This window comes from Rana temporaria, unplaced genomic scaffold, assembly GCF_905171775.1.
Source record: "Rana temporaria unplaced genomic scaffold, aRanTem1.1, whole genome shotgun sequence".
NCBI lineage: Eukaryota > Metazoa > Chordata > Amphibia > Anura > Ranidae > Rana > Rana temporaria.
The window spans coordinates 1-65203 of NW_024404595.1; the positions used below are offsets into that span (position 1 = coordinate 1).

Below are 65203 nucleotides of genomic sequence, written 5' to 3' on the forward strand. Positions count from 1 at the left end.
CTCTGTGTGACGTCATCAGGTGAGTGTCCCCGGGCCCCCTCTCTCTGTGTGACGTCATCAGGTGAGTGTCCCCGGGCCCCTCTCTCTGTGTGACGTCATCAGGTGAGTGTCCCCGGGCCCCTCTCTCTAACCCCCTGTGTGTGACGTCATCAGGTGAGTGTCCCCGGGCCCCTCTCTCTAACCCCCTGTGTGTGACGTCATCAGGTGAGTGTCCCCGGGGCCCCTCTCTCTAACCCCCTGTGTGTGATGTCATCAGGTAAGTGTCCCCGGGCCCCTCTCTCTCTAACCCTCTCTCTGTGTGACGTCATCAGGTGAGTGTCCCTGGGCCCCTCTCTCTAACCCTCTCTCTGTGTGACGTCATCAGGTGAGTGTCCCCGGGGCCCCTCTCTCTAACCCCCTGTGTGTGACGTCATCAGGTGAGTGTCCCCGGGGCCCCTCTCTCTAACCCTCTCTCTGTGTGACGTCATTAGGCGAGTGTCCCCGGGCCCCTCTCTCTAACCCTCTCTCTGTGTGACGTCATCAGGTGAGTGTCCCCGGGGCCCCTCTCTCTAACCCTCTCTCTGTGTGACGTCATCAGGTGCGGATGGCTCTGCGCAATGCGGAGAAGGAGTTGGAGTCGCACAGCAATTGGTCGGCCCCGGAGTCCCTCCAGAAGTGGCTGCAGCTGACGCACGAGGTGGAGATCCAATACTACAACATCAAGAAGCAGAGTGCCGAGAAGCAGCTGTTGCTGGCCAAAGAAGGGGTAAGACCCGGAGGGGGGGGGGGGGGTAAAACTCCCCCACCCCCGTCCTGCGGACAAATCTCTTATAATTGGGAGGGCGGTGTGCAGACCCAATGGGAGAAATGGTCCAATAAAACTGGTGGTGAGCTGCTATTGGAGGAGCCTGTCAGAAGGGGCCGCTATTGCCGCTTTATGGCCCCCCCTGGCCCAGAGGCGGCTCCAGGCTTTGTGAGGCCTCAGACAAAACTTGACATGGGGCCGCAGTCACAGCCATGATGGGGGGGGGGGGGAATAATTCAAGGACAAGGGCCTCTTCCCCGTAAACCTGGCCGGGGGTTGTGGGGGTCTGCGGGGAGGGGTCTTATCGGAATCTGTAAGACCCATTTAACAAGGTGGCCCTCAGATCCTGTTCTTTTAATAATTAAGGGGCGGGGGGCCAACCGGTTATGTCACCTGGTGAACCTGCCCCCTTGTGACGTCATTGACTGAGGGCATGCTGGGTCATTGACGTCACAAGGGGTGGTGTCACTGGTTGTTTGGGACGCTGGCGGCCCCGCTCCTGAGTCAGGGCTCTTAACGCTGCCTGAGCACATCAGTGTTACGGTCCCCTGTCCCTCAAAACTGGGGTAAGTTAGTAGGCCATGAGGCCCCCTGTGAGTGTGAGGCCTCAGGCGACCGCCTAATTAAAGACCCGCCTCTGCCCTGACCCCCTTATACTCGCATGCCCGCCTTTCTTCAAGTTCATGCCTCCCATTGGGCAAGCTCTGATTCCCCCGGGGGCTGTGACCTGGAGGAATGGTGACTTCACTACCTTGGTCATATGACTTAGAGGGGTTCTCATGGTTCCTCAGGGGTGAAAGGTTAATCAAGGCAGCTCTACACTGGAGTTTAATTTTGGGGGTCACCTAAAAACGGGGGGGAACGCCCTGAGCAGCTTTATGAAGGGTCAGAATGGTAAATGTTCCTCCTTGTAGTACGAAGCCCTGACCTCCAGGGGGCGACAGTCTCTCATTGCGTCTGTCTTTGTCTCGTAGGCAGAGAAGATAAAGAAGAAGAGGAACACTTTGTTCGGGACGTTTCACGTGGCTCACAGCTCCTCCCTGGATGACGTGGACCACAAAATCCTTTCAGCAAAGTAAGACGGAACCCGAAGCTGGTGGTGGTCGGGAATGGGGAAGGTGTTTCGTAGTGTCCCCGGGGGTGTCAGGAACGTCCCCCTAGTCTTTATATCCATACAGGGAACCCCCTTCATTCAGTCACCATGGAAGGTGGAGAGGTTGATTGTCAAAGAACAGGATTTAGGGGGGGGGGGGGTGAGAGTTGTGGAGCCCCCCCCCATTCTACTGACCCCCCATCCCATTCTTGGTGTCCTATATCGATAATCCTTCTAGCCCCACGTCTGTCAAATTGTTGGGGTAGAGAAGATAAAACGTTGTATATGGAAGGCCCCCAACCCCGGTTATGGATGGTGGTTCCAGTTGGGTGTAGACAGCCTCATGGGGACCAGTTGTGTTCTCTGTGACCTCACCGTCCTCCAAAGAAGGTCCCGTTTCCATACAGAGCGAGTCCTGATCCTATGTTATTTGTATGATGAGAGGTTGTCCCCAATGTTCAAGTCTTTATATTCCTCGTAGTCCAGGTCACTTCCCTTGGGTTGGGTCTGTTGGATGCCCAATCTATTCCTCGTAGTCCAGGTCACTTCCCTTGGGTTGGGTCTGTTGGGCACCCAATCTTTTCCTCGTAGTCCAGGTCACTTCCCTTGGGTCGGGTCTGATGGATGCCCAATCTATTCCTCGTAGTCCAGGTCACTTCCCTTGGGTTGGGTCTGATGGATGCCCAATCTATTCCTCGTAGTCCAGGTCACTTCCCTTGGGTTGGATCTGATGGACGCCCAATCTATTCCTTGTAGTCCAGGTCACTTCCCTTGGGTTGGGTCCGATGGATGCCCAATCTATTCCTCGTAGTCCAGGTCACTTCCCTTGGGTTGGGTCTGATGGGTGCCCAATCTATTCCTCCATAGTCCAGGTCACTTCCCTTGGGTTGGGTCTGATGGGTGCCCAATCTATTCCTCCATAGTCCAGGTCACTTCCCTTGGGTTGGGTCTGATGGATGCCCAATCTATTCCTCGTAGTCCAGGTCACTTCCCTTAGGGGTTGGGTCTGATGGATGCCCAATCTATTCCTCGTAGTCCAGGTCACTTCCCTTGGGTTGGGTCTGATGGACGCCCAATCTATTCCTCCATAGTCCAGGTCACTTCCCCTGGGTTGGGTCTGATGGGTGCCCAATCTATTCCTCGTAGTCCAGGTCACTTCCCTTGGGTTGGGTCTGATGGACGCCCAATCTATTCCTCGTAGTCCAGGTCACTTCCCTTGGGTCTGATGGATGCCCAATCTATTCCTCGTAGTCCAGGTCACTTCCCTTGGGTTGGGTCTGATGGGTGCCCAATCTATTCCTCGTAGTCCAGGTCACTTCCCTTGGGTTGGGTCTGATGGGTGCCCAATCTATTCCTCGTAGTCCAGGTCACTTCCCTTGGGTTGGGTCTGATGGGTGCCCAATCTATTCCTCGTAGTCCAGGTCACTTCCCTTGGGTTGGGTCTGATGGATGCCCAATCTTTTCCTCGTAGTCCAGGTCACTTCCCTTGGGTTGGGTCTGATGGACGCCCAATCTATTCTTCGTAGTCCAGGTCACTTCCCTTGGGTTGGGTCTGATGGACGCCCAATCTATTCCTCGTAGTCCAGGTCACTTCCCTTGGGTTGGGTCTGATGGACGCCCAATCTATTCCTCGTAGTCCAGGTCACTTCCCTTGGGTTGGGTCTGATGGGTGCCCAATCTATTCCTCGTAGTCCAGGTCACTTCCCTTGGGTTGGGTCTGATGGATGCCCAATCTATTCCTCGTAGTCCAGGTCACTTCTCTTGGGTTGGGTCTGATGGATGCCCAATCTATTCCTCGTAGTCCAGGTCACTTCCCTTGGGTTGGGTCTGATGGACGCCCAATCTATTCCTCGTAGTCCAGGTCACTTCCCTTGGGTTGGGTCTGATGGACGCCCAATCTATTCCTCGTAGTCCAGGTCACTTCCCTTGGGTTGGGTCTGATGGACGGCCAATCTATTCCTCGTAGTCCAGGTCACTTCCCTTGGGTTGGGTCTGATGGACGGCCAATCTATTCCTCGTAGTCCAGGTCACTTCCCTTGGGTTGTGTCTGATGGATGGCCAATCTATTCCTCGTAGTCCAGGTCACTTCCCTTGGGTTGGGTCTGATGGATGCCCAATCTATTCCTCGTAGTCCAGGTCACTTCCCTTGGGTTGGGTCTGATGGGTGCCCAATCTATTCCTCGTAGTCCAGGTCACTTCCCTTGGGTTGGGTCTGATGGACGGCCAATCTATTCCTCGTAGTCCAGGTCACTTCCCTTGGGTTGGGTCTGATGGGTGCCCAATCTATTCCTCGTAGTCCAGGTCACTTCCCTTGGGTTGGGTCTGATGGATGCCCAATCTATTCCTCGTAGTCCAGGTCACTTCCCTTGGGTTGGGTCTGATGGGTGCCCAATCTATTCCTCGTAGTCCAGGTCACTTCCCTTGGGTTGGGTCTGATGGATGCCCAATCTATTCCTCGTAGTCCAGGTCACTTCCCTTGGGTCTGATGGATGCCCAATCTATTCCTCGTAGTCCAGGTCACTTCCCTTGGGTTGGGTCTGATGGACGCCCAATCTATTCCTCGTAGTCCAGGTCACTTCCCTTGGGTTGGGTCTGATGGACGCCCAATCTATTCCTCGTAGTCCAGGTCACTTCCCTTGGGTTGGGTCTGATGGATGCCCAATCTATTCCTCGTAGTCCAGGTCACTTCCCTTGGGTCTGATGGATGCCCAATCTATTCCTCGTAGTCCAGGTCACTTCCCTTGGGTTGGGTCTGATGGACGCCCAATCTATTCCTCGTAGTCCAGGTCACTTCCCTTGGGTTGGGTCTGATGGACGGCCAATCTATTCCTCGTAGTCCAGGTCACTTCCCTTGGGTTGGGTCTGATGGACGGCCAATCTATTCCTCGTAGTCCAGGTCACTTCCCTTGGGTTGTGTCTGATGGATGGCCAATCTATTCCTCGTAGTCCAGGTCACTTCCCTTGGGTTGGGTCTGATGGATGCCCAATCTATTCCTCGTAGTCCAGGTCACTTCCCTTGGGTTGGGTCTGATGGGTGCCCAATCTATTCCTCGTAGTCCAGGTCACTTCCCTTGGGTTGGGTCTGATGGACGGCCAATCTATTCCTCGTAGTCCAGGTCACTTCCCTTGGGTTGGGTCTGATGGGTGCCCAATCTATTCCTCGTAGTCCAGGTCACTTCCCTTGGGTTGGGTCTGATGGATGCCCAATCTATTCCTCGTAGTCCAGGTCACTTCCCTTGGGTTGGGTCTGATGGGTGCCCAATCTATTCCTCGTAGTCCAGGTCACTTCCCTTGGGTTGGGTCTGATGGATGCCCAATCTATTCCTCGTAGTCCAGGTCACTTCCCTTGGGTCTGATGGATGCCCAATCTATTCCTCGTAGTCCAGGTCACTTCCCTTGGGTTGGGTCTGATGGACGCCCAATCTATTCCTCGTAGTCCAGGTCACTTCCCTTGGGTTGGGTCTGATGGACGCCCAATCTATTCCTCGTAGAACAGACTTTCAATTTTCCTCCATTGATGTCACAATATTTCTGGAGTTCCACTTTAAAGGGACTTTTTTCTTTTCAGCAAGGCGGTTAGGATTTGCCTGGTAAACATTATATATACAAGGAGTGCCATCTGCTGGCTGGAAATGGAAATGCGACGTTGGCATGATCCCGCCTTTTTGCTGAAATGAAGATTTATCGGGTTTAATTTTTAGCCCTGCGCAGGAAAGAATTAGCCTTACTTCAGTTTTGTATTCTGCGATGTCTCACCTTCTCCCCTCCTCCCCCTTCCTAGGCAAGCGCTCAGTGAGGTGACCGCGGCGCTCCGCGAACGTCTTCATCGCTGGCAGCAGATCGAGACTCTCTGCGGCTTCCAGATCGTCAACAACCCCGGAATCCACCACCTGATGGCATCACTGAACCTCGACCCCAGTCTGATGGGCGGAGCCCGGCCCAGCCCCGCCCACTTTATTATGACCGATGACCTGGACGACCTTGACGAGGAGATTGTGTCCCCCATCAGCATGCAGTGTAAGTGCCATTGCCCCCCCCTGGCGGACCCCCGTCCTTCACCTCTGCCTGCGTGTGGGGAGGGGTGTGCCACTCCTGTGATGTCACTGTGTTTTTATTAAAGGGCCAGTACACAGAAAAGATTTAGAAGTGACGCCTATCGGGTTCCTGGGCAGGAAGTCAGCGGGGGCCACAATTTTTTTTATAGATTTTTTTTGTTTGTTTACTCTTTTGTTGCATCTCCTGCAGCCTCTTTTTCAGTCACTGATGGGCCTCCATTCATCTCTATGGCCTAGGAGGACCAGAGTGACGTTGTGACATCACTTCCTGTTCCAGGCCAATGGAAACCTTCCTTTCTTTTTTTTTTTTTATGCTTTCCTTTTGTAGAGTTTTTTGGGGTCTTTGTATTGTGGAGAGGTTTGGGGGGTCTTTGTATTGGAGAGATTTGGGGGGTCTTTGTATTGGAGAGAGATTTGGGGGGTCTTTGTATTGTGGAGAGATTTGGGGGGTCTTTGTATTGGAGAGATTTGGGGGGTCTTTGTATTGGAGAGAGATTTGGGGGGTCTTTGTATTGTGGAGAGATTTGGGGGGTCTTTGTATTGTGGAGAGATTTGGGGGTCTTTGTATTGTAGAGAGATTTTGGGGGTCTTTGTATTGGAGAGAGATTTGGGGGGTCTTTGTATTGTGGAGAGATTTGGGGGGTCTTTGTATTGTGGAGAGATTTGGGGGGTCTTTGTATTGTGGAGAGATTTGGGGGGTCTTTGTATTGGAGAGAGATTTGGGGGGTCTTTGTATTGTGGAGAGATTTGGGGGGTCTTTGTATTGTGGAGAGATTTGGGGGGTCTTTGTATTGTGGAGAGATTTGGGGGGTCTTTGTATTGGAGAGATTTGGGGGGTCTTTGTATTGGAGAGAGATTTGGGGGGGTCTTTGTATTGTGGAGAGATTTGGGGGGTCTTTGTATTGTGGAGAGATTTGGGGGGGTCTTTGTATTGTGGAGAGATTTGGGGGGGTCTTTGTATTGTGGAGAGATTTGGGGGGTCTTTGTATTGTGGAGAGATTTGGGGGGTCTTTGTATTGTGGAGAGATTTGGGGGGTCTTTGTATTGTGGAGAGATTTGGGGGGTCTTTGTATTGTGGGGAGATTTGGGGGGTCTTTGTATTGGAGAGATTTGGGGGGTCTTTGTATTGTGGAGAGATTTGGGGGGTCTTTGTATTGTGGAGAGATTTGGGGGGGTCTTTGTATTGTGGAGAGATTTGGGGGGTCTTTGTATTGGAGAGAGATTTGGGGGGTCTTTGTATTGGAGAGAGAATTGGGGGGGTCTTTGTATTGTGGAGAGATTTGGGGGGTCTTTGTATTGTGGAGAGATTTGGGGGGTCTTTGTATTGTGGAGATTTGGGGGTCTTTGTATTGTGGAGAGGTTTGGGGGGGTCTTTGTATTGTGGAGAGATTTGGGGGGGTCTTTGTATTGTGGAGAGATTTGGGGGGTCTTTGTATTGTGGAGATTTGGGGGGTCTTTGTATTGTGGGGAGATTTGGGGGGTCTTTGTATTGTGGGGAGATTTGGGGGGTCTTTGTATTGTGGAGAGATTTGGGGGGTCTTTGTATTGGAGAGATTTGGGGGGTCTTTGTATTGTGGAGAGATTTGGGGGGTCTTTGTATTGTGGAGAGATTTGGGGGGGTCTTTGTATTGTGGAGAGATTTGGGGGGTCTTTGTATTGGAGAGAGATTTGGGGGGGTCTTTGTATTGTGGAGAGATTTGGGGGGGTCTTTGTATTGTGGAGAGATTTGGGGGGTCTTTGTATTGTGGAGAGATTTGGGGGGTCTTTGTATTGTGGGGAGATTTGGGGGGTCTTTGTATTGTGGGGAGATTTGGGGGGTCTTTGTATTGGAGAGATTTGGGGGGTCTTTGTATTGTGGAGAGATTTGGGGGGGTCTTTGTATTGTGGAGAGATTTGGGGGGGGTCTTTGTATTGTGGAGAGATTTGGGGGGTCTTTGTATTGTAGAGGGGAGATTTGGGGGGTCTTTGTATTGGAGAGAGATTTGGGGGGTCTTTGTATTGGAGAGATTTGGGGGGTCTTTGTATTGGAGAGAGATTTGGGGGGGTCTTTGTATTGTGGAGAGATTTGGGGGGTCTTTGTATTGTGGAGAGATTTGGGGGGTCTTTGTATTGTGGAGAGATTTGGGGGGGTCTTTGTATTGTGGAGAGATTTGGGGGGGTCTTTGTATTGTGGAGAGATTTGGGGGGTCTTTGTATTGTGGAGAGATTTGGGGGGTCTTTGTATTGTGGAGAGATTTGGGGGGTCTTTGTATTGTGGAGAGATTTGGGGGGTCTTTGTATTGTGGGGAGATTTGGGGGGTCTTTGTATTGGAGAGATTTGGGGGGTCTTTGTATTGTGGAGAGATTTGGGGGGTCTTTGTATTGTGGAGAGATTTGGGGGGGTCTTTGTATTGTGGAGAGATTTGGGGGGGGGGTCTTTGTATTGGAGAGATTTGGGGGGTCTTTGTATTGGAGAGATTTGGGGGGTCTTTGTATTGGAGAGATTTGGGGGGTCTTTGTATTGGAGAGATTTGGGGGGTCTTTGTATTGTAGAGAGATTTGAGGGGTCTTTGTATTGTAGAGATTTGGGGGGTCTTTGTATTGTGGAGAGATTTGGGGGGGTCTTTGTATTGTGGAGAGATTTGGGGGGTCTTTGTATTGTGGAGAGATTTGAGGGGTCTTTGTATTGTGGAGAGATTTGAGGGGTCTTTGTATTGTAGAGATTTGGGGGGTCTTTGTATTGTGGAGAGATTTGGGGGGGTCTTTGTATTGTGGAGAGATTTGGGGGGTCTTTGTATTGTGGAGAGATTTGGGGGGTCTTTGTATTGGAGAGATTTGGGGGGTCTTTGTATTGGAGAGATTTGGGGGTCTTTGTATTGGAGAGATTTGGGGGTCTTTGTATTGTGGAGAGATTTGGGGGGTCTTTGTATTGGAGAGATTTGGGGGGTCTTTGTATTGTAGAGAGATTTGGGGGTCTTTGTATTGTAGAGAGATTTGGGGGTCTTTGTATTGGAGAGATTTGGGGGGTCTTTGTATTGTAGAGAGATTTGGGGGTCTTTGTATTGTAGAGAGATTTGGGGGTCTTTGTATTGTGGAGAGATTTGGGGGGTCTTTGTATTGGAGAGATTTGGGGGGGGTCTTTGTATTGTAGAGAGATTTGGGGGGTCTTTGTATTGTAGAGAGATTTGGGGGGGGTCTTTGTATTGGAGAGATTTGGGGGGGGGGGTCTTTGTATTGTAGAGAGATTTGGGGGGTCTTTGTATTGTAGAGAGATTTGGGGGGTCTTTGTATTGTAGAGAGATTTGGGGGGTCTTTGTATTGTAGAGAGATTTTGGGGGTCTTTGTATTGTGGAGAGATTTGGGGGGTCTTTGTATTGTAGAGAGATTTGGGGGGGGTCTTTGTATTGGAGAGATTTGGGGGGGTCTTTGTATTGTAGAGAGATTTGGGGGGGGGTCTTTGTATTGTAGAGAGATTTGGGGGGTCTTTGTATTGTAGAGAGATTTTGGGGGTCTTTGTATTGTAGAGAGATTTGGGGGGTCTTTGTATTGTAGAGAGATTTTGGGGGTCTTTGTATTGTGGAGAGATTTGGGGGTCTTTGTATTGTGGAGAGATTTGGGGGGTCTTTGTATTGTAGAGAGATTTGGGGGGGGGTCTTTGTATTGGAGAGATTTGGGGGGGTCTTTGTATTGTAGAGAGATTTGGGGGGGGGGGTCTTTGTATTGGAGAGATTTGGGGGGGGTCTTTGTATTGTAGAGAGATTTGGGGGGGGGGTCTTTGTATTGTAGAGAGATTTGGGGGGGGGGTCTTTGTATTGGAGAGATTTGGGGGGGGGGTCTTTGTATTGTAGAGAGATTTGGGGGGGGGGTCTTTGTATTGTAGAGAGATTTGGGGGGGGGGTCTTTGTATTGTAGAGAGATTTGGGGGGGGTCTTTGTATTGGAGAGATTTGGGGGGGGTCTTTGTATTGTAGAGATTTGGGGGGTCTTTGTATTGTAGAGATTTGGGGGGTCTTTGTATTGTAGAGAGATTTGGGGGGTCTTTGTATTGTGGAGAGATTTGGGGGGTCTTTGTATTGTGGAGAGATTTGGGGGGGTCTTTGTATTGGAGAGATTTGGGGGGTCTTTGTATTGGAGAGATTTGGGGGGTCTTTGTATTGGAGAGATTTGGGGGGTCTTTGTATTGGAGAGATTTGGGGGGGTCTTTGTATTGTAGAGAGATTTGAGGGGTCTTTGTATTGTAGAGATTTGGGGGGTCTTTGTATTGTGGAGAGATTTGGGGGGGTCTTTGTATTGTGGAGAGATTTGGGGGGTCTTTGTATTGTGGAGAGATTTGAGGGGTCTTTGTATTGTGGAGAGATTTGAGGGGTCTTTGTATTGTAGAGATTTGGGGGGTCTTTGTATTGTGGAGAGATTTGGGGGGGTCTTTGTATTGTGGAGAGATTTGGGGGGTCTTTGTATTGTGGAGAGATTTGGGGGGTCTTTGTATTGGAGAGATTTGGGGGGTCTTTGTATTGGAGAGATTTGGGGGTCTTTGTATTGGAGAGATTTGGGGGTCTTTGTATTGTGGAGAGATTTGGGGGGTCTTTGTATTGGAGAGATTTGGGGGGTCTTTGTATTGTAGAGAGATTTGGGGGTCTTTGTATTGTAGAGAGATTTGGGGGTCTTTGTATTGGAGAGATTTGGGGGGTCTTTGTATTGTAGAGAGATTTGGGGGTCTTTGTATTGTAGAGAGATTTGGGGGTCTTTGTATTGTGGAGAGATTTGGGGGGTCTTTGTATTGGAGAGATTTGGGGGGGGTCTTTGTATTGTAGAGAGATTTGGGGGGTCTTTGTATTGTAGAGAGATTTGGGGGGTCTTTGTATTGTAGAGAGATTTGGGGGGTCTTTGTATTGTAGAGAGATTTGGGGGGGGTCTTTGTATTGGAGAGATTTGGGGGGGGTCTTTGTATTGTGGAGAGATTTGGGGGGGGGGTCTTTGTATTGTAGAGAGATTTGGGGGGTCTTTGTATTGTAGAGAGATTTGGGGGGTCTTTGTATTGTAGAGAGATTTTGGGGGTCTTTGTATTGTGGAGAGATTTGGGGGGTCTTTGTATTGTAGAGAGATTTGGGGGGGGGGTCTTTGTATTGGAGAGATTTGGGGGGGGTCTTTGTATTGTAGAGAGATTTGGGGGGGGGTCTTTGTATTGTAGAGAGATTTGGGGGGGGTCTTTGTATTGTAGAGAGATTTGGGGGGTCTTTGTATTGTAGAGAGATTTTGGGGGTCTTTGTATTGTAGAGAGATTTGGGGGGTCTTTGTATTGTAGAGAGATTTTGGGGGTCTTTGTATTGTGGAGAGATTTGGGGGTCTTTGTATTGTGGAGAGATTTGGGGGGTCTTTGTATTGTAGAGAGATTTGGGGGGGGGTCTTTGTATTGGAGAGATTTGGGGGGGTCTTTGTATTGTAGAGAGATTTGGGGGGGGGGTCTTTGTATTGGAGAGATTTGGGGGGGGTCTTTGTATTGTAGAGAGATTTGGGGGGGGGTCTTTGTATTGTAGAGAGATTTGGGGGGGGGGTCTTTGTATTGGAGAGATTTGGGGGGGGGTCTTTGTATTGTAGAGAGATTTGGGGGGGGGTCTTTGTATTGTAGAGAGATTTGGGGGGGGGGTCTTTGTATTGTAGAGAGATTTGGGGGGGTCTTTGTATTGGAGAGATTTGGGGGGGGGTCTTTGTATTGTAGAGAGATTTGGGGGGGGGGTCTTTGTATTGTAGAGAGATTTGGGGGGGGGGTCTTTGTATTGTAGAGAGATTTGGGGGGGGTCTTTGTATTGGAGAGATTTGGGGGGGGTCTTTGTATTGTAGAGATTTGGGGGGTCTTTGTATTGTAGAGATTTGGGGGGTCTTTGTATTGTAGAGAGATTTGGGGGGTCTTTGTATTGTAGAGAGATTTGGGGGGGGGGGGGTCTTTGTATTGTAGAGAGATTTGGGGGGGGGGGGTCTTTGTATTGTAGAGAGATTTGGGGGGTCTTTGTATTGTAGAGAGATTTGGGGGGTCTTTGTATTGTAGAGAGATTTGGGGGGTCTTTGTATTGTAGAGAGATTTGGGGGGTCTTTGTATTGTAGAGAGATTTGGGGGGGGGGGTCTTTGTATTGGAGAGATTTGGGGGGGTCTTTGTATTGTAGAGAGATTTGGGGGGGGGTCTTTGTATTGTAGAGAGATTTGGGGGGGGGGGTCTTTGTATTGTAGAGAGATTTGGGGGGGGTCTTTGTATTGGAGAGATTTGGGGGGGGTCTTTGTATTGTAGAGAGATTTGGGGGGTCTTTGTATTGTAGAGAGATTTGGGGGGGGGGGTCTTTGTATTGGAGAGATTTGGGGGGGGTCTTTGTATTGTAGAGAGATTTGGGGGGGGGTCTTTGTATTGTAGAGAGATTTGGGGGGGGTCTTTGTATTGTAGAGAGATTTGGGGGGGGGTCTTTGTATTGGAGAGATTTGGGGGGGGGTCTTTGTATTGTAGAGAGATTTGGGGGGGGGGGTCTTTGTATTGTAGAGAGATTTGGGGGGGGTCTTTGTATTGGAGAGATTTGGGGGGGGTCTTTGTATTGTAGAGAGATTTGGGGGGGGTCTTTGTATTGTAGAGAGATTTGGGGGGGGGGGTCTTTGTATTGTAGAGAGATTGGGGGGGGGTCTTTGTATTGTAGAGAGATTTGGGGGGGGTCTTTGTATTGTAGAGAGATTTGGGGGGGGTCTTTGTATTGTAGAGAGATTTGGGGGGGGGGGTCTTTGTATTGGAGAGATTTGGGGGGGGTCTTTGTATTGTAGAGAGATTTGGGGGGGGGGTCTTTGTATTGTAGAGATTTGGGGGGTCTTTGTATTGTAGAGAGATTTGGGGGGGGGTCTTTGTATTGGAGAGAGATTTGGGGGGGGGGGTCTTTGTATTGGAGAGAGATTTGGGGGGGGGGGTCTTTGTATTGGAGAGATTTGGGGGGTCTTTGTATTGTAGAGAGATTTGGGGGGGGTCTTTGTATTGTAGAGAGATTTGGGGGGGGGTCTTTGTATTGGAGAGATTTGGGGGGGGTCTTTGTATTGTAGAGAGATTTGGGGGGGGGTCTTTGTATTGTAGAGAGATTTGGGGGGGGTCTTTGTATTGTAGAGAGATTTGGGGGGGGTCTTTGTATTGTAGAGAGATTTGGGGGGGGGTCTTTGTATTGTAGAGAGATTTGGGGGGTCTTTGTATTGTAGAGAGATTTGGGGGGTCTTTGTATTGTGGAGTGATTTGGGGGGTCTTTGTATTGTAGAGAGATTTGGGGGGGGTCTTTGTATTGTAGAGAGATTTGGGGGGGGTCTTTGTATTGGAGAGATTTGGGGGGGGTCTTTGTATTGTAGAGAGATTTGGGGGGGGGGGTCTTTGTATTGTAGAGAGATTTGGGGGGGGTCTTTGTATTGTAGAGAGATTTGGGGGGGGTCTTTGTATTGGAGAGATTTGGGGGGGGGTCTTTGTATTGGAGAGATTTGGGGGGGTCTTTGTATTGGAGAGATTTGGGGGGTCTTTGTATTGTAGAGAGATTTGGGGGGGGGGGTCTTTGTATTGGAGAGATTTGGGGGGGTCTTTGTATTGTAGAGAGATTTGGGGGGGGGTCTTTGTATTGTAGAGAGATTTGGGGGGGGGGTCTTTGTATTGGAGAGATTTGGGGGGGGTCTTTGTATTGTAGAGAGATTTGGGGGGGGGGTCTTTGTATTGGAGAGATTTGGGGGGGGTCTTTGTATTGTAGAGAGATTTGGGGGGGGGTCTTTGTATTGTAGAGAGATTTGGGGGGGGGGTCTTTGTATTGGAGAGATTTGGGGGGTCTTTGTATTGTAGAGAGATTTGGGGGGTCTTTGTATTGTAGAGAGATTTGGGGGGGGGGTCTTTGTATTGGAGAGATTTGGGGGGGGGGTCTTTGTATTGGAGAGATTTGGGGGGGGGGTCTTTGTATTGTAGAGAGATTTGGGGGGGGGTCTTTGTATTGTAGAGAGATTTGGGGGGGGGTCTTTGTATTGGAGAGATTTGGGGGGTCTTTGTATTGTAGAGAGATTTGGGGGGTCTTTGTATTGTAGAGAGATTTGGGGGGTCTTTGTATTGGAGAGATTTGGGGGGGGGTCTTTGTATTGGAGAGATTTGGGGGGGGTCTTTGTATTGTAGAGAGATTTGGGGGGGGGTCTTTGTATTGTAGAGAGATTTGGGGGGGGGGTCTTTGTATTGGAGAGATTTGGGGGGGGTCTTTGTATTGGAGAGATTTGGGGGGGGTCTTTGTATTGTAGAGAGATTTGGGGGGGGGGTCTTTGTATTGGAGAGATTTGGGGGGGGTCTTTGTATTGTAGAGAGATTTGGGGGGGGGGTCTTTGTATTGTAGAGAGATTTGGGGGGGGGGTCTTTGTATTGGAGAGATTTGGGGGGTCTTTGTATTGTAGAGAGATTTGGGGGGTCTTTGTATTGTGGAGTGATTTGGGGGGTCTTTGTATTGTAGAGAGATTTTGGGGGTGGGGTGGATGGGGGGGCGGGGTTTATAACCCGGATGCCTCCCGTGGTTATTTTTGTCATTGGGGGGTGTACTGGCCCTTTAATAGTGTGATTGGTGTCCCCTCCATTGTGATGTGATTCGGGGTCACCGGCGATCCGTCCGCACAGAGGTGACCGGTCCTCTTTCAGCTCTCTGGATTAGAGGAAGTGAAACCCGTCGGTGTCCCCCCCCCGAGGGAGATTCCCTTCACTTCCTGTCCCGGAGACACAACAGGAAGTGGGCGGAGGTAAGTCTGAAATGTAAGTGTAGAGTTCTGTGCGGACGGTCTTGTGATTGACACGTGTCGCAATCCTCCTTCCGGTGTCGCCGCCTCCTCATTGGATGGAGAATCTTCATCAGTCCGGTGACAACTAAGAGGGGAATCACAAGACCGGCCGGACAGAGTCACAAATTCATCCTCCTACTCCGGTTTCCTGGAGTTCCACTTTAATGGGCGGAGTCTGGCAGGTAGAACCGCCCACCTGCTGCCATTTTTAATATTCACCCCCCCCCCCCCCCCCCCCGCCATAGTTCCCGACTCCGATCCCCGCTCCGGTAGTCTCATTTCTCCATGAAGTTGGGGGAGGGTCACCTGGGCGGAGCTGATTCCCCGAGAGATGAGAGGAGCTCCGCCCAGAAGTGAATGTTGTGTATTCTGATAGGGAGAACTTCTTCTTGTCCCCTCCTCCCGCCTCATTCTCCCCCCTCATTGGTTGAGACAGATGCCGCGTGGCTGATGGGACGCAGATACAGCGAGCGCCCGTCTACCTGCTCGGAGGACTCGGCTCTCTGGAAGTTTACGGGTTTGGCGGAATGTTTCTCACTTCCTGTCTGTCACTCGGCTGGTAGAACTCCAACTGTCACTTCTCCGCTCCTAACCCTTTCCTCCTTTACTGACAGCGCCCCCTGATGGGCTCACTGGGGACTGGGGGGGGTCCAAGGGGTGGTCACACAGGTCTGAAAGGGGAGGGGCTTCTGGGAGTGGACAGTTGGGGAGGGGGGTTCTGGGGGTGGACAGTTGGGGACGGTGTCCAGGGGGTGTTTGGACAGTTCTGGGGAAAGGGAGCGTGTCGTAGTGGGTTGGGGGTCCTTGGAGTAAACGGGTTTCTTGGGGGGGGGAGGGGGGGTGTAGACCGTTTGGAAGGGAAAAGCTGGGGGTGGATAGACAAGGTGGGGATTGGGGACGAGGGGTAGCTGGGGAGGTGTCCTGGGAGTGATGGGATGGTGAGGGGCTCCTGGGAGTGATGGGATGGTGAGGGGCTCCTGGGAGTGATGGGATGGTGAGGGGCTCCTGGGAGTGATGGGATGGTGAGGGGCTCCTGGGAGTGATGGGATGGTGAGGGGCTCCTGGGAGTGATGGGATGGTGAGGGGCTCCTGGGAGGGAACGGTTTGATGGGGGCCCCAGTTCTGGCGCCGTCCTGTCTCCAGCCAGAGCTCCGTAGAGATGACTGGAGGAGGGGAAACCTCCAATTGGCAGATCTTCTCTCCCGGTTGGTTGTCTGCGCTCAGGCAGGACACAGGACAGCCTCTGTGGGGCCTTCAGGCCCAACTCTTCTCTGACAGGAAGAGAATTCAAGTAAATGAGAAAATATCGTATTCCCTGTGAGACGTCCACTTCCTGTAGGCAACGGGGGGGAGGGGGTGACGTCCACTTCCTGTAGGCAACGGGTGGGAGGGGTGATGTCCACTTCCTGTAGGCAACGGGGGGAGGGGTGACGTCCACTTCCTGTAGGCAACGGGGGGAGGGTGACGTCCACTTCCTGTAGGCAATGGGGGGAGGGGTCACGTCCACTTCCTGTAGGCAATGGGGGGGGAGGTGACGTCCACTTCCTGTAGGCAAAGGGGGGGGTGACGTCCACTTCCTGTAGGCAATGGGGGGAGGGGCGACGTCCACTTCCTGTAGGCAACGGGGGGGGAGGCGACGTCCACTTCCTGTAGGTAACGGGGGGAGGGGTGACGTCCACTTCCTGTAGGTAACGGGGGGAGGGGTGACATCCACTTCCTGTAGGTAACGGGGGGGGGGGTCCACTTTGGTAAGCTCTCGCTCTCGTGTGCTGAGATCCTGACCGGTGTACCGTATTCTTACCGATGAGACTCTTCCAGCCCCACGCGTGGCACCACCTGCCTGTCCCCTGTAGGCGGGGCCTCTCTTTTCCGGCTCCGTAGAATTGTCCTCTGTAGGCGGGGCCTCTCTTGGCTCCTCTCACACGTCTTGCACGGCTTGTTGTTGGTCTCGGCATGTTCTCACAATCTGGGCACAATGCATGCTGGGAGTTGAGGGGGCGGGGGATGAGATGAGGGCGTTGCCTTGTGTGCCGGTTCCTCCTCCGCGGAAGGCGATGGACTCATCGATCGGCCGCTTCCACCATCTGATTGTATTTCTTCTTCTCTCTCCACAGCGCCCAGCATGGCCAGCCTGCGGCAGCGGCACGTGGACTCGGGGCATTCCACGCTGGGATCTCAGAGGTTGGTAGAAGGTTACGTAGTGGGCGAAGCCGCCGCTCCACCGGCCGTCCATTACCGGCCCAGCAAGGTCTCCCTCCACCGAATGCGCAGCCTCTCTCACGGACAGTCCTTCGATCTCCACCCCTCCTCCGCTTCCAACGCTTCTCCCGTTTCCTGTCCCCCTTTCTCCCCTCCCCCAACAGCCGGCTCACATCCTGTGTACTATCACCACTCCACCACCTACTACATGCAGATGGACTCTCTTCCCGACCTCCCCCCTCCAGATGTCGGGATTCTCCCTCCTTCCCCCAGTGTCGGGTATTTCTGCATGAGAGTGCCGCGTCTGCCTGCGAGTGTTTATCACTAACCTACAGGGGCCCCCACTGACCTGAGCCACCGAGAGGGGCCCCCTACTCACCTGAGCCACCGAGAGGGGCCCCTACTCACCTGAGCCACCGAGAGGGGCCCCCTACTCACCTGAGCCACCGAGAGGGGCCCCCTACTCACCTGAGCCACCTAGAGGGGCCCCCTACTCACCTGAGCCACCTAGAGGGGCCCCCTACTCACCTGAGCCACCTAGAGGGGCCCCCTACTCACCTGAGCCACCTAGAGGGGCCCCCTACTCACCTGAGCCACCTAGAGGGGCCCCCTACTCACCTGAGCCACCTAGAGGGGCCCCCACTCACCTGAGCCACCGAGAGGGGCCCCTACTCACCTGAGCCACCGACAGGGCCCCCCACTCACCTGAGCCACCTAGAGGGGCCCCCCGCTTACTCTCCTGAGCCACCTACAGGGGCTCTAACTCACCTACTCGGCCTTTAACTCGCCTTAGCCTCCTGGTGAGCCCCCCACTCACTAACCTGAGCATAGAGGACTCCCCACCCCCAGGAATACTTATGGTGGCTCCTGTGGGGAAATGCATGATGTGATTGTCCCCCAAGTTTCCTTCTAACCTTCTGTTTAGTTATGTAGATGTGATTGGGAAGGGGAAAGGCAAAAGACGTATTCTGGGGGGCATCACTAGAGGGGTCTTCCTCAGGGGGAAGGAGGTCCTGATTCCTCTATATAGATCTTTATATCACTAGAGGGGTCTTCATCAGGAGGAAGGAGGTCCCGATTCCTCTATATAGATCTTTATATCACTAGAGGGGTCTTCATCAGGGGGAAGGGGGTCCTGATTCCTCTATATAGATCTTTATATCACTAGAGGGGTCTTCATCAGGGGGAAGGAGGTCCTGATTCCTCTATATAGATCTTTATATCACTAGAGGGGGTCTTCATCAGGGGGAAGGAGGTCCTGATTCCTCTATATAGATCTTTATATCACTAGAGGGGTCTTCATCAGGGGGAAGGAGGTCCTGATTCCTCTATATAGATCTTTATATCACTAGAGGGGTCTTCATCAGGAGGAAGGGGGTCCTGATTCCTCTATATAGATCTTTGTATCACTAGAGGGGTCTTCATCAGGGGGAGGGGGTCCTGATTCCTCTATAGATCTTTATATCACTAGAGGGGTCTTCATCAGGAGGAAGGAGGTCCTGATTCCTCTATATAGATCTTTATATCACTAGAGGGGTCTTCATCAGGAGGAAGGAGGTCCTGATTCCTCTATATAGATCTTTATATCACTAGAGGGGTCTTCATCAGGGGGAGGGGGTCCTGATTCCTCTATAGATCTTTATATCACTAGAGGGGTCTTCATCAGGAGGAAGGAGGTCCTGATTCCTTATATAGATCTTTATATCACTAGAGCGGTCTTCATCAGGAGGAAGGAGGTCCTGATTTCTCTATATAGATCTTTATATCACTAGAGGGGTCTTCATCAGGGGGAGGGGGTCCTGATTCCTCTATAGATCTTTATATCACTAGAGGGGTCTTCATCAGGGGGAAGGAGGTCCTGATTTCTCTATATAGATCTTTATATCACTAGAGGGGTCTTCATCAGGAGGACGGAGGTCCTGATTTCTCTATATAGACCTTTATATCACTAGAGGGGGTCTTCATCAGGGGGAAGGAGGTCCTGATTCCTCTATAGAGATCTTTATATCACTAGAGGGGTCTTCATCAGGGGGAAGGAGGTCCTTATTCCTCTATATAGATCTTTATATCACTAGAGGGGTCTTCATCAGGAGGAAGGAGGTCCTGATTCCTCTATATAGATCTTTATATCACTAGAGGGGTCACCAGGAGGAAGGAGGTCCTGATTCCTCTATATAGATCTTTATATCACTAGAGGGGTCTTCATCAGGAGGAAGGAGGTCCTGATTCCTCTATATAGATCTTTATATCACTAGAGGGGTCTTCATCAGGGGAAAGGAGGTCCTGATTCCTCTATATAGATCTTTATATCACTAGAGGGGTCTTCATCAGGAGGACAGAGGTCCTGATTTCTCTATATAGATCTTTATATCACTAGAGGGGTCTTCATCAGGAGGAAGGAGGTCCTGATTCCTCTATATAGATCTTTATATCCCTAGAGGGGTCTTCATCAGGAGGAAGGAGGTCCTGATCCCTCTATATAGATCTTTATATCACTAGAGGGGTCTTCATCAGGAGGAAGGAGGTCCTGATTCCTCTATAGAGATCTTTATATCACTAGAGGGGGCTTCATCAGGAGGAAGGAGGTCCTGATTCCTCTATATAGATCTTTTTTTTTTTTTTTTTTTTTTTTTTTTTTTTTTTTTCTTCCACTTCAGCTCTTACCAAATTCTAGAGACCAGCTCATGATTTGATGCTTCTTACGTCTCGGTTTGTGGTTTGCATCATGTGTGGTATATATTCTATGCATATTTTTTTCTTTTTTTTTTTCCCTTTTTTTTTTTTTTTTTTTTTTTTTATTTTTTTTTATTTTTTTTTTTTTTATTCCACCTTTAAATTATTAGTATACAAAACAGTATGTGTAACAGCCGCCCGCTGGGGCCGTGAGGTCCTGACCCCACTTCCTTAGCCCTCCACGTCCCAGCTGGCCGTGAGGTCCTGGCCCCACTTCCTTAGCCCTCTACGTCCCAGCTAGACTGAACAGGGCACATTACCATATAGCCAACTTTAGGAATTGTTTTCCCCCCCCCCCCCCTCCCCCTCATGGCTCCCAGGAATCTCCTAACTTTTTCCTCGAGTACAAGAACAGTCTCAAACGTTCAACCGAAAATAATAAGGATATGAATCGCTTTAAGAAATGACCATAGAAGGGATAGATATAGTTTCTACTATAAAACTACTAACATACAACTCGTTAGTGTCGCACCCTGACTCTCTCCGCATAGCTCCATGTTTTTTTGTACTCCCTCCATTTTTCCCATTTCTCCCTATGTTCACCGATCGTCTCTAGGTGACTATCCTTTAACTCTTCCAACCTATACGTTTCCTCCACTTCGTCTATCCAATTCCAGACGTGTGGGCATTCCGTCTCCTGCCACTTTTTGGGTATAAGTTTCTTAGCAGCGTTTAAAAGGTGAGGAAGTAAAGACTGCTTGTATTTTTTTACCCCCTCTTGGCTGCAATGAAAGAGCACCACCCAGGGGTCTTTCTTTAATTCTTCGCCCGTGATAGTTTTAATTTGACTCAGAATTATGTCCCAATAGGTTTGTATTTTTGGGCATAACCACCAAAGATGGGCCATTGTGCCTCTTTCTGAGCAGCCCCGCCAACACTCTGCGGTCTGACCCGCTTTAAATTTGTTTGCTTTCTCCGGGGTGATATACCACCCTGAGATACACTTGTAATTTGTTTCGGCAGTTCGTGTATCGATTGCTGAAGAATGGGTTAGGTGCATAATCCTATTATAACTATTTGTCCCTCTTCTCTATATAGATCTTTATATCACTAGAGGGGTCTTCATCAGGAGGAAGGAGGTCCTGATTCCTCTATATAGATCTTTATATCACTAGAGGGGTCTTCATCAGGAGGAAGGAGGTCCTGATTCCTCTATATAGATCTTTATATCACTAGAGGGGTCTTCATCAGGGGGAAGGAGGTCCTGATTCCTCTATATAGATCTTTATATCACTAGAGGGGTCTTCATCAGGAGGAAGGAGGTCCTGATTCCTCTATATAGATCTTTATATCACTAGAGGGGTCTTCATCAGGGGGAAGGAGGTCCTGATTCCTTTATATAGATCTTTATATCACTAGAGGGGTCACCAGCAGGAGGAAGGGGGTCCTGATTCCTCTATATAGATCTTTATATCACTAGAGGGGTCTTCATCAGGAGGAAGGGGGTCCTGATTCCTCTATATAGATCTTTATATCACTAGAGGGGTCTTCATCAGGAGGAAGGAGGTCCTGATTCCTCTATATAGATCTTTATATTACTGGAGGGGTCTTCATCAGGAGGAAGGGGGTCCTGATTCCTCTATATAGATCTTTATATCACTAGAGGGGTCTTCATCAGGGGGAAGGAGGTCCTGATTCCTCTATATAGATCTTTATATCACTAGAGGGGTCTTCATCAGGAGGAAGGAGGTCCTGATTCCTCTATATAGATCTTTATATCACTAGAGGGGTCTTCATCAGGGGGAAGGAGGTCCTGATTCCTTTATATAGATCTTTATATCACTAGAGGGGTCACCAGCAGGAGGAAGGGGGTCCTGATTCCTCTATATAGATCTTTATATCACTAGAGGGGTCTTCATCAGGAGGAAGGAGGTCCTGATTCCTCTATATAGATCTTTATATCACTAGAGGGGTCTTCATCAGGGGGAAGGAGGTCCTGATTCCTCTATATAGATCTTTATATCACTAGAGGGGTCTTCATCAGGAGGAAGGAGGTCCTGATTCCTCTATAGAGATCTTTATATCACTAGAGGGGTCTTCATCAGGGGGAAGGAGGTCCTTATTCCTCTATATAGATCTTTATATCACTAGAGGGGTCACCAGCAGGAGGAAGGAGGTCCTGATTCCTCTATATAGATCTTTATATCACTGGAGGGGTCTTCATCAGGAGGAAGGAGGTCCTGATTCCTCTATATAGATCTTTATATCACTAGAGGGGTCTTCATCAGGGGGAAGGAGGTCCTGATTCCTTTATATAGATCTTTATATCACTAGAGGGGTCACCAGCAGGAGGAAGGGGGTCCTGATTCCTCTATATAGATCTTTATATCACTAGAGGGGTCTTCATCAGGAGGAAGGAGGTCCTGATTCCTCTATATAGATCTTTATATCACTAGAGGGGTCTTCATCAGGGGGAAGGAGGTCCTGATTCCTCTATATAGATCTTTATATCACTAGAGGGGTCTTCATCAGGAGGAAGGAGGTCCTGATTCCTCTATAGAGATCTTTATATCACTAGAGGGGTCTTCATCAGGGGGAAGGAGGTCCTTATTCCTCTATATAGATCTTTATATCACTAGAGGGGTCACCAGCAGGAGGAAGGAGGTCCTGATTCCTCTATATAGATCTTTATATCACTGGAGGGGTCTTCATCAGGAGGAAGGAGGTCCTGATTCCTCTATATAGATCTTTATATCACTAAAGGGGTCTTCATCAGGGGGAAGGAGGTCCTGATTCCTTTATATAGATCTTTATATCACTAGAGGGGTCTTCATCAGGAGGAAGGAGGTCCTGATTCCTCTATATAGATCTTTATATCACTAGAGGGGTCTTCATCAGGAGGAAGGAGGTCCTGATTCCTCTATATAGATCTTTATATCACTAGAGGGGTCTTCATCAGGGGGAAGTAGGTCCTGATTCCTCTAAATAGATCTTTATATCACTAGAGGGGTCTTCATCAGGGGGAAGGGGGTCCTGATCCCTCTATATAGATCTTTATATCACTAGAGGGGTCACCAGCTGGAGGAAGAAGGTCCTGATTCCTCTATATAGATCTTTATATCAGTAGAGAGGTCTTCATCAGGAGGAAGGAGGTCCTGATTCCTCTATATAGATCTTTATATCACTAGAGGGGTCTTCATCAGGAGGAAGGAGGTCCTGATTCCTCTATATAGATCTTTGTATCACTAGAGGGGTCTTCATCAGGAGGAAGGAGGTCCTTATTCCTCTATATAGACCTTTATATCACTAGAGGGGTCACCAGCGGGAGGAAGGAGGTCCTGATTTCTCTATATAGATCTTTATATCACTAGAGGGGTCTTCATCAGGGGGAAGGAGGTCCTGATTCCTCTATATAGATCTTTATATCACTGGAGGGGTCTTCATCAGGAGGAAGGAGGTCCTGATTCCTCTATATAGATCTTTATATCACTAGAGAGGTCTTCATCAGGAGGAAGGAGGTCCTGATTCCTCTATATAGATCTTTATATCACTAAAGGGGTCTTCATCAGGGGGAAGGAGGTCCTGATTCCTTTATATAGATCTTTATATCACTAGAGGGGTCACCAGCAGGAGGAAGGAGGTCCTGATTCCTCTATATAGATCTTTATATCACTAGAGGGGTCTTCATCAGGAGGTCCTGATCCCTCTATATAGATCTTTATATTACTAGAGGGGTCTTCATCAGGAGGAAGGTGGTCCTGATTCCTCTATATAGATCTTTATATCACTAGAGGGGTCTTCATCAGGAGGAAGGAGGTCCTGATTCCTCTATATAGATCTTTGTATCACTAGAGGGGTCACCAGCAGGAGGAAGGAGGTCCTGATTCCTCTATATAGACCTTTATATCACTAGAGGGGTCACCAGCGGGAGGAAGGAGGTCCTGATTCCTCTATATAGATCTTTATATCAGTAGAGAGGTCTTCATCAGGAGGAAGGAGGTCCTGATTTCTCTATATAGATCTTTATATCACTAGAGGGGGTCTTCATCAGGGGGAAGGAGGTCCTGATTCCTCTATATAGATCTTTATATCACTAGAGGGGTCTTCATCAGGAGGAAGGAGGTCCTGATTCCTCTATATAGATCTTTGTATCACTAGAGGGGTCTTCATCAGGGGGAAGGAGGTCCTGATTCCTCTATATAGATCTTTATATCACTAGAGGGGTCTTCATCAGGAGGAAGGAGGTCCTGATTCCTCTATATAGATCTTTATATCACTAGAGGGGTCTTCATCAGGAGGAAGGAGGTCCTGATTCCTCTATATAGATCTTTATATCACTAGAGGGGTCTTCATCAGGGGGAAGTAGGTCCTGATTCCTCTAAATAGATCTTTATATCACTAGAGGGGGCTTCATCAGGAGGAAGGAGGTCCTGATTGCTCTATATAGATCTTTATATCACTAGAGGGGTCTTCATCAGGGAGAAGGAGGTCCTGATTCCTCTATATGGATCTTTATATCACTAGAGGGGTCTTCATCAGGAGGATGCAGTTTTTGTGGTTGTGTACTAATAATGTGATTTGCTCGGAGTGTGTGTTTTCTCCATGTTGTGTTGTACAATCTGGGTGTTGTGGGTAAGGGAAGGGTTAATACAGGTGACGTGAAGGGTGTCAGGGCTGCAGACGGGTCGGGGTGCCTCCAGAACACAGAGCCTGCAGACAAATCCGGCTCCCCCGCCAAGGTCACCTCCACTGTATAGAGGAGTTTTCTTCATTTCATACTAAACATGGTCACAACCAGAGCCGACCTCCGAGGTCCCATCTCCTCTAAGGTCCAATCCTCAGAGGATCTGAGATGAGGTCCGATCCTCCTCCTGTGAGGGTCCGATCCTCCTCCTGTGAGGGTCCGATCCTCCTCCTGTGAGGGTCCGATCCTCCTCCTGTGAGGGTCCGATCCTCCTCCTGTGAGGGTCCGATCCTCCTCCTGTGAGGGTCCGATCCTCCTCCTGTGGTCTGATCCTCCTCCTTGAGGGTCTGATCCTCCTCCTTGAGGGTCTGATCCTCCTCCTTGAGGGTCTGATCCTCCTCCTTGAGGGTCTGATCCTCCTCCTTGAGGGTCTGATCCTCCTCCTTGAGGGTCTGATCCTCCTCCTTGAGGTCTGATGAGGGTCTGATCCTCCTCCTTGAGGTCTGATGAGGGTCTGATCCTCCTCCTTGAGGTCTGATGAGGGTCTGATCCTCCTCCTTGAGGTCTGATGAGGGTCTGGTCCTCCTCCTCCTTGAGGTCTGATGAGGGTCTGGTCCTCCTCCTCCTTGAGGTCTGATGAGGGTCTGATCCTCCTCCTGTGAGGTCTGATCCTCCTCCTGTGAGGGTCTGATCCTCCTCCTGTGAGGGTCTGATCCTCCTCCTGTGAGGGTCCGATCCTCCTCCTGTGAGGGTCCGATCCCCCTCCTGTGAGGGTCCGATCCCCCTCCTGTGAGGGTCCGATCCTCCTCCTGTGAGGGTCCGATCCCCCTCCTGTGAGGTCTGATCCTCCTCCTGTGAGGGTCTGATCCTCCTCCTGTGAGGGTCTGATCCTCCTCCTGTGAGGGTCTGATCCTCCTCCTGTGAGGGTCCGATCCCCCTCCTGTGAGGGTCCGATCCTCCTCCTGTGAGGGTCCGATCCTCCTCCTGTGAGGGTCCGATCCTCCTCCTGTGAGGGTCCGATCCTCCTCCTGTGAGGGTCCGATCCTCCTCCTGTGAGGGTCCGATCCCCCTCCTGTGAGGTCTGATCCTCCTCCTGTGAGGGTCTGATCCTCCTCCTGTGAGGGTCTGATCCTCCTCCTGTGAGGGTCTGATCCTCCTCCTGTGAGGGTCCGATCCTCCTCCTGTGAGGGTCTGATCCTCCTCCTGTGAGGGTCCGATCCTCCTCCTTGAGGGTCCGATCCTCTGGAAAATCCTTCCCGGGATTACATGACACGGACGCCAGGGGGGCAGAGGCGGTGCCGAGTCTGACAATGACCCCCTTGGTGGGCGATGGGTGGTGTCTTTCTCGGCTCCCCCGAATTCACGTACTGAAGCCGCACTCATTGGGCCAGATTCAGGTAAGAGAGCGGATCTTTATATTGGCGTAACGTATGTCATTTACGTTACGCCGCCGCAAGTTTTTCAGGCAAGTGCTTTATTCACAAAGCACTTGCCTGTAAAGTTGAGGCGGCGCAGCGTAAATCACCCGGCGGAATTCAAATTCGGCAGGTAGGGGGCGTGTATCATTTAAATCGAGCACGTCTCCGCACCGAACGAACTGCGCATGCGCCGGCCGCGACTGAATCCCAGTGCGCATGCTCCAAATCACGTCGCTAATTGTCAATGAAAGCGACGTGAGCGTAACTTACGCCCAGCTCAATTGTGAATCGACTTACGCAAACGGCGTAAATTACGTCTGTCCCGACGTCCATACTTAACATTGGCGGCGCCTCACTATAGCAGGGGTAACGTTACGCCGGGCGTAAGTCTTACGCAAACGACGTAAACGAATACGCCGGCCTGACGTACGTTCGTGAATCGGCGTATTTGCTCATTTGCATATTTAACAACGGGAACGCCACCGAGCGGCCAACGTAAATATGCATCTAAGATACGAGGGTGTAAGTGCCTTACGCCGGTCGTATCTACGCAACATTTAAGCGTATCTCATTATGAGCATACGCTTAAATTTGCGCGGGCTCAGATTAGGACTTACGGCGGTGTATCTACTGACCCGCCCGTCGTAAGTCTTTCTGAATCCGGCCCGTTACTTTTATATTATATTTGGAAGCTTCCATTCTCCATCCTGTCCTCAGCTCTTCACCAAAGGAGCTTACACTCAAATGCCCCCCCCCCCCAGTCACACTATTACTGTAATGTTCATAGCTCTGTAGCAGGTGGTTGGGGGTGACGTGTCGGTACGCGGTTGGGCGGGGTGCGGTTGGCACACAGGAAGTTTCTGTTTCCTGCGTCGGGGACGAGAAGATGCTGAATGGTTAACCCTCTCAGTGCTGGTGACTCTACTAGCAGACCGGTATCTGTGTGTCGTGTCGCTGGGTCGGGACAAGTCACAACCCACAGCTAGGGGTCCCCAGAGGGTGGGTGTGCTGGGAGTTGTAGTACCTTGGCTGGAGAGGAGTCTTGATCAGTTGCTCCGGCCCCTTGAAGTGAATGAAGAGGGAGGCCTTACAAAAAAATCGCCATGCCAGCAGTATTTTCACACCGATTTCTTGCAGTGGGAGGCGACTACAATGGTCACCAACAAGAAGGAATATTCCCAAAACACAACTCCCTTTTTATATATATAAAAGTTCTGTTGCCTATAGCAACCTTCAAGGTGGCCATGTAATTAGACTTTCCTTCCCTCTTCATGTCTCAGCCAGGGTATTATTGACAACAATGGCCCTCATGGGCGGTGCCTGTAGCTCTTGGGCGGTATCCAGGATGGCAGAGTTGGAGCCTCAGAATTTACACATTTTTATGATGGATTTGTCCTGGTTCTGTTTCCCCTCATGTGTTCCCCGTCCCAATGATCCTCGTGGGTGGGGCCTGTAGCTGTTGGGTGGTATCTAGGGTGGCAGAGTTAGAACAAAACCATCATAAAATCTGAGGCTCTAACTCTGCCATCCTGAATACTGCCCAAGAGCTACAGGCACCGCCCATGAGGTACATTGGGGTGGGGAACACACAAGGGAAACAGAACCAGGACAAACCCATCATAAAATTTGTCAATTCTGAGGCTCTGCCATCCTGGATACCTACGCCCAAGAGCCACAGGCACCACCCATGAGGATCATTGGGATGGGGAACACTTGAGGGAAACAGAGCAATTCCATCACAAATTTGTAAATTCTGAGGCTCTACCCTGCTCTGGTCCCCACCCCAATAATCCTCATGGGTGGTGCCTGTAGCTCTTGGGCGGTATCCAGGATGGCAGAGTTAGAGCCTCAGAATTTACACATTTTTATGATGGGTTTGTCCTGGTTCAGTTTCCCCTCATGTGTTCCCTGTCCCAATGATCCTCGTGGGTGGGGCCTGTAGCTCTTGGGTGGTATCTAGGGTGGCAGAGTTAGAACAAATCCATCATAAATTTGTCAATTCTGAGGCTCTGCCATCCTGGATACCGCCCAAGAGCTACAGGCACCGCCCATGAGGATCATTGGGATGGGGAACGCATGAGGGAAACAGAACCAGGACAAACCATCATACAATTTGTCAGTTCTGAGGCTCTGCCATCCTGGATAATGCCCAAGAGCTACAGGCACCGCCCATGAGGATCATTGGGGTGGGGAACGCATGAGGGAAACGGAGCAATTACATCATAAATTTGTAAATTCTGAGGCTCTACCCTGCTCCCCGCCCCAATGATCCTCATGGGTGGGGCCTATAGCTCTTGGGTGGTATCTAGGGTGGCAGAGTTAGAACAAATCCATCATAAATTTGTAAATTCTGAGGCTCTATAGACCCTGCTCCCCGCCCCAATGATCCTCATGGGTGGTGCCTGTAGCTCTTGGGCAGTATCCAGGATGGCAGAGCCTTAGAATTGACAAATGTTATGATGGTTCTGTTTCCCTCGTGTGTGCCCCCCCCCCCCCCAGACATTCTGTCCCTTCTCCTTCCACACTCGGCACCCCCCGTGTTCCTCTATTGTTGGTGGTCTTTGTTCTTGTTTGGATGGTTCACGTTTCTCCTCCTAACCTTCTTCTCTTTGTGTTTCATTCTAAGGGACTTGAGTCACTCGGACTCGGATTCTTCTTTGCCATACATGAGCGAGCTGCGGCACAGCAAATCCTCCAGCGGGAAGCTGACCCAGAAGGCCCTGGAGGAGCTGCCAACCAGCAGCCATACATCCAATGGCGGCAATCGCTGCCAGGAGCTCGCCAGCCTGGGCACCACCCAGCAGAGACTGTCGGAGAGCCCCCAGCTGGAGAAGAAGCTGATGGAGAAATCGTCCAGCTTGGGTGAGATCAGTCTCATCGGAACCGTCCAGTCCCACTCCGACTCGTCAAGGTCCCACAGCCCCAGCTCCACCGAGGCCGAAACGCCCTCCCCCGGCACCGAAGCCAAACACAACAAGAGCACGCGCATCCCTCAGCTGGCGGGTAAGAAGAACCTAACGGAAGACGACAGCGGCTCCACCGGAGAAGAGAACGACCCGAGCTCCGGCAAGAAGAAGCTGTCCCTCAACATCTTCAAGAAGCCAAAGAAATAAAAGGGGGCGCTTTGTCCTTGAAGAGCAAAGGAACACAACAGGGTGGAGGGAGGTTTACACTTGGCAGTGTCGCCCTCTCGGCTCGAAGATGGGAGAGGAAGCTATGGGATGGAAGCCGGGACCTTATTGTCCTCCCCCCTTGCCCTACTAGAACCTCGCACAATCAGTAAACAGACGGGGGTTCAGGCTGTTTATCCTCGGCTTTGTTTCGGGGGTCCTTCCTGACCATAATTCCCCTTCCCCCGCTTCGCCCTCAGTAAATCCTTGCTTCGCTATGCATGGCTTTCGGGAAGTCTTTTCTTCCTTCGCCAAAAAAATATAAAAATAAAAAAAATAAAGAGAAAACCCAATAAGAGGGCATTGATAGATTTGTACTCGGGGCGCGGGTCATGGAGTTTTATTTTGTGGGGGAGGGGCCTTCTTTTTTTATCTGTTTTTCTTCTGTATTCTTTGCTTTGGATGGGCATGCCTATAAAACAAGAAAAGAATAAAAACAATAAAATACTATTTATTAAAAAGCGTGGTGGTGCCAAATCATTGATGGAAAGACGGTTCTACAGTCGTCAGACGTTTCCCCTTGAAGAATAGGGACCGCCCCCAGAGGTCAGAAGGCGGGTCCCCAGGGGTCAATGGTCACGAGGCGTGGCTGACCCACCCCCCACCGAAGTGTACCGTCTACCCAAACTAAGTCGGGGAATGAACAAGTCCGGGAAAGTGCTTATGATGACAAAAATCTGCAGATAACTTTCAGAGGGCCCCTTCGAACCCTTGCCAAAAGATCCGGAGGGCCCCTTTGAACCCTTTGCAAAAGATCCAGAGGGCCCCTTCGAACCCTTGCCAAAAGATCCGGAGGGCCCCTTTGAATCCCTGCCAAAAGATCCGGAGGGCCCCTTTGAACCCTTTGCAAAAGATCCGGAGGGCCCCTTTGAATCCTTTGCAAAAGATCCGGAGGGCCCCTTGGAATCCTTGCCAAAAGATCCGGAGGGCCCCTTTGAATCCTTGCCAAAAGATCCAGAGGGCCCCTTAGAATCCTTGCCAAAAGATCCAGAGGGCCCCTTAGAATCCTTGCCAAAAGATCCAGAGGGCCCCTTAGAATCCTTGCCAAAAGATCCAGAGGGCCCCTTAGAATCCTTGCCAAAAGATCCAGAGGGCCCCTTAGAATCCTTGCCAAAAGATCCAGAGGGCCCCTTAGAATCCTTGCCAAAAGATCCGGAGGGCCCCTTAGAATCCCTGCCAAAAGATCCGGAGGGCCCCTTAGAATCCCTGCCAAAAGATCCGGAGGGCCCCTTAGAATCCCTGCCAAAAGATCCAGAGGGCCCCTTAGAATCCTTGCCAAAAGATCCAGAGGGCCCCTTAGAATCCTTGCCAAAAGATCCAGAGGGCCCCTTAGAATCCTTGCCAAAAGATCCAGAGGGCCCCTTAGAATCCTTGCCAAAAGATCCGGAGGGCCCCTTAGAATCCCTGCCAAAAGATCCAGAGGGCCCCTTAGAATCCTTGCCAAAAGATCCAGAGGGCCCCTTAGAATCCTTGCCAAAAGATCCAGAGGGCCCCTTAGAATCCTTGCCAAAAGATCCAGAGGGCCCCTTAGAATCCTTGCCAAAAGATCCAGAGGGCCCCTTGGAATCCTTTGCAAAAGATCCGGAGGGCCCCTTGGAATCCTTTGCAAAAGATCCGGAGGGCCCCTTTGAATCCTTTGCAAAAGATCCGGAGGGCCCCTTGGAATCCTTGCCAAAAGATCCGGAGGGCCCCTTTGAATCCTTGCCAAAAGATCCAGAGGGCCCCTTAGAATCCTTGCCAAAAGATCCAGAGGGCCCCTTAGAATCCTTGCCAAAAGATCCAGAGGGCCCCTTAGAATCCTTGCCAAAAGATCCAGAGGGCCCCTTAGAATCCTTGCCAAAAGATCCAGAGGGCCCCTTAGAATCCTTGCCAAAAGATCCAGAGGGCCCCTTAGAATCCTTGCCAAAAGATCCAGAGGGCCCCTTAGAATCCTTGCCAAAAGATCCGGAGGGCCCCTTAGAATCCCTGCCAAAAGATCCGGAGGGCCCCTTAGAATCCCTGCCAAAAGATCCGGAGGGCCCCTTAGAATCCCTGCCAAAAGATCCGGAGGGCCCCTTAGAATCCTTGCCAAAAGATCCAGAGGGCCCCTTAGAATCCTTGCCAAAAGATCCAGAGGGCCCCTTAGAATCCTTGCCAAAAGATCCAGAGGGCCCCTTAGAATCCTTGCCAAAAGATCCGGAGGGCCCCTTAGAATCCCTGCCAAAAGATCCGGAGGGCCCCTTAGAATCCTTGCCAAAAGATCCAGAGGGCCCCTTAGAATCCTTGCCAAAAGATCCAGAGGGCCCCTTAGAATCCTTGCCAAAAGATCCGGAGGGCCCCTTAGAATCCCTGCCAAAAGATCCAGAGGGCCCCTTAGAATCCTTGCCAAAAGATCCAGAGGGCCCCTTAGAATCCCTGCCAAAAGATCCAGAGGGCCCCTTTGAACCCTTGCCAAAAGATCCAGAGGGCCCCTTGGAATCCTTTGCAAAAGATCCGGAGGGCCCCTTGGAATCCTTGCCAAAAGATCCGGAGGGCCCCTTTGAATCCTTGCCAAAAGATCCAGAGGGCCCCTTAGAATCCTTGCCAAAAGATCCAGAGGGCCCCTTAGAATCCTTGCCAAAAGATCCAGAGGGCCCCTTAGAATCCTTGCCAAAAGATCCAGAGGGCCCCTTAGAATCCTTGCCAAAAGATCCAGAGGGCCCCTTAGAATCCTTGCCAAAAGATCCAGAGGGCCCCTTAGAATCCTTGCCAAAAGATCCGGAGGGCCCCTTAGAATCCTTGCCAAAAGATCCGGAGGGCCCCTTAGAATCCCTGCCAAAAGATCCGGAGGGCCCCTTAGAATCCCTGCCAAAAGATCCGGAGGGCCCCTTAGAATCCTTGCCAAAAGATCCAGAGGGCCCCTTAGAATCCTTGCCAAAAGATCCGGAGGGCCCCTTAGAATCCCTGCCAAAAGATCCAGAGGGCCCCTTAGAATCCTTGCCAAAAGATCCAGAGGGCCCCTTAGAATCCTTGCCAAAAGATCCAGAGGGCCCCTTAGAATCCTTGCCAAAAGATCCAGAGGGCCCCTAAATTCAATAAGTATCCAGAGGGCTGTGACAAATAACTTGGAAAACCTCCAGAGATGCCCTCAGAACGTCCTTCCTGACGATGACCCTCCCGGTAGCAGCACCCCGAACACTAATGGAAATAATTGGGCTTCAGTCACTTAATTCTTGATTCATTGAACCCGTGGAGAAAGGATTGGGGGGGGTGCAGAGAGGATTGGGGGGGGTGCAGAGAGAATTGGGGGGGGGGGGGGTGCAGAGAGGATTGGGGGGGGTGCAGAGAGAATTGGGGGGGGGTGCAGAGAGAATTGGGGGGTCTGCAGAGAGGATTGGGGGGGTGCAGAGAGAATTGGGGGGTCTGCAGAGAGGATTGGGGGGGTGCAGAGAGGATTGGGGGGTCTGCAGAGAGGATTGGAGGGGGGTGCAGAAAGGATTGGGGGGGGTGCAGAGAGGATTGGGGGGGGTGCAGAAAGGATTGGGGTGCAGAGAGGATTGGGGGGGTGCAGAGAGGATTGGGGGGTCTGCAGAGAGGATTGGAGGGGGGTGCAGAAAGGATTGGGGGGGGTGCAGAGAGGATTGGGGGGGTGCAGAAAGGATTGGGGTGCAGAGAGGATTGGGGGGGGTGCAGAGAGGATTGGGGTGCCAGACACCCAACAAAGATGGATGGTGGCTGTAATTTTTTTAGTAGCGGTTCCCAGGAATATCAAAGTTGATGGTGGCCCCGGATTCCTCAGTAGCAGCCTATGGATGACAATAGATCCTTCTACATACTTCTGTTGGTGGCCCCGGATTCCTCAGTGGCCCTTCAATAGAAAGTGGCCCTCTGACCCTTTTGCAAGCCTTTCATGTACCTCAATGAGATCTTCTCAATATCCATCCAGCAGAAGGTTCTCCCGGGCCCTCTGCACTTGGACGTCTCCTCTGAAGATGCCCCAACCAGCTGCCGCCTTCCAGATTGTTCTGGATAACGGGGGTCGCATTAAATGACTTATTAGCCCTGGCTTAGGACCAAAGTTTCTGGTGGCCCCTATATTCCTCAGTAGAAGCCCCTCAAAGACTATAGATCCTTCATGTACCTCTGTTGGTGGCCCTTGATTCTTCAGTAGCAGCCTCCCGATGACTATAGATCCTTCATGTACCTCTGTTGGTGGCCCCTGATTCTTTAGTAGCAGCCTCCTGATGACTATAGATCCTTCATGTACCTCTGTTGGTGGCCCCTGATTCTTCAGTAGCAGCCTCCCGATGACTATAGATCCTTCATGTACCTCTGTTGGTGGCCCCTGATTCTTTAGTAGCAGCCTCCTGATGACTATAGATCCTTCATGTACCTCTGTTGGTGGCCCCTGATTCTTCAGTAGCAGCCTCCCGATGACTATAGATCCTTCATGTACCTCTGTTGGTGGCCCCTGATTCTTTAGTAGCAGCCTCCTGATGACTATAGATCCTTCATGTACCTCTGTTGGTGGCCCCTGATTCTTTAGTAGCAGCCTCCCAATGACTATAGATCCTTCATGTACCTCTGTTGGGGGTCCTAGATTTGTAGCATTCACAAGTGGTCCTCTGACCCACGCGAGCCTCACATGTACCTTGATGAGGTCGGCGCCCTCTGCTGGATGGAGGTTGCACATTGCAGTCTCCAACAGGCGGCCATCTTCCAGCCTCAGGTCTCAATACATGTTGGGCCAGATTCATGAACAATGGCGCAGATTTGCACCGGCGTGGTGCATCATTTTTAGACTACACCGGTCCAGCGCGGAGCGGCAGTTAGGTGATTCAAGAAACTTTTTTTGTCTACGATGCCCCAGCGGGGCGGATTTTAGACGGCGTAAGGCCAACTGGGAGTCACCCTATGCTAATGAAGTGCCGGCCGTGGCGCAGGGGTCACGCCGGGGCGCATCTTAGACCGCACATGCTCAGTGACATCCAGGGGTAAATGCCCCAATCTGCACATGCTCAGAACTGCGCCCCGGCGTGATCCCTGAGCTACGCCGCCCCACTACCAAAGCCCAGTCCATGAATCAGCCCAGACTTCCGCCCTGCAGGTGCAAATGTACTGAAGGGTTTTTTTTCCAAGCTAGGTGGTTTGCATTGTGGTGGGGCAGTTATGGCTGATGAGGAATCCTGCAGGATGCTGGTTAATTCCAGGATGGCATCAGGGCTGAATCTGAAGATGCGATACACCTCCACTTCCCCCATGTCAAAGACGTTCATGCGCATGCGGAATATCCGCTCCCGTGCCCGTCGACGCAATAGTGCAAGGACCACGGCTGCCCCTGGCATGTTGGCACACAGATGTGTTGTCCTGCAAGTGTGGTTGCTCCACTCGTCCGTAACGCTGCTGCTGTTGCTGCTCTCCAGCTGACCTGTGCAACTCTGGTGCAAAGTTACCCCTGCTTTTATGAGGGGTAACTTGGCGCCAGAATTTTCTGGTCCGCGCACCGGGAGTAGCCTGCGCCGGTCAAGCTTAAGTTGACCCCTTCTCCTTCTCGGTTCACAGCACTGAAATAAAACCCTCAGTGATGTCTGAGAGAATCTTCGTACAGCTCATCAAAGCTTCTCGCAGCGGAGACGAGAAAACCGCAGACAATCGACGTCCTGAAAAAAGTGGTGATATCGCGCGCAAGAAAAATACGTACAAAATGAAGAAGACACTCAAGTAACTTAAATAAATGGGGTAAAAACTCAAAAATAAAAAAGTAATATACACTGAAAAGTATAAAGTGACTCCTAAATACAGGAAATGAACCAATCAATGCGAGTATGAACAAAGTCCCCTTGGACCCCTTTCACACTGAAGCATTTTTCACTGCGTTTTAGTGTTAAAAATCGCGCTCATGAAACGCTCTCCGTGCATCTCAATGGACCCTTTCACACCGAGTCCTGCAGGCGGCAGCTTTTGGGCGCTGAAAAAAAAAAACCCGCCCCTCTCCATTGAAATCGCTGCAAAAACGCCCTAAAGCGTTGGGGCCTCAGCGGTTCTTTACCAGCGGTTTCCGGGCGCTGGCGGTGTGAAAGGGCTCTTGGCGCACTCGGGGCTTTCACATGGGGATTGCAGGTGAGGCTTCTTTCAGCCACTTTACAAGCTTTTTTTTTTTAGCACCAAAGTGCCTGGAAAACGATTGAATAACGCCCCCGTGTGAAAGGGGCCCTAGAGTGCAAATAGTGAAGTGGATGTCGATCTCGAATGACCAGTAAATCCAATGGTGGTAACCTTGGCGATAGTCCATTGAAGATAATAACAATCAGGTTAGGTGCTGATAATAAATCAATGAAGACTCCGCCTCCTTCTGGTCTCTCAGAACTCTCACCTCCAATATGTAGTCATTGGCATGAATAGAGATCTCTTATAGGTCAGAACTCTGTTATCTCCTCCAATTCTGTGTACAGGTATGGCTCTAGCTCAGGGGCGCACTGACCATTGAGTCACTCGGGCACTGCCCGGGGGCCCCATGCCACTAGGGGGCCCCATGAGTTGTCAGTCCGCCCCTGCTCTAGCTGATGTACCTCTCCTGGCTTGGAGCCGTGTCTATCTCTCCATTGATAGAGCCACGAGAGGGGGGGAAGAGAAAAGACCTCCAATAGATAGAGCCACGGGAGGGGGGAAGAGAAAAGAGACCTCCAATAGATAGAGCCACGAGAGGGGGGGGAAGAGAAAAGAGACCTCCAATAGATAGAGCCACGAGAGGGGGGAAGAGAAAAGAGACCTCCAATAGATAGAGCCACGAGAGGGGGGAAGAGAAAAGAGACCTCCAATAGATAGAGCCACGAGAGGGGGGGGAAGAGAAAAGAGACCTCCAATAGATAGAGCCACGAGAGGGGGGGGAAGAGAAAAGAGACCTCCAATAGATAGAGCCACGAGAGGGGGGAGGAGAAAAGAGACCTCCAATAGATAGAGCCACGAGAGGGGGGGGGAAGAGAAAAGAGACCTCCAATAGATAGAGCCACGAGAGGGGGGAAGAGAAAAGAGACCTCCAATAGATAGAGCCACGAGAGGGGGGGGAAGAGAAAAGAGACCTCCAATAGATAGAGCCACGAGAGGGGGGAAGAGAAAAGAGACCTCCAATAGATAGAGCCACGAGAGGGGGGAAGAGAAAAGAGACCTCCAATAGATAGAGCCACAGGAGGGGGGAAGAGAAAAGAGACCTCCAATAGATAGAGCCACAGGAGGGGGGAAGAGAAAAGAGACCTCCAATAGATAGAGCCACGAGAGGGGGGAGGAGAAAAGAGACCTCCAATAGATAGAGCCACAGGAGGGGGGAAGAGAAAAGAGACCTCCAATAGATAGAGCCACGAGAGGGGGGAGGAGAAAAGAGACCTCCAATAGATAGAGCCACGAGAGGGGGGGAAGAGAAAAGAGACCTCCAATAGATAGAGCCACGAGAGGGGGGAAGAGAAAAGAGACCTCCAATAGATAGAGCCACGAGAGGGGGGGGAAGAGAAAAGAGACCTCCAATAGATAGAGCCACGAGAGGGGGGAAGAGAAAAGAGACCTCCAATAGATAGAGCCACGAGAGGGGGGAAGAGAAAAGAGACCTCCAATAGATAGAGCCACGAGAGTGGGGAAGAGAAAAGAGACCTCCAATAGTGAAGTACCATTCAAACATTTATTAGAGATAGAAAAAGGAAGCCAAACAAACCATTGTTCTTTAATCTCCATGTCTCACTCTTGTGGTTCTCTCTGAGGTTTGTTCACTATCAATGGAGAGAGGGACTCGGCTCCAAGCCAGGAGGGGTACATCCGCTAGAGCAGTGGTTCTCAACCTGGGGGGGGGGTCACCGAATCCTGGGCTGTCCCTGAAGACTGCGGCCGCCCACTCAGCCTCCCATTCAGTTCACGGCATGGCTGGGGGGAAGAGATTAAAGGTCAGCTGACTGGTGAGGAATGGGAAGTGGGAGGGGCTGGAGGAGATCCTGTCTCCTGATTTCGGCATAGGGGTCACTGCTACGAGACGCCACAGAGCCGGAGACACAGAGAGTAACATTCCCTGTGATTAGAGTTCCCATTAAAAGTCCCCACTACAGTCCTCCCCCCAGCACTGCCACTGATCCCACCCCCCACCAGCACTGCCACTGATCCCATCCCCCACCAGCACTGCCACTGATCCCACCCCCCAACAGCACTGCCACTGATCCCATCCCCCACCAGCACTGCCACTGATCCCTCCCCCCACCAGCACTGCCACTGATCCCACCCCCCACCAGCGCTGCCACTGATCCCATCCCCCACCATCACTGCCACTGATCCCATCCCCCACCATCACTGCCACTGATCCCGTCCCCCACCAGCGCTGCCACTGATCCCGTCCCCCACCAGCGCTGCCACTGATCCCGTCCCCCACCAGCGCTGCCACTGATCCCGTCCCCCACCAGCGCTGCCACTGATCCCATCCCCCACCATCACTGCCACTGATCCCATCCCCCACCAGCACTGCCACTGATCCCATCCCCACCAGCGCTGCCACTGATCCCATCCCCCACCATCACTGCCACTGATCCCATCCCCACCAGCGCTGCCACTGATCCCATCCCCCACCATCACTGCCACTGATCCCATCCCCACCAGCGCTGCCACTGATCCCGTCCCCCACCATCGCTGCCACTGATCCCGTCCCCCACCAGCGCTGCCACTGATCCCGTCCCCCACCAGCGCTGCCACTGATCCCGTCCCCCACCAGCGCTGCCACTGATCCCGTCCCCCACCAGCGCTGCCACTGATCCCGTCCCCCACCAGCACTGCCACTGATCCCACCCCCCACCAGCACTGCCACTGATCCCACCCCCCACCAGCACTGCCACTGATCCCACCCCCCACCAGCACTGCCACTGATCCCACCCCCCACCAGCACTGCCACTGATCCCATCCTCCACCAGCACTGCCACTGATCCCACCCCCCACCAGCACTGCCACTGATCCCACCCCCCACCAGCACTGCCACTGATCCCACCCCCCACCAGCACTGCCACTGATCCCACCCCCCACCAGCACTGCCACTGATCCCATCCTCCACCAGCACTGCCACTGATCCCACCCCCCACCAGCACTGCCACTGATCCCATCCCCCACCAGCACTGCCACTCATCCCATCCCCCACCAGCACTGCCACTCATCCCATCCCCCACCAGCACTGCCACTGATCCCACCCCCCACCAGCACTGCCACTGATCCCACCCCCCACCAGCACTGCCACTGATCCCACCAGCACTGCCACTGATCCCACCCCCCACCAGCACTGCCACTGATCCCACCCCCCACCAGCACTGCCACTGATCCCACCCTCCACCAGCACTGCCACTGATCCCACCCCCCACCAGCACTGCCACTGATCCCACCCCCCACCAGCACTGCCACTGATCCCATCCCCCACCAGCACTGCCACTGATCCCACCCCCCAACAGCACTGCCACTGATCCCATCCCCCACCAGCACTGCCACTGATCCCTCCCCCCACCAGCGCTGCCACTGATCCCACCCCCCACCAGCGCTGCCACTGATCCCATCCCCCACCATCACTGCCACTGATCCCATCCCCCACCATCACTGCCACTGATCCCGTCCCCCACCAGCGCTGCCACTGATCCCGTCCCCCACCAGCGCTGCCACTGATCCCGTCCCCCACCAGCGCTGCCACTGATCCCGTCCCCCACCAGCGCTGCCACTGATCCCATCCCCCACCATCACTGCCACTGATCCCATCCCCCACCAGCACTGCCACTGATCCCATCCCCACCAGCGCTGCCACTGATCCCATCCCCCACCATCACTGCCACTGATCCCATCCCCACCAGCGCTGCCACTGATCCCATCCCCCACCATCACTGCCACTGATCCCATCCCCACCAGCGCTGCCACTGATCCCGTCCCCCACCATCGCTGCCACTGATCCCGTCCCCCACCAGCGCTGCCACTGATCCCGTCCCCCACCAGCGCTGCCACTGATCCCGTCCCCCACCAGCGCTGCCACTGATCCCGTCCCCCACCAGCGCTGCCACTGATCCCGTCCCCCACCAGCACTGCCACTGATCCCACCCCCCACCAGCACTGCCACTGATCCCACCCCCCACCAGCACTGCCACTGATCCCACCCCCCACCAGCACTGCCACTGATCCCACCCCCCACCAGCACTGCCACTGATCCCACCCCCCACCAGCACTGCCACTGATCCCATCCTCCACCAGCACTGCCACTGATCCCACCCCCCACCAGCACTGCCACTGATCCCACCCCCCACCAGCACTGCCACTGATCCCACCCCCCACCAGCACTGCCACTGATCCCACCCCCCACCAGCACTGCCACTGATCCCATCCTCCACCAGCACTGCCACTGATCCCACCCCCCACCAGCACTGCCACTGATCCCATCCCCCACCAGCACTGCCACTCATCCCATCCCCCACCAGCACTGCCACTCATCCCATCCCCCACCAGCACTGCCACTGATCCCACCCCCCACCAGCACTGCCACTGATCCCACCCCCCACCAGCACTGCCACTGATCCCACCAGCACTGCCACTGATCCCACCCCCCACCAGCACTGCCACTGATCCCACCCCCCACCAGCACTGCCACTGATCCCACCCTCCACCAGCACTGCCACTGATCCCACCCCCCACCAGCACTGCCACTGATCCCACCCCCCACCAGCACTGCCACTGATCCCATCCCCCACCAGCACTGCCACTGATCCCGTCCCCCACCAGCACTGCCACTCATCCCGTCCCCCACCAGCGCTGCCACTGATCCCGTCCCCCACCAGCGCTGCCACTGATCCCACCCCCCACCAGCACTGCCACTGATCCCACCCTCCACCAGCACTGCCACTGATCCCACCCTCCACCAGCACTGCCATTGATCCCATTCCCCACCAGCACTGCCACTGATCCCACCCCCCACCAGCACTGCCACTGATCCCACCCCCCACCAGCACTGCCACTCATCCCATCCCCCACCAGCACTGCCACTCATCCCATCCCCCACCAGCACTGCCATTGATCCCATCCCCCACCCGCACTGCCACTCATCCCATCCCCCACCAGCACTGCCACTGATCCCATCCCCCCACCAGCACTGCCACTGATCCCATCCCCCCACCAGCACTGCCACTGATCCCACCACACACCAGCACTGCCACTGATCCCACCACACACCAGCACTGCCACTGATCCCATCCCCCACCAGCACTGCCACTGATCCCATCCCCCACCAGCACTGCCACTGATCCCATCCCCCACCAGCACTGCCACTGATCCCACCCCCCACCAGCACTGCCACTGATCCCACCCTCCACCAGCGCTGCCACTGATCCCACCCCCCACCAGCACTGCCACTCATCCCATCCCCCACCAGCACTGCCACTCATCCCATCCCCCACCAGCACTGCCACTCATCCCATCCCCCACCAGCACTGCCACTCATCCCATCCCCCACCAGCACTGCCATTGATCCCATCCCCCACCAGCACTGCCACTGATCCCATCCCCCCACCAGCACTGCCACTGATCCCACCACACACCAGCACTGCCACTGATCCCACCACACACCAGCACTGCCACTGATCCCATCCCCCACCAGCACTGCCACTGATCCCATCCCCCACCAGCACTGCCACTGATCCCATCCCCCACCAGCACTGCCACTGATCCCACCCCCCACCAGCACTGCCACTGATCCCACCCTCCACCAGCACTGCCACTGATCCCATCCTCCACCAGCACTGCCACTGATCCCACCCCCACCAGCACTGCCACTGATCCCACCCCCCACCAGCACTGCCACTGATCCCATCCCCTACCAGCACTGCCACTGATCCCATCCCCCACCAGCACTGCCACTCATCCCATCCCCCACCAGCGCTGCCACTGATCCCGTCCCCCACCAGCGCTGCCACTGATCCCACCCCCCACCAGCACTGCCACTGATCCCACCCTCCACCAGCACTGCCACTGATCCCATCCTCCACCAGCACTGCCATTGATCCCATTCCCCACCAGCACTGCCACTGATCCCACCCCCCACCAGCACTGCCACTGATCCCATCCCCCACCAGCACTGCCACTCATCCCATCCCCCACCAGCACTGCCACTCATCCCATCCCCCACCAGCACTGCCACTCATCCCATCCCCCACCAGCACTGCCACTCATCCCATCCCCCACCAGCACTGCCATTGATCCCATCCCCCACCCGCACTGCCACTCATCCCATCCCCCACCAGCACTGCCACTGATCCCATCCCCCCACCAGCACTGCCACTGATCCCACCACACACCAGCACTGCCACTGATCCCATCCCCCACCAGCACTGCCACTGATCCCATCCCCCACCAGCACTGCCACTGATCCCATCCCCCACCAGCACTGCCACTGATCCCACCCCCCACCAGCACTGCCACTCATCCATCCCCCACCAGCACTGCCACTCATCCCATCCCCCACCAGCACTGCCACTGATCCCAACCCCCACCAGCACTGCCACTCATCCCATCCCCCACCAGCACTGCCATTGATCCCATCCCCCACCAGCACTGCCACTGATCCCATCCCCCCACCAGCACTGCCACTGATCCCACCACACACCAGCACTGCCACTGATCCCACCACACACCAGCACTGCCACTGATCCCATCCCCACCAGCGCTGCCACTGATCCCACCCCCCACCAGCACTGCCACTGATCCCATCCCCCACCAGCACTGCCACTGATCCCACCCCCCACCATCACTGCCACTGAAAAGGGAGAGAAAGAACAAGAAAGACGGCTGGAGATGGGGATGGAGGAAAAAAGAAATGATCACAGAGAGATAAAAGAAAGGAGAATTAGAAAGACGGGAACATCCTAAAATGTACCGGAAGGGGTTTAATACTCTACGAGTGGAAGGGACTCGGGGGGGGGCGCTAAATGTCCGTGGGTTAGGGGTGCAAATTACTTGTCTTGCTGGCAACCCCCGCTGTGAAAATAATTTTACTGTTAGGGGTCCCCACAACTTGGGAAATTTTATTAAGGGGTCGCGGCACTAGAAGTTTGAGAACCACTGATCTAGAGCCGTACGCAGAATGTGTGTCCAGCGAACGCGTCTTCCGCTTTGACCCGCGTCACATGTTCTACGATCGACGTCCTGAGCGCAGGAGGAACCCGGAGACAATCGACGTCCTGAGCGCAGGAGGAACCCGGAGACAAAGATACAGACGCTGAACTGAGCCGGACGCTCCGGATTGTGGCCGAGTCCCGACCTTTATAAACCGAGTCCGACGGTCACATGATGGACGCCACTGACAGCTGAATATCGTGTGGCCCCTAGAAGAAGAAAGTCACGTGGTCCCTGATGGCCATTACTGCTCTACCACGTGGAACGTCACTCATGGAAGTTCCACACCGGTAGTCACATTTCCTCTAAACCGCTCAGAAAATTAGCCAGGAACCGGAGGAGCCCAGAAGACCCGCCTCTGCGGATCAGAAGATTTATTAGAACCGGTGAAAGAAGTCATTGCCCCGACACGGGAACACCCGGCTGAAGTGCAGAAATGGAGGATCCAGGAGCCTTCAGCCCTAAGGAGACCCCCAGACTAATGACAAGGAGGAATGTGTATCAGAGATTTTCTTGGATAACCCCTGTGCCCCCTCATATAACCTGTGTGCCCCCCATATCCCCTCATATAACCCGTGTGCCCCCCATATACCTCATATAACCCGTGTGCCCCCCATCTCCCCTCATATAACCCGTGTGCCCCTCATATAACCCCTGTGCCCCCATATCCCCTCATATAACCCCTGTGCCCCCATATCCCCTCATATAACCCCTGTGCCCCCATATCCCCTCATATAACCCGTGTCTTCCCCATATCCCCTCATATAACCTGTGTGCCCCCCATATACCTCATATAACCCGTGTGCCCCCCATATACCTCATATAACCCGTGTGCTCCCCACATCCCCTCATATAACCCGTGTGCCCCCCATATACCTCATATAACCTGTGTGCCCCCCATATACCTCATATAACCCGTGTGCCCCCCATATCCCCTCATATAACCCTGGTGCTCCCCATATCCCCTCATATAACCCGTGTGCCCCCATATACCTCATATAACCCGTGTGTCCCCCATATACCCCCGTGTGCCCCCCATATACCTCATATAACCCGTGTGCCCCCCATATACCCTCATATAACCAGTGTGCCCCCATATCCCCTCATATAACCCGTGTGCTCCCCATATCCCCTCATATAACCCGTGTGCCCCTCATATAACCCGTGTGCTCCCCATATCCCCTCATATAACCCGTGTGCTCCCCATATCCCCTCATATAACCCGTGTGCTCCCCATATCCCCTCATATAACCCCTGTGCCCCCCATATCCCCTCATATAACCCGTGTGCCCCCCATATCCCCTCATATAACCCGTGTGCCCCCCATATACCCTCATATAACCCGTGTGCCCCCCATATCCCCTCATATAACCTGTGTGCCCCCCATATACCCTCATATAACCCGTGTGCCCCCCATATCCCCTCATATAACCCGTGTGCCCCTCATATAACCCGTGTGCCCCCATATACCTCATATAACCCGTGTGTCCCCCATATACCTCATATAACCCGTGTGCCCCCCATATACCCTCATATAACCAGTGTGCCCCCATATCCCCTCATATAACCCGTGTGCCCCCATATCCCCTCATATAACCCGTGTGTCCCCATATCTCCTCATATAACCCGTGTGCCCCTCATATAACCCGTGTGCCCCCCATATCCCCTCATATAACCCGTGTGCCCCTCATATAACCTGTGTGCCCCTCATATAACCCGTGTGCCCCCATATCCTTTCATATAACCCGTGTGCCCCCCATATCCCCTCATATAACCCGTGTGCCCCCATATCCCCTCATATAACCCGTGTGCCCCCCATATACCTCATATAACCCGTGTGCCCCCCATATCCCCTCATATAACCCGTGTGCCCCCCATATACCTCATATAACCCGTGTGCCCCCCATATCCCCTCATATAACCCGTGTGTCCCCATATCTCCTCATATAACCCGTGTGCCCCCCATATCCCCTCATATAACCCGTGTGCCCCTCATATAACCCGTGTGCCCCCCATATCCCCTCATATAACCCGTGTGCCCCTCATATAACCTGTGTGCCCCCCATATCCCCTCATATAACCCGTGTGCCCCCCATATAACCCGTGTGCTCCTCATATAACCCGTGTGCCCCCCATATCCCCTCATATAACCCGTGTGCCCCTCATATAACCTGTGTGCCCCCCATATCCCCTCATATAACCTGTGTGCCCCCCATATAACCCGTGTGCTCCCCATATCCCCTCATATAACCCGTGTGCCCCATATCCTTTCATATAACCCGTGTGCCCCCCATATACCTCATATAACCCGTGTGCTCCCCATATCCCCTCATATAACCCGTGTGCCCCTCATATACCTCATATAACCCGTGTGCCCCCCATATACCCTCATATAACCCGTGTGCCCCCATATACCTCATATAACCCGTGTGCCCCCCATATACCCTCATATAACCCGTGTGCCCCCATATACCTCATATAACCCGTGTGCCCCCCATATCCCCTCATATAACCCGTGTGCCCCCATATACCTCATATAACCCGTGTGGCCCCCATATCCCCTCATATAACCAGTGTGCCCCCATATCCCCTCATATAACCCGTGTGCCCCCATATACCTCATATAACCCGTGTGCCCCCCATATCCCCTCATATAACCCGTGTGCTCCCCACATCCCCTCATATAACCCGTGTGCCCCCCCATATACCCTCATATAACCCGTGTGCCCCCATATACCTCATATAACCCGTGTGCCCCCCATATACCCTCATATAACCAGTGTGCCCCCATATCCCCTCATATAACCCGTGTGCCCCCCATATACCTCATATAACCCGTGTGCCCCCCATATACCTCATATAACCCGTGTGCCCCCCATATCCCCTCATATAACCTGTGTGCCCCCCATATAACCTGTGTGCCCCCCATATAAGCCCCTTTTCCCCATATCCCCTCATACCACCTGTGTCCCCTCAGACAAGCTGTGTCCCCCTCATATAACCCCCGTCTCCCCTCATATGACCCGTGTGCACCCAATATCCACTCATATAAGCCCTGTCTCTCCCTCATATCACCTGTGTCCCCCCACATCCCCTCATATAACCCGTGTGCCCCCAGTGTCCCCTCATACAAGCTGGGTGTCCCCTCCCCTCAGACAACCTTCATGCCAACACTGTTGCTAATGGAAGTGTGTAATAGATCCCCTCAGATAACCTTCCTGCCCCATGTGTACCAACTACCGAGGGAATAAGGGATCCCCCCATATAACCCGTGTGCCCCCCATATAACCCCTGTGCCCCCCATATAACCCCTGTGCCCCTCATATAACCCCTGTGCCCCCCATATCCCCTCATATAACCCCTGTGCCCCCCATATCCCCCCTGTGCCCCCCATATAACCCCTGTGCCCCCCATATAACCCCTGTGCCCCCCATATCCCCTCATATAACCCCTGTGCCCCCCATATCCCCTCATATAACCCCTGTGCCCCCCATATCCCCTCATATAACCCCTGTGCCCCCCATATCCCCCCTGTGCCCCCCATATAACCCCTGTGCCCCCATATCCCCCCATATCCCCTCATATAACCCCTTGTGCCCCCCATATCCCCTCATATAACCCCTTGTGCCCCCCATATCCCCCCATATAACCCCTGTGCCCCCATATCCCCTCATATAACCCCTGTGCCCCCCATATAACCCATGTGCCTTCTCAAGTCCCCTCGGATAACCCGCGTCCCCGGTGTCCCCCTCGGATAACCCGCGTCCCCGGTGTCCCCCTCGGATAACCCGCGTCCCCTCGGATAACCCGCGTCCCCGGTGTCCCCCTCGGATAACCCGCGTCCCATCGGATAACCCGCGTCCCCGGTGCCGTCAGACTGTCCCCTCCCCCACATTCCGTACAGAACTCTCCGAATTTACTAAACATATAAAAACATTTTATTGTCATTTTCGGGACAAACAGAGAAGCGTCCTCATTGTGCCGCCATTTCAAGTAACAAATCGGAGCCCAACGTCTAGTGAGGGGTCACTCAGAGGTCACAGGAGGCGTTTCCCCGGCTAATCAGAACTGCTTTGCTGAGATTACACGCCCAGGTGACTCCTCCCCCTTTCTCCTCCCTCTGTAGCCAGCAAAGGAAACCTGTCATGGAAGACGCTGCGGATCTGAAAATGCCGATTGCCTGGCTGTTGTATATGGATAGAGGAGGGTCATGTGACTTTAAGGTCTTAATACTGAACCCAGACACAGCCAGGCGTTTAGCATTTTCAAATGGACAGCAATGACCTATACAGTGTATGGCCAGCCACTAGATGCAGCGGTCGCCTAAGGCCTCGCACTCACAGGGGCCTCGCGGCCGCCTAACATGCCCCAGTTTTAAAGGGACAGGGGACCTGAACGTTGCTGTGCTCAGTCAGCCTTAAGAGCCCTGACTCAGGAGCGGGGCCCCGCCAGCGTCCCTAACAACCAGAAAATATCGGTGACACCGCCCCATGTGACGTCAATGACCCCAGAATGCCCTCAGTCAATGATGTCACAAGGGGGCGTGTTCACCGGGTGACATCACCTTAGTTATTAAAGAGCAGGATCTGGGGGCCACCTTGTTAAAGTGACATACACTATGGGGCCACATGTGACCTTGACTTCAGGGCCACAAGTGACATACACAATGGGGGCCACAAGTGACCTATGCTATGGGGGCCACAAGTGACATACACTATGGGGGCCACAAGTGACATACACTATGGGGGCCACAAGTGACATACACAATGGGGGCCACAAGTGACATACACTATGGGGGCCACAAGTGACATACACTATGGGGGCCACAAGTGACATACACAATGGGGGCCACAAGTGACATACACTACGGGGGCCACAAGTGACATACACAATGGGGGCCACAAGTGACATACACTATGGGGGCCACAAGTGACATACATTACGGGGCCACAAGTGACATACATTATGGGGGCCACAAGTGACATACACAATGGGGGCCACAAGTGACATACACTACGGGGGCCACAAGTGACATACACTACGGGGGCCCACAAGTGACATACACTACGGGGGCCCACAAGTGACATACACTACGGGGGCCCACAAGTGACATACACTACGGGGGCCCACAAGTGACATACACTACGGGGGCCACAAGTGACATACACTACGGGGGCCACAAGTGACATACACAATGGGGGCCACAAGTGACATACACAATGGGGGCCACAAGTGACTTATACTACAGGTCACACATGACACTGACTTCAGAGCCACAAGAGACATTTACTATGGGGCCCTACTTTATGGTGGAGCACATCTCCACTTCTCCTCCTGACCCCTCCATATAGAAATCCCCCCACCCCAGGAAGTGGTTGGTAAATTGGTCTGGGCACAGCGCACATGTTTGGTCTCCAACATTGGATGGCACAGGAAGATCCGACGGTCACTGAGATGTACGGCGCCCCCCCATGGAACCTTCTAGGCGTTGGCACCACAATGATGAACACTGCTTAGTAAACACGGCCCAGCAGATGAGGCCACAGAGAGTCCAGTAAACAATTCTATGAGGCGTCCGAGAGTGACGCATTTCAGGCACCGGGGGAAGTGTCTGGGTAGACTAGAGGCAGAGGATGGCACTGCCCCTTCCCCCCCTAGAGGCAGAGGATGGCACTGCCCCTTCCCCCCCTAGAGGCAGAGGATGGCACTGAAATGGCACTGCCCCTTCCCCCCCTAGAGGCAGAGGATGGCACTGCCCCTTCCCCCCCAGAGGCAGAGGATGGCACTGCCCCTTCCCCCCCAGAGGCAGAGGATGGCACTGCCCCTTCCCCCCCAGAGGATGGTACTGACATGGCACTGCCCCTTCCCCCTAGAGGCAGAGGATGGCACTGCCCCTTCCCCCTAGAGGCAGAGGATGGCACTGCCCCTTCCCCCCAGAGGCAGAGGATGGCACTGCCCCTTCCCCCTAGAGGCAGAGGATGGCACTGCCCCTTCCCCCCAGAGGCAGAGGATGGCACTGCCCCTTCCCCCCCAGAGGCAGAGGATGGCACTGCCCCTTCCCCCCCAGAGGCAGAGGATGGCACTGCCCCTTCCCCCCCAGAGGATGGTACTGACATGGCACTGCCCCTTCCCCCTAGAGGCAGAGGATGGCACTGCCCCTTCCCCCCAGAGGCAGAGGATGGCACTGCCCCTTCCCCCTAGAGGCAGAGGATGGCACTGCCCCTTCCCCCCAGAGGCAGAGGATGGCACTGCCCCTTCCCCCCAGAGGCAGAGGATGGCACTGACATGGCACTGCCCCTTCCCCCTAGAGGCAGAGGATGGCACTGCCCCTTCCCCCTAGAGGCAGAGGAAGGCACTGCCCCTTCCCCCCCAGAGGCAGAGGATGGCACTGCCCCTCCCCCCCAGAGGCAGAGGATGGCACTGCCCCTTCCCCCCAGAGGCAGAGGATGGCACTGCCCCTTCCCCCCAGAGGCAGAGGATGGCACTGCCCCTTCCCCCCCAGAGGCAGAGGATGGCACTGCCCCTTCCCCCCAGAGGCAGAGGATGGCACTGCCCCTTCCCCCAGAGGCAGAGGATGGCACTGCCTCTTCCCCCAGAGGCAGAGGATGGCACTGCCTCTTCCCCCAGAGGCAGAGGATGGCACTGCCCCTTCCCCCCAGAGGCAGAGGATGGCACTGACATGGCACTGCCCCTTCCCCCTAGAGGCAGAGGATGGCACTGCCCCTTCCCCCTAGAGGCAGAGGATGGCACTGCCCCTTCCCCCCCTAGAGGCAGAGGATGGCACTGCCCCTTCCCCCCCAGAGGCAGAGGATGGCACTGCCCCTTCCCCGCAGAGGATGGTACTGACATGGCACTGCCCCTTCCCCCTAGAGGCAGAGGATGGCACTGCCCCTTCCCCCCAGAGGCAGAGGATGGCACTGCCCCTTCCCCCCAGAGGCAGAGGATGGCACTGCCCCTTCCCCCCAGAGGCAGAGGATGGCACTGCCCCTTCCCCCCAGAGGCAGAGGATGGCACTGACATGGCACTGCCCCTTCCCCCTAGAGGCAGAGGATGGCACTGCCCCTTCCCCCTAGAGGCAGAGGATGGCACTGCCCCTTCCCCCTAGAGGCAGAGGAAGGCACTGCCCCTTCCCCCCCAGAGGCAGAGGATGGCACTGCCCCTTCCCCCCCAGAGGCAGAGGATGGCACTGCCCCTTCCCCCCCAGAGGCAGAGGATGGCACTGCCCCTCCCCCCCCAGAGGCAGAGGATGGCACTGCCCCTCCCCCCCCAGAGGCAGAGGATGGCACTGCCCCTTCCCCCCAGAGGCAGAGGATGGCACTGCCCCTTCCCCCCAGAGGCAGGGGATGGCACTGCCCCTCCCCCCCAGAGGCAGAGGATGGCACTGCCCCTTCCCCCCAGAGGCAGAGGATGGCACTGCCCCTTCCCCCAGAGGCAGAGGATGGCACTGCCCCTTCCCCCAGAGGCAGAGGATGGCACTGCCTCTTCCCCCAGAGGCACAGGATGGCACTGCCTCTTCCCCCAGAGGCAGAGGATGGCACTGCCTCTTCCCCCAGAGGCAGAGGATGGCACTGCCCCTTCCCCCCAGAGGCAGAGGATGGCACTGACATGGCACTGCCCCTTCCCCCTAGAGGCAGAGGATGGCACTGCCCCTTCCCCCTAGAGGCAGAGGAAGGCACTGCCCCTTCCCCCCCAGAGGCAGAGGATGGCACTGCCCCTTCCCCCCCAGAGGCAGAGGATGGCACTGCCCCTTCCCCCCCAGAGGCAGAGGATGGCACTGCCCCTTCCCCCCTAGAGGCAGAGGATGGCACTGCCCCTTCCCCCCTAGAGGCAGAGGATGGCACTGCCCCTTCCCCCTAGAGGCAGAGGATGGCACTGCCCCTTCCCCCTAGAGGCAGAGGATGGCACTGCCCCTTCCCCCCAGAGGCAGAGGATGGCACTGCCCCTTCCCCGCAGAGGATGGCACTGCCCCTTCCCCCCTAGAGGCAGAGGATGGCACTGCCCCTTCCCCCTAGAGGCAGAGGATGGCACTGCCCCTTCCCCCCAGAGGCAGAGGATGGCACTGCCCCTTCCCCGCAGAGGATGGCACTGCCCCTTCCCCCCTAGAGGCAGAGGATGGCACTGCCCCTTCCCCCCTAGAGGCAGAGGATGGCACTGCCCCTTCCTCTCATTGGCCAGTCCCAGCAGATCATTCCAGAAGGTATTTTGGAAAAGTCAGAAGCTCTGCTGCTCATTGGCCCGACGCACAAAGTCTTCCATGTGGAGGGTCAGGCCTCACTGGCGCCCCCCGTCTGCCACACGGGGTCATTGAAGTCCTGCTCAGTCAAGTTGACAGTGTACGGGACGTCGATGATCGAGGAGGACGGGTCCCGCTGGTTGCTGGACGATCGCCAGGAGTTCAACGGCCGCAGGGAATTCTGAAACCTCTGATGAGAAGAAAAGAGAGATATTAGAGCACAGACAGTTCTCATTTCACTTCTATACTTCAGCTACGTTGTAGATTGTAAGCTCCTGTGTCCAAGGCTCTGTTATTCCGTGTTTATATATTGTGCTGCGCGAGTCACCGATGGATGCATTGGGGCGGATTCACAAAGAGATCCGCCGTCGTATCTCTGAGTTCCGTCGGTGGGATCTATGCGACGGATTCATAGAATCAGATTCCGCATAGATCTCCCTTAGATCAGACAGGTGGAAGTGACTTTCACCAATCGGATCTTAGGCTGCATTCTCCCGCCGGCCGCTAGGTGTCGTCGCTGTTTTTTACGCGTCGGATATGCAAATGAGGAGAACCGCCAATTCAGAAACGAACACCCGCCCGTCACTTACTTTTTACGTCGTTTGCGTTCGGCTTTTTCCGGCGGATAGTTACCCCTGCTATATGAGGGGTAGCTAATGTTAAGTATGGCCGACGTTCCCGCGCCGAGTTTCAAATTTTTACGTCGTTTGCTTAAGTCGATTGCGAATACGGATGGCTGCAATTGACGTTGCCGCCGAAAACAATGACGTCCTAGCAACGTCATTTGGAGCATGCGCACTGGGAAATTTCGCCGGCGGCGCATACGCAGTTAAATCGGCGCGGGAACGCGCCTGATTTAAATTGTACACTCCCCCTAGCCGCGGAATTTGAATTCCACCGGGGGAGTTACGACCCGACAGCGCAAGTTTGGAGGTAAGTGCTTTGTGAATACTGCACTAGCCTCGCTAAATTGCGCCGGTGGATCGTAAATCACATAGATTACGCGGATCTAAAGATCCGATAATCTATGTGAATCTAGCCCATTGTATTGTTCTGTACAGCGCCACAGCAAAGGATGGCGCTATATAGCCAAATTCCTCCTAACTAGACCGAAAAATGCGTTAGTTTTCGTTTTTGGTCATATTTGTTTTTTTGAATTTTTCGGAAAAATTTGGATTTTTACATTTCAAAATTTCTAATTTTCAAAATTTCTAAAATTTTAATATTTCAAAATTTCAAAAATTTTAATATTTCAAAATTTCGAAATATAACAATTTTGGAAAGAATTCCGGAATATTTACATTTTGTAAATTTGAAAATTTGGAATTTCTAATTAATACAATTTAAAATTTTGTAAATTCTGAAATGTGAAAATCAGAAAATTAGTATTTTTGAATTTCCAAATTTCCAAAAAATGCAAAAAAATTCATGTAACAAAAAGAATATTTCAAATTTTCATATTTAAGTAATTCCGAATTTCCGAAAAATTCTTAAATTAGAAATTTTGGAAATTCTAATTTACGAATTTTTAGGAAATTTCGGAATGAACTAATATAACAGAATTTGGAATGAAACGAATTGCACACGGCGACTCCCAACAATGGAGTGCGGAGAATGTGGAGGGTTGTAGATCTCCATACACATCGTACAATACGGGAAAACCGGTCTACTCACATCGACCAGCGTCCCGCTCTCCCGGAAAATGGCGACTCCGGCCCAGATGGGAATCTGGATGCAGCACAGGGTGCCCAAACATATGCCCAGCGCCTTGCCCCAGCGCGGGTACTCATAATGCCCGTAGTGCAGCGGAGTGTTGTACATTTCCATGAAGATGTAGAAGAGGATGAACTACGGGAGAGGAAATCGGTATTAGAAATTAAATCTCTACACAGCGACCCAACTATGGCCAAAGACGCCCGTAGGGCCGGGGGTGGGAGGGGGCCAAAGACGCCCGTAGGGCCGGGGGTGGGAGGGGGCCAAAGACGCCCGTAGGGCCGGGGGTGGGAGGGGGCCAAAGACGCCCGTAGGGCCGGGGGTGGGAGGGGGCCAAAGACGCCCGTAGGGCCGGGGGTGGGAGGGGGCCAAAGACACCCGTAGGGCCGGGGGTGGGAGGGGGCCAAAGACGCCCGTAGGGCCGGGGGTGGGAGGGGGCCAAAGACACCCGTAGGGCCGGGGGTGGGAGGGGGCCAAAGACACCCGTAGGGCCGGGGGTGGGAGGGGGCCAAAGACGCCCATAGGGCCGGGGGTGGGAGGGGGCCAAAGACGCCCATAGGGCCGGGGGTGGGAGGGGGCCAAAGAGGGAGGTTGTTGGGGCAAATTAAAGAGTGAGTGTATGTGGAGGGAGTATAGAGTTCCAGTGCTGTGACCTTAGGGGTTGGAGAGGTGGCGGCTGACCCTGAACCCCCACAATGTCCCCAGTCTAGAGGAGATCCGACACCCAGGAGGACGCTATTGGATCTCCAGTCATTGACCCCTCCCCCTTCCCTGCAACGTTTCTTCAGTTCTCATTAGATGACAATACACTGGGACGTCCACCGACCCCCCTACTCTCCTGGGACATCCACCGCCCCCCCTACTCTCCTGGGACATCCACCGCCCCCCCTACTCTCCTGGGACGTCCACCGCCCCCCCTACTCTCCTGAGACGTCCACCGACCCCCCTATTCTCCTGAGACGTCCACCGACCCCCCTACTCTCCTGGGATGTCCACCGACCCCCCTACTCTCCTGGGATGTCCACCGACCCCCCTACTCTCCTGGGACGTCCACCGACCCCCCTACTCTCCTGGGACGCCCACCGACCCCCCTACTCTCCTGGGATGTCCACCGACCCCCCTACTCTCCTGGGATGTCCACCGACCCCCCTACTCTCCTGGGACGTCCACCGACCCCCCTACTCTCCTGGGACGTCCACCGACCCCCCTACTCTCCTGGGACGCCCACCGACCCCCCTACTCTCCTGGGACTCCCACCGACCCCCCCCACTCTCCTGGGACTCCACCGACCCCCCCCCCCCTACTCTCCTGGGACTCCACCGACCCCCCCCCCTACTCTCCTGGGTGTAGAGCACAGGTGTACGGGGGGGGGTTGGGTGTTCTTCTCCGGAAGTAGGGGACACTTACCAGCAGGAGGACCGGTGTGCAGAATACCCAGCATGCCTTGAAGTAGAGGAGGAGTTTGGTGCACCAGGGAGGACAGTGGCAAATCATATCCACAATATCCTGACAAAACTGATTCACACCTGAGAGCCAGAAAAAGACGAAATCCAATAATGACCAATCACATCATGAGAATGGAAAAACAAAGACATTGGATACCCCACCCCCCTCCCACAATGGGGAGATTTCCCTGCAGTAGTTTGTGTCTCTGCCCCTCCCACAATGGGGAGATTTCCTGCAGTAGTTTGTGTCTCTGCCCCTCCCACAATGGGGATGTTTCCCGCAGTAGTTTGTGTCTCTGCCCCTCCCACAATAGGGAGATTTCCTGCAGTAGTTTGTGTCTCTGCCCCTCCCACAATGGTGAGATTTCCTGCAGTAGTTTGTGTCTCTGCCCCTCCCACAATGGGGAGGTTTCCTGCAGTAGTTTGTGTCTCTGCCCCTCCCACAATGGGGAGGTTTCCTGCAGTAGTTTGTGTCTCTGCCCCTCCCACAATGGGGAGGTTTCCCTGCAGTAGTTTGTGTCTCTGCCCCTCCCACAATGGGGAGATTTCCTGCAGTAGTTTGTGTCTCTGCCCCTCCCACAATGGGGATGTTTCCCGCAGTAGTTTGTGTCTCTGCCCCTCCCACAATAGGGAGATTTCCTGCAGTAGTTTGTGTCTCTGCCCCTCCCACAATGGTGAGATTTCCTGCAGTAGTTTGTGTCTCTGCCCCTCCCACAATGGGGAGGTTTCCTGCAGTAGTTTGTGTCTCTGCCCCTCCCACAATGGGGAGGTTTCCTGCAGTAGTTTGTGTCTCTGCCCCTCCCACAATGGGGAGGTTTCCCTGCAGTAGTTTGTGTCTCTGCCCCTCCCACAATGGGGAGATTTCCTGCAGTAGTTTGTGTCTCTGCCCCTCCCACAATGGGGAGATTTCCCGCAGTAGTTTGTGTCTCTGCCCCTCCCACAATGGGGATATTTCCTGCAGTAGTTTGTGTCTCTGCCCCTCCCACAATGAGGAGATTTCCCTGCAGTAGTTTGTGTCTCTGCCCCTCCCACAATGGGGAGGTTTCCCGCAGTAGTTTGTGTCTCTGCCCCTCCCACAATGGGGAGGTTTCCTGCAGTAGTTTGTGTCTTTGCCCAGCCCACAATGGGGAGATTTCCTGCAGTAGTTTGTGTCTCTGCCCCTCCCACAATGGGGAGGTTTCCCTGCAGTAGTTTGTGTCTCTGCCCCTCCCACAATGGGGAGGTTTCCCTGCAGTAGTTTGTGTCTCTGCCCCTCCCACAATGGGGAGGTTTCCCTGCAGTAGTTTGTGTCTCTGCCCCTCCCACAATGGGGAGGTTTCCAGCAGTTGGGTTGTCGCGGTCTCCCGGTTCACCATGCCGATGGGCCCCACAGAAATCCCCCGATTCTAACCATAGCCGTGTCCTTACCGGTTACCAACCAATTGCCGGTCATACCGACCCGCCTGGGGCTTGGGTCAGCCGCACTCACCGTAGAAGAAGGCGATGCCGAGACACATGAAGAGGGTGATGATGATGAGGCCGAAGCTGGTGCTGTACGAGTCAATCAAGGTGAACCAGTAGATGCCGCCCTGTGAGGAGAAGGCGGGGATTATACAGAGGCGGCTCCAGGCTTTGTGAGGCCCAAAACTTGACATGGGGCCCCATGATGGGAATAATAATTCAAGGACAAGGGCCTCTTCCCCACAACCCTGGTCGGTGGTTGTTGGGGTCTGTGGGCAGGGGGCTTATCGGAATCTGGAAGCCCCCTTTAACAAGGTGGCCCCCAGATCCTGTTCTTTAATAACTAAGGGGTGAGGTCACCTGGTGAACCCGCCCCCTTGTGACATCATTGACTGAGGGCATGCTGGGTCATTGACATCACAAGGGGTGGTGTCACCGATATTTGCTGGTTGTTAGGGACACTGGCGGCCCCGCTCCTGAGTCAAGGCTTTTATCACGGTCCCCTGTCCCTCAAAACTGGGGTAATGCATTGGGCAAGTTAGGCGGCCACAAGGCCTCTGTGAGTTCGAGGCCTTAGGCGACCACCTAATTAAAGAGCCACCTCTACCAGAGAACGAGCCTCACTGACTCCCCCCCAACTGGGGTGTGTATATACCATTCACCAGATCCAATTCTCATAAACCCCCCATAAATCAGACAATTGCCCCCCCCCCCCCCGCCAAGATCACCGATCGTTACCATTATAATTTGGAAATTTCAATAAATCCAGATTTCCAAATAACAAAAAATGTGTCGGAATTTCGATTCAGAATGAAAGGAACCGCCCATTTCTATTGCTGGGCTCCACCCAAAGGAGGTCTCTGTCCGGTACGGATGGGGGCCAGACCAGCAAAGGGCCGCCAAGTGTGACTATGGACCAAGCTTCTAGGAGAGTCCTGAGTGGTGCCGTGGCACCGTCTGTGGCACCAGACGTGGTTTGTCAATACTCACACGCGATTGGCCGATGACGGTGTGATGTCACCTCAGTAATAGATTTGGGGTCTCACCTCGGTGACCAGCAGAAGTCCCATCAAGTAGAAGAAGAAGCAGAGACCCCCGAGGAACATCGTCTTCCGCTTCCAATCCCGAAGTGCCGGGAACTCGTCCAATACGGCCGTCACGATCCCCTCCATATTCCCGAACTAGGAGAGGAGAAGAGGAGAGAGGAGAAGAGAGGGAAAGAGGGAGAGAGGAGAAGAGAAGAGAGGGAAAGAGGGAGAGAGGAGAAGAGAAGAGAGGGAGAGAGGAGAAGAGAAGAGAGGGAGAGGAGAGGAGAGGAGAGGAGAGAGGGAGAAGAGAGTCACGAGAGAGCCAGAGAATTACAGAGTATGATGGACTACGGGACATGGGAAATCTATGCCGTCAGCTGGGACACCAGCCCTATTTCAGTCTCAGGTAGGTGCTCAGCTGGGACACCAGCACTATCGAAGGTCAGTCTCAGGTAGGTGCTCAGCTGGGACACCAACCCTATAGAAGGGCAGTCTCAGGTAGGTGCTCAGCTAGAACACCAAGCCTTTAGGGGGCCTGTCTCAGGTAGGTACTCAGGCAGGACACCAGCACTATCGAAGGTCAGTCTCAGGTAGGTGCTCAGCTGGGACACCAACCCTATAGAAGGGCAGTCTCGGGTAGGTGCTCAGCTGGAACACCAAGCCTTTAGAGGGGCAGTCTCAGGTAGGTGCTCAGGCAGGACGCCAGCCCTATAGAAGGCCAGTCTCAGGTAGGTGCTCATCTGGGACACCAACCCTATAAAAGGCCAGTCTCAGGTAGGTGCTCAGGCAGGACACCAGCACTATCAAAGGTCAGTCTTAGGGAGGTGCTCAGGCAGGACACCAGCCCTAAAGAAGGCCAGTCTCAGGTAGGTGCTCAGCTGGGACACCAATCCTATAGAAGGTCAGTCTCAGGTAGGTGCTCAGGCAGGACACCAGGCCTATAGATGGTCAGTCTCAGGTAGGTGCTCAGCTGGGACACAAACCCTATAGAAGGCCAGTCTCAGGTAGGTACTTAGCTGGGACCACAACCCTATAAAAGGCCAGTCTCAGGTAGGTGCTCAGCTGGGACACCAGCCCTATAGAAGGCCAGTCTCAGGTAGGTGCTCAGCCAGAACACCAAGCCTTTAGAAGACCAGTCTCAGGTAGGTACTCAGGCAGGACACCAGCACTATCGAAGGTCAGTCTCAGGTAGGTACTCAGCCAGAACACCAGCCCTATAGAAGGCCAGTCTCAGGTAAGTACTCAGCAGGGTTACGGTTATGTTCCTGGATCACCTCAGAGCTCAGGAACTAAACTCTGCATTGAGCCAAATGTCAGGGACACGTCACCCCAAGCAGAGTTCCTCAGGAGTTCTGCAGTTCTGATTGGCTCATAGACCACACAGGAGATAATCTGATTGGTTCGGCTCACGGGCGGAGACTTTGCCTCGCACATCCATCTAGAGAGACTTTTTTTTTCCCATTTTGGTAATTTTTTATATTCATATCAATAGGATATAATATATATACCTACGGTGTAGTTTTCACTTACAGCCAGCAGGTGGTGCTGCCGAGTCAGTTCTTTGCCGGGACATTTTACTGCTTTGCTGTGAATTGTATTCAGGCTTGCTATTGGGAACACACAGAGGGGGGAGGGGACATAAAAGATAAAACTGTCCAATGACCAGAATGGTATTTTCTACTCTGGAAGGACCCGGGGGCAGCCATTGGTCATCATGTGGACAGCCAGGAAATGGGAGTAACGCCAATCTACAGATGTCTGGCGTCTGATGGCGGTCTGGCGGTCTGATGGCGGTCTGGCGTCGGATGGCGGTCTGGCGGCGGTCTGATGGCGGTCTGGCATCGGATGGCGGTCTGGCGGTCGGATGGCGGTCTGGCGTCGGATGGCAGTCGGATGGCGGTCTGGCGTCGGATGGCGGTCTGGCGTCGGATGGCGGTCTGATGGCGGTCTGGCGTCGGATGGCGGTCTGATGGCGGTCTGGCGTCGGATGGCGGTCTGATGGCGGTCTGGCGTCGGATGGTGGTCTGATGGCGGTCTGGCGTCGGATGGCGGTCTGGCGTCGGATGGCGATCCGGCGGCGGTCTGGCGGCGGATGGCGGTCTGGCGGTCTGATGGCGGTCTGGCGTCCAATGGCGGTCTGGCGTCCAATGGCGGTCTGGCGTCGGATGGCGGTCTGATGGCGGTCTGGCGTCGGATGGCGGTCTGATGGCGGTCTGGTGTCCAATGGCGGTCTGGCGTCGGATGGCGGTCTGATGGCGGTCTGGCGTCGGATGGTGGTCTGATGGCGGTCTGGCGTCGGATGGCGGTCTGGCGTCGGATGGCGATCCGGCGGTGGTCTGGCGGCGGATGGCGGTCTGGCGGTCTGATGGCGGTCTGGCGTCGGATGCCGGTCTGATGGGGGTCTGGCGTCGGATGGCGGTCTGGCGGCGGATGGCGATCCGGCGGCGGATGGCGGTCTGGCGGTCTGATGGCGGTCTGGCGGTCTGATGGCGGTCTGGCGGCGGTCTGGCACAAAGGTCTCCTGTGATGGAAAGCGTTAGGAGAGAAATCACTTACCAGAGTGTCCACTCCCAGTGTGAAGAGCATGAGGAAAAACAAGATGGACCAGAAGACGGAACCTGGAAGAAGAGCGAGGGCTTCTGGGTAGGCAACAAATGCTAATCCGGGGCCTGCGGGGAGACAGGGGATGGTTATTGGTCAATGTAGGTCAGTTCCACACTATGATGTCATCACTTCCTTGCAGCATCCTATGACTAGACTTCTGGCCTCACTCAGAGGAGGACATGGGACCTTCTTCTAGGAGTTTCCTGCCATTGTTTCCTTGGCGGATATTCTATTTGTATTATCTGTAAAAGGGAAGGGGGATTATTCTGAGGTTCGGGATTAGGGATTACATTGGGGTTCGGGGATTAGTTTGAGTCTTAGGGATTACACGGAGGTTCAGGGATTAGGTTGAGGATTAGGGATTACATTGGGGTTCAGGGATTAGTCTGAGGTTTGGGGATTACATTGGGGTTTGGGGATTTTGGGGTTCGTGGGTTAAGTTGAGGATTAGGCATTACATTGGGGTTCGGGGATTAGGTTGAAGATTAGGGGTTACATTAGGGTTTGGGATTAGTCTGAGGTTTGGGGATTATATTGGGGTTCAGGGATTAGTCTGAAATTTGGGGATTCCTCTGAGGTTCGGGGATTATTTTGGGGTTTGGGGATTAGTCTGAAGTTCGGGGATTCCTCTGAGGTTCTGGGATTATTTTGGGGTTTGGGGATTACATTGGGGTTCAGGGATTAGTCTGAAATTTGGGGATTCCTCTGAGGTTCGGGGATTATTTTGGGGTTCAGGGATTAGGTTGAGGATTAGGGATTACATTGGGGTTCGGGGATTAGGTTGAGGTTTAGGGATTATTTTGGGGTTCAGGGATTAGTCTGAGGTTCGGGGATTCCTCTGAGGTTCGGCGATTAGTCTGAGGCTCTGGGATTATTTTGGGGTTCGGGGATTAGGTTGAAGTTCGGGGTTCAGGGATTTTGGGGTTCGGGGATTATTTTGGGGTTGGGGGATTAGGTTGAAGTTCGGAGTTCAGGGATTTTGGGGTTCGGGGATTATTTTGGGGTTTGGGGATTAGTCTGAGGCTCAGGGATTATTTTGGGGTTCGAGGATTATTTTGGGGTTCAGGGATTAGTCTGGGGCTCGGGAATTATTTTGGGGTTCAGGGATTAGTCTGGGGCTCGGGAATTATTTTGGGGTTCGGGGATTAGTCTGAGGCTCTGGGATTATTTTGGGGTTCGGGGATTATTTTGGGGTTCGGGGTAGATTTTCGGCTCCAATGATTGCACAATCTAATAGGATTGGTCGGTAGATTTTTCATGAACTCACCGGAATCGGCCACTTCCCCGACCGGCACGCGCTTCTTCCAGGCCATGTGACCCAGGATGCAGAAAATGGCGAATCCGGCGAAGAAGCTGGTGCAGCAGTTGCCGATGGCGATAACCAGCGTGTCCCTGAGAGAGAGAGAGACGGACATCAGAGAGCCGGAACACACCTCCCTACAAAGGAGCCTCCCGAGGGAACCAATCAGATCCCACATGACAGTGAAAGCAAACACCTGATTGGCGGGTATATTCCTGTGTCCAGGGGGGTGTGTCCCTTCCCTCCAATCAGCTCTCAGAGCTCTCCTCACAGATGTAACTTCATCTCCCTGTCTGATCTGTATGGACAATCTCACCTGATGAACTCTTTGCTCCTCCCATCAACTTCCTGAGTTATACCAAGTCTCCGCACTTCCTGTTTGCCAGATGATTGTGATCTCTGATATCTCACCCCCGTCTTCCCTGCACCTCTCCTTATCTCCAGTAATGGTCGTTACCGACCTTTGACTTGTTCCTTGACTAGGCTTCTGCTTGATCCCTACCTGCAATATGCACTACTGGACCCCGATGGGGGGGGTCCTGAGGACTGTGAACTGGTACTAACATGCAGCAAAACCCATCCCCACCATCAGGAGCTCTGGTGAATACCGGTTTGTACTTAGACCTCGGGTGAATACTTGGACCCCGCACCTCGGGTGAATACTTGGACCTCGCACCTCAGGTGAATACTTGGACCCCGCACCTCGGGTGAATACTTGGACCCCACACCTCGGGTGAATACTTGGACCTCGCACCTCAGGTGAATACTTGGACCCCGCACCTCGGGTGAATACTTGGACCCCGCACCTCGGGTGAATGCTTGGACCCCGCACCTCGGGTGAATGCTTGGACCCCGCATCTCGGGTGAATGCTTGGACCTCGCACCTCTGGTGAACACTTGGACCCCGCACCTCGGGTGAATACCTGGACCCCGCACCTCGGGTGAATACCTGGACCCCGCACCTCAGGTGAACGCTTGGACCCCGCACCTCGGGTGAACGCTTGGACCCCGCACCTTGGGTGAACGCTTGGACCCCGCACCTCGGGTGAACGCTTGGACCCCGCACCTCGGGTGAACGCTTGGACCCCGCACCTCGGGTGAATGCTTGGACCCCGCACCTCGGGTGAGCCTGTGTCATCTGCTAGGGTGACCTGTATTTATTCTTCTGGTCGGTGGGAGCCTCTCTACCGCTTTAGCTACTGGTCTCCAAGACACATCCTAGACCAGTCCTGGGGAACCTCGGCATCCCAGATGTTTTGGAACTACATTTCCCATGATGCTCCACTACACTGCAGAGTACATCATGGGAGATATAGTTCCACAACATCTGGGGGGGGGGGTCGAGATTCCCCATCACTGCCTGAGACTGTGACCCCGAACAATTCATCTCTACCAAATAAATCCGCCTCACACCGCGGCGCTCCTTCCATTCATACCGGTGCCGGCGGTGCCCAGGTAGGTGCGGCACTTACCTGATGACATTGTTGTCAAACTTGTTGTATGAAGCCATCGAGAGCAAACCACCGAATCCGATCCCCAGAGAGTAGAAGATCTGAGAGGCGGCGTCATTCCATACCTGGGGGAGGGGACAGTCCATAGATTAGAGGATCTGCCAATCATCTGGTGTCTGTACCCAAAAGATCGGGGTTACATTGATCTCCAGTACGATGGGTGGGGTATAAAGGACGATAATTGGAGTATAAAGGACGATGATTGGAGTATAAAGGACGATGATTGGGGTATAAAGGACGATGATTGGGGTATAAAGGACGATGATCGGGGTATAAAGGACGATGATCGGAGTATAAAGGACGATGATTGGAGTATAAAGGACGATGGTCGGGGTATAAAGGACGATGGTCGGGGTATAAAGGACGATGGTCGGGGTATAAAGGACGATGGTCAGGGTATAAAGGACAGGGCCGGGCTTAGCTCTTGGTTGGAGTTTACAGGGCCGGGCTTAGCTCTTGGTTGGAGTTTACAGGGCCGGGCTTAGCTCTTGGTTGGAGGAGTTTACAGGGCCGGGCTTAGCTCTTGGTTGGAGTATAGAGGGCCAGGCTTAGCTCTTGGTTGGAGTTTACAGGGCCAGGCTTAGCTCTTGGTTGGAGTATAGAGGGCCAGGCTTAGCTCTTGGTTGGAGTTTCCAGGGCCGGGCTTAGCTCTTGGTTTGCTCGGAGTGTTCTGGAGAACAGGAGGCCCCGTTTGGCAGAAGGAAGCACCCAAGTGGGGCACAAAAGCGGCTCCATCACATCAGCGGCTGCTAGACTCTGCTCAGCGCCAGGGCTGGCCTTCCTTTGCCTGGGACTATCAGGAGGTACTGAAATCCTGGCTGAAGAGTTGGCAAAGCGGCAGAGTGACAGTGTGCTTGCCCACCCCAGGCTATGGACGCGGAGGGTATATGGCGGATGCAGGAAGTGCCGACTGACCTTGATGATCCTTGTAACGGAACTATGTATTTCAGAAGATGGGACATTACTGACAGTTCATTGCAGAAGGTACTGGACACATTACAAGTGGTTTATTTTGTCCTGACTAGGTCAATAGGACAATGACCCTTCAATGCTTAGCTCAGGCTATTGAAATGCTAAGTGGAGCCGGCTTGTGAAATACCTTGTTATTGTGTTCTGCAGGTTAATGGCTGTTGTCAGAGACGGGACGTCTCTAGGAGATAATTACCTCCACTAAATGACTTTTAGAATGTGATTGAAGTTCATTATATGTGTGGGGAATTGCAGACGGGATTTGCATCCAGGTGGTGCCGTATCTGTCCCAAGAGCATCAGCAACAGGTTTTGGGAGCCATTGAGAGAGCAAAGCAAGTGACTGTTCCAGAACTGAATTCCATTATTCACCGTCACCATCAGCTACCGACCTGGTAAGCCAATGGGACGGCCGACGGACTGTCCAGGCAAACGGAACTTTTACCCTAACAGCAGACCGGACATCCCCAAGTTGACCCGAAAAGGATCACTCCGGGTCTACCGGAGTGTTCCACAAAAGGGGAGCAGTGTAACGGAACTATGTATTTCAGAAGATGGGACATTACTGACAGTTCATTGCAGAAGGTACTGGACACATTACAAGTGGTTTAGTTGTCCTGACTAGGTCAATAGGACAATGACCCTTCAATGCTTAGCTCAGGCTATTGAAATGCTAAGTGGAGCCGGCTTGTGAAATACCTTGTTATTGTGTTCTGCAGGTTAATAGCTGTTGTCAGAGACGGGACGTCTCTAGGAGACAATTACCTCCACTAAATGACTTTTAGAATGTGATTGAAGTTCATTATATGTGTGGGGAATTGCAGACGAGACGCCTAGCCACCTCATCAGGCTAAATGATAGATAATTGGCTCATGTTAATTATTCTGATGGCAAGGGGGTGGGATGTTCCAAATTCTGTATAAAAGTGTGCTGTGTACTTGAAAATAAAGAGTCCTACTTGACCCTTCAAAACGTAGCCCTGTCTCGTTCTTGGAAGGGGATTCTATGGGACTATTATTCTGCTCCTTTTACAGCTGAACCCGACTCTCTCTCTGGATCTTGTGGATGGGATATACCGGCTGTACTTGCATATCGCAACTTGCCAGGGAAAAGGACTTCTCCAACGGCTGATACCCTCCCACTACCTGGGTAGCCGTTACAATCCTGTTTCCGCACAGGACAAGGGGGGCGGGGAGAGGGGACGAACGGTGGCGGGGAGAGGGGACAAGGGGGGGGAGAGGGGACGAGCGGTGGCGGGGAGAGGGGACGAGCAGTGGCGGGGAGAGGGGACAAGGGGGGGGGGACGGGGAGAGGAGATGAGCGGGGGGAGGAGGGGACGAGCTTGGATGGAGGGATGGGTCTTTCCACCAGCTGGATGAGGGTACGGGAGACGGAGCAGCCGGCTCTTCTTCCCAGCAGCAGTTCAAGGATCAGGGAAAAGAGGAAGGTGCCAAACCCCCCAGCCGGAGATCCCAGAAAGAATGGATTTCATTGGAGGATGGAACATTATTTGACGAACTGTTGGAGGTTCCTATGACGGGATTAGTCTTGTGTCGGCTCCTCGTCATCCAACCCTTGTGTGATGTTTTGGGTAATATTTGGTTTTCTTGTGGTGACTGACCTACTATTGAAGTGTATAAAAACCTGGATTTCTGTTCAATAAACAGACATTCCTTTGGTTCTACCCCCACACCTTGTCTGTGCACGATGATTGGGGTATAAAGGACGGTGGTTGGGGTATAAAGGACGGTGATTGGGGTATAAAGGACGATGATTGGGGTATAAAGGACGATGGTTGGGGTATAAAGGACGATGGTTGGGGTATAAAGGACGATGGTTGGGGTATAAAGGACGGTGATTGGGGTATAAAGGACGGTGATTGGGGTATAAAGGACGATGGTTGGGGTATAAAGGACGGTGGTTGGGGTATAAAGGACGGTGATTGGGGTATAAAAGGACGATGGTTGGGGTATAAAGGACGAATGTTGGGGTATAAAGGACGAATGTTGGGGTATAAAGGACGAATGTTGGGGTATAAAGGACGAATGTTGGGGTATAAAGGACGAATGTTGGGGTATAAAGGACGAATGTTGGGGTATAAAGGACGATGGTTGGAGTATAAAGGACGATGGTTGGGGTATAAAGGACGATGATTGGGGTATAAAGGACGATGATTGGGGTATAAAGGACGATGATTGGGGTATAAAGGACGATGGTCGGGGTATAAAGGACGATGGTCGGGGTATAAAGGACGATGGTCGGGGTATAAAGGACGATGGTCGGGGTATAAAGGACGATGGTCGGAGCATAAAGGACGATGGTCGGGGCATAAAGGACGATGGTCGGGGTATAAAGGACGATGATCGGGGTATAAAGGACGATGGTCGGGGCATAAAGGACGATGGTCGGGGCATAAAGGACGATGGTCGGGGCATAAAGGACGATGGTTGGGGTATGAAGGACGATGGTTGGGGTATGAAGGACGATGATTGGGGTATAAAGGACGATGATTGGGGAATAAAGGACGATGATTGGGGTATGAAGGACGATGGTTGGGGTATAAAGGACGATGGTTGGGGTATAAAGGACGATGGTCGGGGTATAAAGGACGATGGTTGGGGTATAAAGGACGATGGTCGGGGTATAAAGGATGATGGTCGGGGTATAAAGGACGGTGATTGGGGCAAAGGGCCGTTTGGCGGAAGGGGGTGTGTTACTTAGGGGTGTGCGTCACGTAGGGGGTGTGCGTCACGTAGGGGGTGGGGCGCGTCACGGAGGGGGAGGCGGGCGTCACGGAGGGGGGGGCGTCACGGAGGGGGGGGCGTCACGGAGGGGGGGGGCGTCACGTAGGGGGGGGGCGTCACGGAGGGGGGGGCGTCACGGAGGGGGGGGGGCGTCACGGAGGGGGGGGGGGGCACGGAGGGGGGGGGGCGTCACGGAGGGGGGGGGGCGTCACGGAGGGGGGGGGGCGTCACGGAGGGGGGGGGCGTCACGGAG

At 53.4% G+C, this 65203-nt stretch overlaps 3 protein-coding genes across 5 annotated transcripts; 2 read left to right on the forward strand and 1 right to left on the reverse strand.

Annotated features, from left to right (window-relative positions):
- Positions 1–577: 577 nt before the first annotated feature.
- Positions 578–29315, forward strand: STIM1 (stromal interaction molecule 1; the record flags this gene model as incomplete). 3 transcript variants are annotated; one of them, XM_040334758.1, is given in 6 exon segments in its annotated part: positions 578–745; positions 1759–1859; positions 5659–5894; positions 15147–15227; positions 16825–16891; positions 28311–29315. In XM_040334758.1, coding segments are annotated over 6 exon segments (1140 nt in total), but the record flags the coding sequence as incomplete, so codon positions are not given.
- On the forward strand, positions 29263–31902 carry LOC120922716 (proteoglycan 4-like). The gene is made up of 2 exons (XM_040334754.1): positions 29263–29359; positions 29549–31902. Exons 1-2 carry the CDS (start codon positions 29263–29265, stop codon positions 31900–31902), a joined length of 2451 nt encoding a protein of 816 aa, XP_040190688.1.
- An 18263-nt stretch (positions 31903–50165) lies between these two features.
- On the reverse strand, positions 50166–61339 carry LOC120922717 (sodium-dependent proline transporter-like). The gene is made up of 8 exons (XM_040334755.1): positions 61200–61339; positions 59695–59819; positions 58380–58492; positions 55842–55976; positions 54824–54923; positions 53318–53436; positions 51872–52045; positions 50166–50387 (listed from the first exon to the last, which is right to left on the reverse strand). The coding sequence occupies exons 1-8, from the start codon at positions 61322–61324 to the stop codon at positions 50229–50231; spliced, it is 1050 nt and encodes a 349-aa protein (XP_040190689.1). The 5' UTR covers positions 61325–61339; the 3' UTR covers positions 50166–50228.
- Positions 61340–65203: the final 3864 nt, after the last annotated feature.

Excerpts from the sequence above, each read along its gene's own strand:
- LOC120922716 (XM_040334754.1), top strand. The coding sequence starts at position 29,263 with ATGCCTATAAAACAAGAAAAGAATAAAAACAATAAAATACTATTTATT. Across the intron at positions 29,360-29,548 it reads GGAAAGACGGTTCTACAGTC|AGGGCCCCTTCGAACCCTTG; the intron begins GTCAGACGTTTC and ends GATAACTTTCAG.
- LOC120922717 (XM_040334755.1), bottom strand. The coding sequence starts at position 61,324 with ATGGACTGTCCCCTCCCCCAGGTATGGAATGACGCCGCCTCTCAGATC. Across the intron at positions 58,493-59,694 it reads CGGGGAAGTGGCCGATTCCG|GCCCCGGATTAGCATTTGTT; the intron begins GTGAGTTCATGA and ends GTCTCCCCGCAG. Across the intron at positions 55,977-58,379 it reads CACTGGGAGTGGACACTCTG|TTCGGGAATATGGAGGGGAT; the intron begins GTAAGTGATTTC and ends CTCCTCTCCTAG.